This window comes from Lepeophtheirus salmonis, chromosome 9, assembly GCF_016086655.4.
Source record: "Lepeophtheirus salmonis chromosome 9, UVic_Lsal_1.4, whole genome shotgun sequence".
In the NCBI taxonomy this organism is placed as follows: domain Eukaryota; kingdom Metazoa; phylum Arthropoda; class Copepoda; order Siphonostomatoida; family Caligidae; genus Lepeophtheirus; species Lepeophtheirus salmonis.
Window position 1 is genome coordinate 21,015,134 of NC_052139.2, and position 72,089 is coordinate 21,087,222.

General features: G+C 32.0%; 5 protein-coding genes and 1 long non-coding RNA gene across 12 annotated transcripts; 4 read left to right on the forward strand and 2 right to left on the reverse strand.

Moving 5' to 3' along the window:
• The first annotated feature begins 12,554 nt into the window (after nt 1–12,554).
• LOC121124418 (facilitated trehalose transporter Tret1) lies at nt 12,555–17,814 on the forward strand. 2 transcript variants are annotated; one of them, XM_071890991.1, is made up of 6 exons: nt 12,555–12,833; nt 15,907–16,012; nt 16,069–16,192; nt 16,248–16,692; nt 16,764–17,128; nt 17,190–17,814. In XM_071890991.1, the coding sequence occupies exons 1-6, from the start codon at nt 12,829–12,831 to the stop codon at nt 17,615–17,617; spliced, it is 1,473 nt and encodes a 490-aa protein (XP_071747092.1). In that variant the 5' UTR covers nt 12,555–12,828; the 3' UTR covers nt 17,618–17,814. The 2 variants fall into 2 exon arrangements, with proteins under 2 accessions (XP_071747092.1, XP_040575508.2); XM_040719574.2 differs by lacking the exon at nt 12,555–12,833 and having other exon boundaries at nt 15,405–16,012.
• Nucleotides 17,815–40,656: 22,842 nt separating this feature from the next.
• On the reverse strand, nt 40,657–42,523 carry Bub3 (mitotic checkpoint protein Bub3). The gene is made up of 3 exons (XM_040719031.2): nt 42,383–42,523; nt 41,729–42,219; nt 40,657–41,652 (listed from the first exon to the last, which is right to left on the reverse strand). The coding sequence occupies exons 2-3, from the start codon at nt 42,042–42,044 to the stop codon at nt 40,946–40,948; spliced, it is 1,023 nt and encodes a 340-aa protein (XP_040574965.1). The 5' UTR covers nt 42,045–42,219; nt 42,383–42,523; the 3' UTR covers nt 40,657–40,945.
• A 35-nt stretch (nt 42,524–42,558) lies between these two features.
• On the forward strand, nt 42,559–47,857 carry LOC121123949 (uncharacterized). 6 transcript variants are annotated; one of them, XM_040719029.2, is made up of 8 exons: nt 42,559–42,736; nt 44,145–44,267; nt 45,372–45,599; nt 45,812–46,312; nt 46,549–46,635; nt 47,019–47,106; nt 47,160–47,513; nt 47,576–47,857. In XM_040719029.2, exons 2-8 carry the CDS (start codon nt 44,175–44,177, stop codon nt 47,728–47,730), a joined length of 1,506 nt encoding a protein of 501 aa, XP_040574963.1. In that variant the 5' UTR covers nt 42,559–42,736; nt 44,145–44,174; the 3' UTR covers nt 47,731–47,857. The 6 variants fall into 6 exon arrangements, with proteins under 6 accessions (XP_040574963.1, XP_071747112.1, XP_071747110.1 ...); XM_040719030.2 differs by lacking the exon at nt 42,559–42,736 and adding an exon at nt 43,977–44,089; XM_071891011.1 differs by lacking the exon at nt 46,549–46,635.
• LOC121123951 (uncharacterized) lies at nt 47,841–49,041 on the reverse strand. Its single transcript, XM_040719032.2, has 2 exons — nt 48,657–49,041; nt 47,841–48,583 (listed from the first exon to the last, which is right to left on the reverse strand). The coding sequence occupies exons 1-2, from the start codon at nt 48,864–48,866 to the stop codon at nt 48,056–48,058; spliced, it is 738 nt and encodes a 245-aa protein (XP_040574966.1). The 5' UTR covers nt 48,867–49,041; the 3' UTR covers nt 47,841–48,055.
• Nucleotides 49,042–49,508: 467 nt separating this feature from the next.
• Nucleotides 49,509–56,889, forward strand: LOC121123948 (HEAT repeat-containing protein 5B). The gene is made up of 8 exons (XM_040719026.2): nt 49,509–51,698; nt 51,767–51,985; nt 52,050–52,551; nt 52,619–52,920; nt 52,988–53,663; nt 53,731–53,865; nt 53,924–54,105; nt 54,178–56,889. Exons 1-8 carry the CDS (start codon nt 49,794–49,796, stop codon nt 56,446–56,448), a joined length of 6,192 nt encoding a protein of 2,063 aa, XP_040574960.1. The 5' UTR covers nt 49,509–49,793; the 3' UTR covers nt 56,449–56,889.
• Nucleotides 56,890–59,805: 2,916 nt separating this feature from the next.
• Nucleotides 59,806–61,260, forward strand: LOC139906419 (uncharacterized). Its single transcript, XR_011781918.1, has 3 exons — nt 59,806–60,493; nt 60,547–60,686; nt 60,749–61,260. It is a non-coding gene; the product is annotated as an uncharacterized lncRNA (long non-coding RNA).
• The last annotated feature ends 10,829 nt before the right edge of the window (nt 61,261–72,089 follow it).

Genomic DNA, 72,089 nt, shown 5'->3' on the forward strand with positions numbered 1-72,089 from the left:
CATTCCAAAAATCCAGGGGCAATCTCAGAAAATTTAAAAAGGCAAGGAGTAAAATTTAATATGTTGAATCATTTTTTCGAGTGACGTCTCTGAATAGGTTCCCATCTGCCCTTTGATGGAAGACAATAAAACATTATAATAAACGGTTCTAGGACAGTTGGCTTTAAATATTTTTGCCGTATCCCAATTTGCTGAACGGAAATTTCGCCGAATGACTATTTGGGGTAATTGGCCAAAAAATGATAAAAATTTATTCATATATAGGATTGTATATTTTAATTCAATATAAAATGATAGTATGAGCAATAATTATTGTTGATATACTATAGTTATATGTCATATAGGCAAATTAGTGAGCGTCTTTTTGCAGAAAAATATTTTTATATTAATTAAATTCATTAATGATCATTTTATTAACACAACACAGTATTATGTGGTTCAAATGAAGTTCGAATCAACGTTTATAAGTACCAAGGATCCCTTTTAATATGCAATAATACATCCCGGCCAACGGGTAGTGTAGATGAGCTGCTGTACCTCGAGTAAGGTTAAATTCTTCATCCATTGCTTCCCTGGGCATCAAAGAACCCTACTAATATCAATCACAAAATACAGCCCGGCCCTCAGGTTGTACATGTGAAGTATTGGCCCCCAAAGCAGTTTAAACTATACCGTTGACGCATTTCTAAGCAACAAGGACCCATTCCAATATGCTAGAATGCACCCGGACCATGTGTTATATTTAATTAATAAACAATAATGTAATTTAGGGCTGAGTTCGTAGAAATGAAAAGAAAAAAAGCTAAAACTGCACTGGTCTCCTTTTAGATGTTCTTGACCTAACAGAAGGTGAAAGAGGAATCAAATTTAATAAAAATCTCATACATGAGTTCATGTCTTGTTTTCATCATTATTGTGTCGCAATTTTTGGATTATTCTAAAGCTAGGACTAAATTTGTGATGAGTGAAAAAAAAACCATATTAAAATACACCATAGCGGCCATTTTTGTACTTCGAACAGTCCCTATAGGGTGTCATGAAAATGGTGTGTATTTTGGACATGTTACAAAAACCCTGCTAATTAACATGTTCATCCTGAAGGCTATTAGAGATACAATGTTAGACCATCATGTAATCGGGCTCTCTAGAAATTTCAATTTGACGTATCGACCGACTAATGATCAAGATTTTGATAAAGCTTGCTACCAATCATATTCTATGACGTCATTATTGGTAGAATTTAAATTTGATGCATCATTCCGACTGCTTGGCAAGAAGGACAGATTTTGATAAAAAGCTTGGTTGATGTCAAATATCAGGTGTATATGCATTATGCTATAGCATTGTATTCCTATTACCCTTGGTCACCCTAACAATTTGAAGAATGTCTTGGAAGAGAGAAGCTGTCATGACATTTCATTAGATTAACTATAATCAGCTGTGAAGAGGGAGGAGGGAGAGAAGGAAATAAGCAAGGGTGTCACCATGAATTACTCGGATGTTCATCCCTAATTCTAGTCTTAGTCCAACAAGGAATGTAATTATAACTACACAATAAATCCTGAAGGTTGCTCTTCGTCCTTTGTGAGCACAGACAAATGTTCAATCAAGTTTTGAATATAATTGAATGTAGTAGAAAAGGAGGTTCACTCCTCAGGAGTATTAATTTAAATGATAGCACCTTAGGAAAAAAAAATCATTCTTCCGATTACCAAATCCAAAAAATCGGCCAGCTAAAAAATAAAGCAGATTTTCAATCATCAGCAGAGATGAAAATAATGCTATCCACCGGTTTTTGGAGTTGGTAATCTGAAGAATGAATTTTCAGGATTTATTGCGTAGTTATAATTGTAAGTCCTTGTTGGACTAAGAGATTAACTTATTCGTTTATTTCATTTCCCCAGCCAATTTGAATTTGTTCATTTTTTCCTTTTGGAAAAATGAACAATTTTGCCCTTATTGAGAGAAAATATCTTATTTTTCTAGACTGGTATGAAATAAATAAAGAAAATTTGGATTCTAGTTAGATTAGACAATAGCTCTTTGTGATATTTCACGAGGAAAAAGTCACATGTAAGAACCTCTCAATTTTGTGGGTAAAACTAAGTTTATTATGCAATCAGGGTTATTATTACATGATCGGATATATGAAGGAGCCAAATGCGGACAACGAACAATGAGAGAAGGGGGAATGTGGGGCAAAATTAACTCCCCTTTTGAATCTTGCATTCAAGGATTTATTTTCAATCCCTTATGGGATTTTGAATAGGTTATTAAGTTAATCAAGCTCAGGATTTTTTTAAAGAAGGAATTCTATTACGAAATCAGATAGCTCATTCTATTAAAACTTTTCGATATGAACTATGCACAGCATTTATGTGATGATTTGTTCAAAATGGATAAGGGTTTTGATCGACACTTGCTTGAGAAGCAAATGAGTTTTATATGTAGTAAAATTTTGAAAATAACACAGTCCTTATAAATTAAAACTGCTAATTGTTGTGGTAGAAAGATTTAGTGGAGGAGTGGGAACAACTGAAAGGTTAAGGATATTTTGTGATACGATTACCCAGCGGTTTCAATGTGCTAAAGTACATCCTGCAAAATTCTTTATTTATTATTTACTATAATTAAAGAAGCTACACTCTTCCTCTCTTCCTATTGAATCGATTTAAAGTTATAATGCTATATTTTTAAACCGGATGGTCCATTGAAATCTGAATAGTTACTAATTCAATTAATGAAGGTTGAGAGATTGAAATTGATTCATATTTCGAAATATTATAATATAAAAATTAGTAAGAAAAAAAAATCAAAAAAAAATCCAGAGCTCTCTATCATACGTAGAACTCGAGAAAACGCCACTTGAACTTGATCGACAAATTTCTATTCACAGACTCCAGGTAGTTGTGTGTCTACACGATAACAGTCTCCGCCATCAGTAAGTCTGTAACGTTGGAGAGGAAAAGAGGGTCTGTTAAAAAGGCCCAACTGGACCAGGAAGAGTTAAAGAAAACATCTCAGGTCAATCCTCTCAATTCTATTTGGCCCATACAAGAGATATTTCGGTTTCTCACTCTACTGTTCAGAGAACTATCAAAAAAGTAGGCGGAAAGAGTCCTGTAAGAGTGGAGAGGCCACTTTTATACTTTTTTTTGCAATAAAAGAAAAGTGTCTTCCGTTGCAATACACCATTCAATGTGTATTTAGAGCTTTTTTAATCACTTTTTTGACACTTTTGACACTCTGCCGCCCTGATTCCAACCCTCTCGACTACATATTTTGGGTGTTTGTCGAGGGTAAGGCCTGTAGTGTCCATCATGCAAATACCAAGGCTCTCAAAGCTACAGTAAGTTAACCTTGGGACGCCATGAGAGCTGTAGGACTTCCACCACCGCCTGGAAACCATCATTGCCGCTGGATTAATGATCCAGAGAGCTCAGAAACACATCTATTCATTGTATTATTAGGTTGTAATTCTATTATTTATTAATAAATTATATCTTGTTCAAGTTTAAAGTTAAAAGGACTCAGATTTTAATGGAGCCCGTGATACTGTTGTATCATTAAATAAATTATCTATACCCCTTGGAAGCATTCTAAAAAATGTGGAATAAATTTTTTATTTTGACTAAATATATATATATATATTTTTACAGCAAGTTTGAACAAGGCAAATAATACGACTTTGGACTTAAGATATTCAGATGTTAAATAAATTCGACTTCTTACGATAAAATTTATATTTTCAAAGAGGTTTTTTTTTAAATTTAATCATTCGTATACTTCTTCTATGATAGTTTATTATTCTTTTTAAATATTACTAATTATTTTTGTAATTTACTTATCTGTATTTAAAAATATTTGTATATTAATTTGTCAAATTTTAATATCTTCCTGTAAAATTTCAATTACAAATATATTTTATATTTATCCAAAAAAAAAAAAAAAAAGGAAAACGAGTTCATTACTTAATTATAGATTTATTCCATTATATTTGATACTGATAATATTATTGTACTGTAATATTTTTATTAAAAGATTTTTATTTGTGTATGATAGCCAAAATTTCTTCATAAAAATACTATTTCACAAGGAAGAAAAAGTTTTGGAAAAAAAAACATACTTTTTCGTTATTTTCATCAATATTTTTTACTTTAATCCGATGAAAATTAATATGAAAAAAATAGATCCATAAAATATTTTTTAAATTATTTGTCTTTAAAAATCCAACTGTTTTGGCCAAGTTCTGGAAAAGCTGGAATTTCACTTATTTTTATAATTACCTCATACTCACTCATAGCTAGTTAGAAAAATCAGTGAAATTCCATACATTTTTGTTGTGAATTTCCTACAATTACTCCAATGTCAATCCCTAATTCTAATCTGAGTCTAAAAAGGACTAAATAACTCTCCAACAAATTCTCAGGGTTTTTTATATAAAAGATTTAATTTTCTAGGAATACCTATAGACTTTTGAAATTTTTCTACAAAAAATTTAATATTTGATTTTTTTTAAATTTTAAACTTGAAATAAAAATTTTAAATTTTTTTAGAACCACTTTGGATTTTTGAGTTTTTTTTCCCAAATTTAATTTTTGAGAGTAGTTTTTATTTTTTTTAAACAATTATTTAAAACTTGTTTTCCATAACTTTAGTTTTTTTAATTTTTTTTTAATAATATATAATTGAAAATAATTATTTTAATTTTTTGTCAACAACTCTGGATTTTTGAACTTTTTTTTACAAAATTTAATTTTTTTAGAATTACTATAATTTTTTTCAAAAAATTTAATATTTGAATTTTTTTATTTAATCTAACTATTCGACTTTTTATCCAAAAAATATTATTTTCTGTGAATGGTCATAGATTTTTGAAATTTCCCTCCAAAGCTATTTAAAAAAAATAATTTTGTATGAATGACACAGGATTTTTGAAATTTTTTTCCTACAAAATTTGAGTTTGATTGTAAACATTTGCAAATTTTTGAAATTAAAAAAAATGTGTATAATAACTGAACAAGAGTATTAATGTGCAAAACAAACAAACAGGTTTTAACACACCGTCAATTCATGTAGTACCATAGTAGTGTTGGTACGCAACAAAACCTGTGGGTTGGGATATCAAGCGGGGCTATTTGAATGATTTTCCACTTGAACTATCTTTTTCCGTTATTATGCACATTAACGGTCTAGTTCAGTTATTATGAACATTAACTAGTTATTTTGAATATGAACAGATATCTTACCCTAACTGCAACATATATACAACAAGAAATTGTAATCCTGTCCTCTAGGAAACGGATCGTAAATATTTAATAACTTATTTCTTTTTTTATATGAAAAAGCAATTATGTATCAAGTGAGACAAGGGAATCGACCAATGTCACAAGAACAAAGTTAGCACGACGTACCCTTTATTATATCACGAAACCTTTTATCCGAAAAGAAACGGACAATAGGCTCAAAATCTTCTGGCAATTAGCCAAATAAGTCAATCATACCCATTGCTATTTTTACTCCCAGACTATCACTGTCATATACTATTTCTTCACCATTTTTAAAATTAATTTTGCAATATTTAAATCTATATGGTATTTTATTTAATAGAATATTACTCAGCAATACTATACTTAAAATAATCTATTAAAAGCGTAGATATTAATTTGTATTATTATATGATAAACCTCTTTCTCACTATTTCCGGTGACCTCATTGGAACTTTAGTTAATTAAGGTATGTTAAATACGTAGAAACTACAAAAAAATTCAAAATCGGATTAAATAATTCAACCTTAGGATTCTTTTTCAAACTAGTTATTCAGCTATTATTTAATACATTCACATATTTACATTTGTTTATCATTTATTTGAATACTTATAGCAGTGATAGGCAAGTTAATTTATCTTTTTAACTTAATTTTGAATTAAGAAGAAATACATCTATATATTTAATACTCTCAATACTCAAAAAATGGAGGTGGAAGACTTGATAAATACAAGAATGAGTTTGTTCCGGACATTTAGAAATTAAACTTAATTCTCAACTCTTCTGCTTCATATTTAGAACAAAAAATAATGACCGTAAAATGCTAAGAATTATTCAACCTACATGTCAGAATGTATCTTTGTACCTTTAAAAAAAAAAAAAAAAAAAAAAAAAAAAAAAAAGACTTTTTTTAGTTTTAGAGAAAAGAAAAATCGCTCACCGGATGTGATGATTCCAGAAAAATTCCCGATTCTGCCATTATTTATAACAATACTATCGATTTTAAGATTATTTTACATCTTATCATATTTTACTTATCTAAAAAATCCCTGGTTAGAGCGCAATAAGTATTGATGTAAATCCTCAGTATTTTTCAATTGGACCACTTTTCTGGAATTGGTAATCTGAAGAAAATAATTTTCTTTTCCTCAGCTGCTGTCATGTTCATTTATAATTGTAAGCCCTGTTTGTACTTCGAGTGGAATTGAAAATCAATATCGGAGTCATACCAATGTTCTTGTTTATTTCCTTCTCTCCTTCCTCCTTTGTCACAGCTGATTTTTGCTGATTTAATGAAACGACATAAGCATGATTCTTTCTCTCCTCCAGACCATGCGTCAAATTGTCAGGGATACCATCTTGATTTTTTTACATAACCCATTAAACACATGATTTTCATTACTAGCTGTAAAAAAACATAAAGTAGCCAGCCTTTTGTAATCTTTTTGTTGACAATTATTAATTATTATGGACGGCTTTATTATTTTTTTATGAAAAATTGAAATCCTTGATTTATATTAATTAATTTAGAAATCAACATATCCTGTAGCAGTCATTTTGGAGCCCTAAACAACCACGTCTTATAAAATCTTTTTTCGGGTTTATATTTAGGCAAATTGTGAAATATTGAATGTAAAAATGAGACCAAGAAATAAAATGACTCAAACCTTACTCTCTAACAAAAATATATTCTTCCATTGCATCGTTTTATGATATATCTGATAGTCATATGTTATTACATCATTATACATATTTCCGTATTGTAGATACAAATTAATTATTACATTTAAAAGAATAAGATATTTTTCTAAAAGCATCCTATTTTACTCTCCCCATATCAATCAAAAAAAAAAAAAATTATATAAGTCTAGCTATTATTAGAGATCAAAACTACATATTACTTTGATTTTATTCAAACATCTATTTCAGGGATGGGAAACTTTCATGATAAAGAGGGCCAAATTATTTTGAGAACTATCATTGGAGGTCATTTAAAAAAAAAATATATATATATATATGATTGATCAATTTGATGGCCCCACTGAGTGAGAACGAGGGGCGTGTGAGTCCCTCAGGCTACCAGTTGTCCATACCTGCTCTATATCATTGGGATCAAGTAGCATTCAATGCAGATGTTACGTATTATTTGATTCATAAAGCCGTTTGATGGAGTTTAATTATTATTTATTGGAAGCTTGTTTATATTATAGAGTAAAAATTAGTGATGGATTATCAGGGGTGTCCATAGGATTATATTTTGGGAGGCGGGAGGGGGGGGGGGTATTTATTTGAATTTTTTTTCTAAAATCCCCAAAAGTTAAATTTTTGGAAAAAATTTCATAAATCCACAGCTATTCTTAAAAAAATTACATTTTTGAGAATAAAATTTCAAAATCCTTAGCTTTTCTCAAAAAATTAAATTTTTAAATTTAAATATATACAATATATACGTTTTTCAATCTATGTTTTTCTCCAGCATGATTTATACACTTTTGCATGCGCTCAAACTAATTGTCGTAACTCTTTTTCCACTCCGATTGCGACACTTCCAAAACATAGTTTTTAAACGCTTCATCAACATCTTCTGGCGACGATAATCGTTGACCATGCATTTTTTTCTTTATATGCGGGAATAAAAAGAAGTAATTGGGTGCCAAGACAGGGCTGTACCCATCAATTCGACGTTTTGGCTGGTCAAAAAGGCGATGGTTTGAGCCAATGTGACAGAACTCGCATTATCATGGTGAACAATTATTCGTCTTCTCTTGTTCGTTTTTCGAATTTTTCAAAAGACTTCAAGCAAACAAATTGTCATGTACCACTCAGAATTGACCGTCCTACGATGCTCAAGTGGAACAGTCCCCAACTGACCAGTTTTGCCGAAGAAACAGACGGCCATTTGCTTCGAAGTGTTTATTCCACGAAAACTTACGAACAACTTTCGTTGGTTTTGGCTCGTCTTCGAAGACCCACACGGTCGATTGTTGTTTTATTTCAGCCTCATATGCATATATCCATGATTTTTTACTTGTGACGATCTTATAAACGTCTTTTGAAGTACCGCGAGTGTATTTTTTCAACTTTTCTTTGCACCAATCGACATAACCCTTCTTTTGAGCGATTGGCAAATTTTTTTGGGATCCAACAGGAACAAACCTTTTTTACAGCCAGTTGTACATACAATATTGAATGTATGCTAGTGGAAGAAATGCCCAAGGATGCCTCTATCTCACGGTATGTAACATGACGATCTTACATTATCACTTCACGCACTTCTTGCACAACAGCCGTTTTTGTACGACCTTCACGGAATTCGTCTTTGAGCGAGCGTTGGGCACGATTGAATTCATTTAAACAGTTTTTCACAGTGCTATAGAATGGTGCTTCAAGGTCATGCAAAGATTTAAGTTCCTCAATGCACTTTTGTCGTTATAATCCTCGTCGAAAGTTATGAAAAATGTTCCCGACTTAATTCGATTTTTTTGCCAAATTAATTTTTTCAAGTCACTTTAATCAATACAAATGATGGTTCCACGTCAAAACATTTTGAGTACGATTATGCTATAAAAATGTCAAACTTACCAAAGGAAATGTCAAATTGCACCTGGCAACACTTAGTGTAGTCTAGGCAAGAAATATATATAGCAGCCTACGTATTCACTTGAAATTAATGTGCATAGGTTCGCGCCCAGGTGATTCTAAGAGAAATAAATATACTTTAGGACTTCGCCCAAGATTCCTAGATTGTTAGTAGGAGTAATTGTGACATTATAATCTCTACTTACACTTAATCTGTGCTACTCCACCAAACCAATTAAAGAAACATTAAAAAAATATTTTTTTTACATCTACACTACGAAAATTATTGTACAACGATGTAATAACATATTTGAAATACATTTGAGGGTCAGATATAATTAAACTAGGCATTTGAGGTTTGTATTTGAAGGTCCATTTTGATATTCGAAAGTTCACTAGTTACCTTAAATATTAATGAACAAGAGTTGGCATTGCTTTAAAGATTTGTTGTTTAGGCTGCCAAAATAGCCAGAATCAACACTGACAAGGCTCTAATATTATCTACCAGGAATCACTATTTGAAATAGACAAAGATTGAGTGTATTTCGGTCTCTGCTGTTTCCATTAATTTTCATAAAATAACTCTTGTATGATGTAAGACATCGACTTTACGTATTATGAACTTAAAACGATATTATATTGGATTTGTATGTTTAAATTAATCCAGGACCTTTGTTTATAATTCTAGTCATTCCATTCCCAGTCAGCTATAAAATTATCTATTTAATGTAAATAATAATTAAAAGTTGGCAACAAGAAAATACAGGACCTAGCTACCATATGTTGATAACATTTTCCTAGAGTAGGGTGGTTCTAAATATTAAAACACATCATGGAATCGCCATAGCTCATGAACAATGAGCTAGAAATTATTCTATGGAGCTCAATGTGTGTAGGTTCGTGCACTGTCCTACATTGAATTATGAAACCCTTTTCTTCTTTGCCTTATTCTAAGAAAAATATTTTATTCATAAGAGTCATTCATTTATAAGGTGGAGTTTGTGATGTATAATATTTATGGATAATTATATAACCTAAGTTCTTGATCTTTATGTTAGAAATATCTTTCTTCGATTTTCTCTATCATGTTTCGGTCCTATCTCTTAGAAAACATATCAGAAGAGTTTCCGTATTTACATATCATCAAAAATGTAGGCTCTGATTTTGTAAGTTAAGTTGTATTTGAATTTCCATATAACGAAAAATAAATGCCTGAATGATCTCAAAGGGGGGGGGGGCGGGATCTTAGCTTCAAATATTGTGCAAGGTGTTTGTCTAAAATCCATTTCTTGGAGTTAACACTTGCAAATAATCCATGGATTCGAAAATGTAGATGTCCAGTTTATTTAAGATAATTATCAGTCTTTTTAGTGTAGTTGAAATATGATAGGATGAAGACAGATTTTATTTCTAGTAGTAATTAGTATATTTATTTCTGTCTAAAAATGTCTAATTATATTTGGAGTATATATTATTCACATTTGTCGCTAATAATTTTTTGAATGTATTTGAATTATTTAAAATTAATAACTTCTTTGTCGTATCATTTGTCATCATTAAAATTTGATATATTTTCTATGTGTAACTTCTATTAAATTTTCTAATTAATATTTTTTGTAATACATAGTTAATCGTTTATTCATTTTCTTTTTTTTTTATCCATACTTTTTTACTTAATACCACAAATATACCAACTTGCTAGTAATCTACTGATACAGCTAAAGTGAAGTGTTAGAAATTAGTTTTTGATTACTCATTCTATAGCATATCATAGTAGCGACTTTAAGTGAAGAAATTTAAGAGATAATTATTAACAATTAGTTAGATATCATCGGTATAGATATATCTATAGCACAATTGTATATAGCAACTTCCACATTAGGAAAAAAGGGCGATTATCTTTTTGATTAAACTACACGTCTGGTTTGTGTTTAGCAACTTAAAGTAATGACATATTTAACTGAATTCATGTCAGAACAAGAAAATATTATTTGGATCAATCTATTATTTCAATATGCTTCATTTATAATTTATTGTTATTATTAGTTTATGATTACAATTGATTAATTTTGTATATTTAACATAAATGTATGATGGTATATTTTTTAGTATGTAGATTATATTTAATTTAAGCCTTCTTTTTTAAACTTGGATCTTCAAATATATTTCGAAATACTCTACTTTGTCGTTTCATTAGCTATTCTGAGAATAAGGTTAATAATGAATGACAATTTCATGGAGTGTGACGTTTTCAAATCTACTGTAACGGATAAAAAAACGTCTACGTCAATTATTCGTAGTATATCATCATTAAACATTTTGCTAATAAATACTCTCGTTATACACTCAAAAATCCTAATAAAGCCAGGCAGATGATAATCACATCTGTATTTTAAACAATGATACCATATGTATTCCCCCCCCCCTTCTCCTTGCACTTGTTTTTTTCTACAATATTATCAACTTTATACAACGCGATATATTCATGAATCATTACTAATGAATATATCGCGTTGTATAAGTGTAGTCCATTTACGTTAGATGTCGTTAAAATACTAAAAAAATATTTTAGATAGTTTTGTGATCGTTTGAGTGGAATTTGGATACATAAACTCATCCTTGAAATTTGAATAAAATGCCACTAATTAACACAAATATCTTAATGAAACATTGGTCTAAATATATTATTGGCATTTCTTATTTTCTTCATTTCTGTACAAAATTGTTTTAAAATTTTAATAATGGATTTGGGAGTATTATTCTAACTATGAATCTTAAATAGAATAAGATTCGTAATTATGCTCCATTCTATGGGTCTTGATTCCCTCTCACTTTCAAATGTGCCCCATTGATATATATCCTCATTTACAAGTAATAAGAGTATTTTCTCGGTCACGCAACTTCTGTCCTAACTCAATAGTCTTTTATAGTGAATATATATTTTTGGAGCCAAGAGGTCATAGTTCCTCTGTAATAATGTCCATTATTTATGAATATAAAGTATTTAATTGTAGTGTTCTACGAACACCACCAACAGACGGAAGTAACGGACCGGAGTAAAGCCAATAAGAAGGCCTTTTGATTTGGGGTACAATCATACACTAAACATATATTCTATAAGGGATTACACTTAAAAGGATGTACAAAGACATAACTATTAAAATATATCAATCCCGTAAAACAAAAGGTACATTACTATCTATTTAAAACAAATCCCTACGTCATGATCTAAAAGTATAAAAAAGGCAATACATAACATTAATTATCTTAAATTGATGGTATTCGAACCCATAGTCCAGACCTGAGAGGTTTTTACAATATATACATGTTGTATCATTCTCTTTAAATTTGTCTATTTATGAATTCTGTGTCACATATAATTTAAGCATATGAGTAACTAAAGTGCTTCAAATTTTATTTTTTGTGGTATTTTCTCTTCCCAAACAAGGTTCATTTTAAATCCCAGACCCTCTTTGACATTGGTATCAAGAATTTTGAGGTTTGAAGATGATAATATGGACAGTCCATAAAAATACATAGTCTATTGGTCCACTCCAAACATATACACGTATATTTACAAAATCATGATCGATGTGGCGAACTGCCTTCACACTTGAATGTACTCCCAGTTTAATTTCTCTATTTATTTTCCTAATACATCATATCTTTTTTTTAATATTTTGCTTTTCGTGCATGGGACGGCCATCAGTTCTTAGTTGAGGTAGAGAGAAGAAGAGATAAAATTTAGAATAAATAGAATTGAAGTACAATTTTAGGCTGTCATTTTTTTATCAAACTCTAATTTTTCAAACACTTCTTCTAAAAAAATAACATCGTGTTCTATGACAAAAAGGTCTAACTTTACGATTGTAAATCACTAAGTGGCGAATTCATTTTTTTTTAAATACTAATAAAACATATAACCAACAAAAGGATCTTCTTCGACCGTGGACATCTGTTCTTTACTCCTTCAAGAAACGAATGCAAAGTAAATATATTTAAAAACTGTTATTTTCCAAAATATTATGTCCAACAAGTCTGTTTTTCTATCATATTTACGTAAACTTGCATCCAATACAATTCCCCTAAAAGTATCAGTGTATAGAGTATAGTATATACACGGTGTCACAATTTAAATGTAATCCATTTTGGGGCCCTAAACAACCAAGTTGTGTAAATATGAAAAACGTTTTTCAATAATACTAAAAAAAATAGTGAACTATTGGATGTCGAAATATGACCAACGAATAAAAGGACTTAAACCTTACTGTCTATAAATTGCTCAGATTTATTTTATAATTGACCAAAAAAAAATATTTTATAAACATACTATTGCATTGTTATACGATCTTATTTTCGTGTTGTTATAGTTAACATTAACTATTATAATTGAATGAATAGGATATTTTGTTATAAGCATCCTACTTTTTTCGTCCCAAATTGTACAAATCTTGCCATTTTTAGGGATTTTCAGTACATATACCTTAGATTTAATTCAAATTTCACTGCTTATCATTGGCATCAAGTAGTATTCAATGCAATTGTTAAGTCATTTTTTTTTAAAGTCATTTGATGGACTTTAATTAGTATTTATGGGAAATTTGTCCATTTTTATAGTAAAATACTCTATATAACATTTTCAATCGCTTCATAAATTACATAGTGTATTAAAGGAAACGCCATCTTTGGCGCTCAAAGTTGATATTTTGACTACTTAAAATGAATATATTTACAATAAATTTTAATTTAACTCCATAAAATGGATTTAAGAATAAATTAATATTTATCATTTGCATTGAAGACTATTTGATGCAAATGATAAAGAGTGAATGTAATCAAAATATATGCAGGGAAAACCTTATAAATGGCTCTATTTGTACATTGATTAGGGACGAGTAAAACAGAATAATTAGAGAAAATTATCTTATTCTTTGCATTGTAATAGTTAGGGCGCTAGGTCATTTTTCCTTATACTATTTTTCTCCATACATTTTGCTTTCAACCATTTTCCCTAAAAATCATTTTATCTCAAGAATAGTGTGATTTAATATATAAATAAATAATTTTTTTGTATAATTGGATAAAATTAATGGTCCCTTGGAATTTTTTAATCAAAATCTGTAATGTGTATTACTATAAAATGCATTAAATGGTCATTTTCTTCTGTAAAAAATTGCATTTAACAATTTTGATTGACCCTTTTTAGTCTATTTAGTTTTAATGTTTATTAAGAAATTTTAACAGAATAAGTTGGTTAGGTTGCGTTGAATATCGATTACAATAATGTTCTATGAAAAAAATTGACACGTTTCATCCGTTTTTCAACAATAATATATCATAATATCAATAGAAATTTAGATGCAAGTTGATTAAAACAAGTTTATAGTTGCTTCTTATTCAAAATCATTGATTAATTGATTGATATATTACAGATTCAATTTTCTATTTTCTGTTGGAAAATTGATTCCATCATTTTTCCAACATTTCAAGGCATGCACCAACTAAATCTCACTATGAAAAATTTGAACCAGGGACATAATACGTAATAAAATTAAACATTTAGAAATACATTTTGTAAATAAACAGGGCAACAGTTATAATTTCAGAATTGGTAATCACTTCTCCATTAGCAATTATCATTAGAAATGATGGATTATTCATACTAGAAAATAATCGTGGATTGACGAAATATTAAGAGTATAATATAATGATAGAATAATTTATCTCGAGCTGCGGTATACATAGAAGGCAAATGTAGTCTTGTGAGGTCTCCAATTTATTACATCTATTGTGTTTTTAATGCATTTATCTATAAAAAAAAATAATATTTATATTGCATTGTCACTTTAATTAGAGCTTTCACGATGACATTTTCAACTTTCCTCTAATATTTATATGAGCGCCATAACACTCACAAGATTAATGCTCCGTCATAATTTTCTGATTTTCTGAAATTATAACATCATGTAACAACATTTTTGGGCGTAAACCGCCATTTATTATTGTTATTTAAGCCATAAAACACGAAAAGGACACTAAAAACAGGCTTTGCCTTTATAGCCTTTAAAAAAAAATCCTTTGTCAATGCTGCTTGTAGTTGATCTCCTCCATAACATTCTTCAAATTCTCAGGGTGACCATGTTGATTTTTTAACATCCCCAAAATGATAACAAGTATCCTCCCAAATTATTGGGTTAAACAGTTATAATAGATGAATATGCAACTGTAGTGCTGCAATTCTATTAAAACCTTTTTGTAACCTACGCGGCCATTTAACTGTACCATATATAATTTTAAAAAAATGATATAAAAAATGCATAATTAGAGTGAAACAACGTAGCCCTTCATTTGCTAATTACGACGATTGCATCATACTTAATACGTTTGTAGAGGAATTACAAGACGTTTTGTCTCGTTGGTCAAATTTTATATATTAAAGCGTTGCTTCGTTCTTTTACGACATCATCATCAGTAAAATTAAATAGTGCCTACGTTGGTATGTGACCGGCCCGCGTTGAGAATTTCTTTGGGTAATATTATGTAAAAAACAACGACTTGAATTATATAAAGCTGAAGATTTGAATAAAAAATAAGTTAAACGGGGGGGGGTTCTTATGGAAGAGTCTTTGTTTATATAAGATCCCGTAATGAAGAAGCTAACATATGTAATATGAAAAAGAGGGAGAGTAGAGTTGTTCGTATTGAAGGTTAAGGATGGTCCATGCCGATGATGGAGAGATTTTAAATCTCACTATCCTCAAAATACGAATTTTAAACGTGTGTTTAGTTGAAGTTTTCCCTTTTAAAGAGACTCGTTTTGTAACGAATATGACTGGTTAAAAAATAATTAAATTGTGGTGTTAATTCATTTCAGGTTGAGTGTTATGAGAGTATACAACAAGAATTCTGTCTTATTTTGCCTACAATTAGTCTATTTGTAAAGATTTTCGAACAATACCTTAAAGCAGATCAAATATTGGATTATATTTTCATAGTTACTTTGAGCTCATAACTTATACATGTGTTAACATAGAAACTAAATGTGATATATGTACTTTTAAAAGGATTAGTCATGCGAGCTGTCATCACATTATTTTCAAAGAAGGACAAGAAATGCTCAAACGGAGCAGAATCGAAGGATTTTCCCTCCCGCCAGATTGCACAAGTGAGTTCATTGTCCTATCATTTAAAATTGCTGTTTAACAACTGAATAAAATTTAGATCCTTCTTGCAATTGCTTGTGCACTCCTTATGGGGATGGAGGGGCTCATGACCTCATTTGCAGCCGCTACGTTGCCGCACTTAGCACAAGAGTTTAACATCGATCCATTAAATCCATGGCTACGTAAGGAATTTTGTATGTCAATGTGTTTAATTAAATAATAATTTATATTTAATAGCCTTCATCTATTTCATCTCAATGGCGGTCTTTACGCCCATTGGGGGCTTCATTTCTAAGAAAATAGGGCGCCAAAAAGCCCTTATAAGTGCCACATTTCCTATATCTGCCTCTTTGGTCTATATGGCTCTATCTAAAGACTTTATATCAGTACTGGTTGGCCGAGGTGTGAGTGCCATTGGATTTGGGCTTGTCATGCCCTCTTGTGGTGTTTATATCGCAGAGTCTTGCCACCCCAAGTACAGAGGTCCTCTCCTATCCATTGTGGCTATCATGGGGGCATTAGGAGCTGTGTATACATTCTCTTTCGTACACTTTATATCAAATGATTGGCGATTACTCATTTGGACTGTGTGTTGGATACCTCTTTTGAGTTTAGTCATGCTTCTCAAGTTGCATGAATCCCCTTATTGGCTTGTGGAAAAGGGCTACCTGGAGGAAGCGAGGTGAGTTCATTAACCTTTATGATATTTTTTTAAACAGCTTATTATCTCCATGATTAATTATAATTGTATAGGGAGTCCATGAAGTTTTATCAAGGTGGAAACATTGAGACTGAATTAAACTCCATCATATCTCTTGACGCCAAAAGACGAGTAGAAAAATCAAACCATGGTAAGTCAACACATCTCTTCAAATCCTTCAAGGAATTCCTTCATGCCTATAAGAAAATTGGGATTCTACTCCTTATTTACCAATGGACCGGAAACTCCTCTCTCTTAAGTTTTCTCTCTTCCATTTTCCAAATCCTTTTCCCTCATATGAAGAATGGGATCAGTTCAGTGATCATGTCCATCACGGCACTTATTTCCACGTCTCTCTCCCTATTCACAATGCGATATTGTCGATATCGTATTTTATTTTTCGTATGTTCTCTATTGAGTAAGTTCAGCAGTGGTAATAAGCTTTAAAATATTCTATATATGTTCTATATTTGTTATAGGCATGGGCTCCTCCATTATTTTAGCAACCTCCGAGTACCTCCCGTCTACCAATCCCATCACCTCCTACGTCCCAATCATTGGCATAGCAGGCATCATATTTTTCTCCAACTTTGGAGTCTATCCCGTTCTCTATGCTACCAACACGGAGATTTATCCCATCAACATCAAGGCTCAAGGTGTAGCAGCATCTCAGTCCCTTAGCTTCATAAGCATCTCCATCAATGCCATAGTCTTTCCAGCTCTGAATAAGATTCTGACCATCTACAAGGCATTTTGGGTCTATGCCTTTTGTAGTTGCCTCCTCTGTTTCTATGCAATGTTTGTACTTCCAAATAATGAAGGGAAACAGTTGTCGGAATCGATTAATGATCGGAAAAAAATCCCCAAAAAGGAAAAGACTTTGGAAAAAAGCTCCTCACCCTGTTAGAAAAATGTGCTTCATATTGGCTAACTTTACCTACCAAAGATTCGTTGGTTTTATATAAAAGTTATTATTTGTGATATATTTGATTTACTTACCTGAGGAGTTTACCTACATAGAAACGAACTTATATATTGTTTAAATTATTTTTCAAATGTTTATTGAAGACGTAAATACAGACATGTACAACGTACATAAATATCTATAGGGCTTTGTGACTTAGATTTCCAAACAAAAACAAGATTTTTATTTTATATTTAATGATCCATGGGAATTTGCAGATGCATTTTATGACATTGTTCAATTAATTAAGAGAGGGAGATTTGCAATAGCATTCCAATGAAGAACCTATCAATTTTTTCAGTTACAATTCTCACATCCTTAACTGTATTGTATCACAAAATCTTTTATGCTAAAAGAAACATACAAAAAAGCTCAAAAACAGTTGGTAGTTGGACGCGCTGAAATGTTAGGGCGAGGACGAATACGACTTGAACTTCAAGACCGAGTCCCACTTGTAATTCAGGATGAAGTCCCGAATCCGTAAATTCACAGACTTTGATATGTTCTTGTAGTGATGTGTCAGTCCTTATTTAGGACTGAAGACTGTAGTACGGTCTAGTTCATTCTCATTCCAGTCCAGTTCAGTCCTGCATATCAGCTCTAAAACTTATACAATTTGGTAATTGACGACGTGACTCACTTTGTCCTGAAAATCCAACAGAACTGGGACAAATAAACAAGGACTCGCACAATACAAGATATTTGTATACGCACGTAATGATGTAAATCCGGTGTTGTTTTTAGCTGGCCTGGTAATTTGTAAATGGTAGTTTAAAGAAGGAATTTTCTTTTCCTTAGTAGTTGTGTTTATTATTTAACTCATGAGTTGTGAACTTTCCTTCCTACATAGATACATTCAAAACCGGATTGATCGTTCGTGTGTGCTCATAATAAAGAGAGCGTAACCCTGAGGATTTGGTGCAGAGTTATAATTTTAAGTTTTCTTTAGACTCAGAATGGAATTGGGAATGGACATCGGAGTAATTATAGCAAATGTCATTGTATATATCCTTTTCTCCTTCTTCTCTTGTCACACAGCTGATTGTACCTGATCTAATCAAACGTCATGAGTATTGTTCTTTCTCTCCTCCAAGATATTCTTCAAATTTTCAGGGTTACCATGTTGATTTTTTGTTTCTGTTTTTACAAAATGCCCATGGTACTCTGGAGTTTCATGATTGAAGAGATATATATATACGTATATTACAATCTGTATATCAATCTTGATGTATACTAGGACAATAAGATGAAGAAACACTCTCATACTCTTGTGGCAGGGCTGTGGACTCGCATATATTTCGGGGTTAGTCCGATTCTCACTCGAACTTCAAAACCGAGCCCAGAGTCCGACTTGTAATTCAAGATCAAATCACAAGCTAATGAAAATTTCAAGTAGTCAACATCAACATTGAAGTAATGCCGTGATGTGGTGCACATGTAAGTAAAAAAAATGTCATCATAAAAACAATCTTGAACAAAAATCAGTCCGTGGAACCCGTCCTTAACTGTCATAAAAATATCGATGGTTTATTAAGCCGAATAAGATATATATATATAAGTATGTATGTATGCACATATCTTGCTAAATATATTATTGATTTTTTTTTTCATTATAATACAATATCATACGAATATATTATAATGTTTCTTAGTTATAATATAATTTATTCTATTATATAGCGGAATAATTTAGTAAAAGGAAAAAAACACCCTCATTGACGTCCCGCTGGATCGATTTTACCTTCTATAAGTACCAACTGAATGGGACCGGACTGGACTGGAGCACGGTCTTCGGTTCTATATAAGAGCCCACACAACACTACATACAGGTTAATATTTCATAGACATGTTTGAGTCAATTGAAGGCTTATTATTCAAATTTCTGGGATGAATTAGGATACTCAAGAATTCTGTCAGTAGTTGAGAATCTTTATTTGACTTAAGAAACTTATTTTAGCCCTGATATAGCACCTTTCAAGTAAATATAATTATTTTATTGTAATGATCCATTTTGGCTACTTTAAGAGCAATTTGCGACGAACCCAAAGACACATATAATAATTGTAATATGTTTTATTAGAAGTAAGAAATACTTTATGTACCGGGCCAAACGTTTTTATTTACTCATCTCTATTGCTTAATACAGATGAGTGAATAATAGTGATGGGACGATTAATCGGAATCAGAGAATCGGTTGTTTTTTCTGGAATCGGGATTCCAATTCTTATTTATTAATGATATTTAACTATTTATTACTCTTCGAAGTTATAAAAAAATAACATCCCCACAAAAAAGTTAAGGAATTTTTGCTTTTTACTTGAAAATTTTATATTTGAGTTTTTTTTTTCAAAAATTTTTTATCCATAAATTTAAATTTCATTTTTTTATTTTCAAACAATTTATTTTAGAAATTTAATACTACTAAACAGTTGTGGATTTTGGAAAATTTTCTCCCAAAAAAATTAATTTTTTCAGAATAAGTTTGGTTTTTGGAATTTTTTTAATATAGCTAACAGTTTTTGAATTTAAAAAAAAAAATACAATAATTTTTTGTGAATAGTTATTGATTTTTGAAAAAAATTTATATATGTCAAATTATATATTTGAATTTTTTCTTTCAAAAATTTAATATTTGAAATGTTTTTCTAAAAAAGATGTATTTTTCAAAAATGTTATATTTTTTGGATTTTTTTTCAAAAATTGAAAAAACCGAGCCCTATCCCCCCAAAAAAAATTATATAGATCCTATGGACGCCCTTGATAGCAAAATGGGATTTTTTAACTATTATTATCAGAATCGGGATCGGGGATTTTTACTTGAGCAGTGGTTATCGGATGTACTTAACCCTGCACGCTTCATCACTGCATTTTCTGATCCCCTTAATTAAAACTTCATGACGTTTGGTTTATTATTTATCGAGTTAAAGTGATTTAAGTAACTCTACTTTTGTGATTCTTAAAAACGATGGATTCTAAGCAATTTCGTGTTTTGAATTATCATGACTTTTTAATGGAAAAAAATAACGTCCAAGTCCAAGGTTGGCTTGAAAAATATTATTCGGACTCTGCTACATCGATAACAGCCATCAAATGATGGTTTGCCGATTTCAAACGTGGTCCTACGGACACCGATGATGCTGAACGCCCTGGTCGGCCAAATGAGGGGTTATTCCGGAAAACATTAAAAAAAACCTAAAAATCATCATTGGCAATCGCAAAGTGAAGTTGCAAGAGATTGCTGACACTCTGAAGTTATCAAAAGGTAGTCTTTACCCCATCATACACGAAAATTTGGTTATGAAAAAGCTGGTTTCCAAATGGGTGCCGCGTTTGCTCGCACCAGAGCAAAAGCAACAACGAGAAGATGATTCAAAAAACTGTTTGGAGATCTTCACGCGAAATAAGAAGGAGTTTTTTGCGTCGATACATCAAAATGGATAAAATATGGATTCATAACTTCACTCCAGAATCAAAACGGCAGTCTGCTGAGTGGTGTGCAGACGCAGAAAGACGTCCAAAAACTCAAGCATTGCCTAGGAAGCCTCTGTATTTTGGGATTCGGGTGGAACTTTATTCATTGAATACCTGGAACATGGAAAAAAAAATCAACAGCAACTATTAAATTGGTTTGTTGGAACGTTTGAAGGCCAAAATTATCCAGAAATCCCTCATTTAAAGAAGAAAAAAGTGTTTTTTCACCAAGACCGTACCGTATTCTCTAGATCTGGTCGCCAGCGTCTACTGACATTTCGCAGAACTCAAAAAGATGGTCCGTGAAAAGAAATTTGGTTCAGATGAGGAAGTGATTGTCGAAAGTGAAGCATATTTTGAAGGTTTCGATAAATCCCGTGGTATTGAAATGCTAGAGAAACGTTGGAATGATTGTATTGTTCTAAAAGAAGATTATATTGATGAATAAAAATGAATTTTGGCAAAATGTTGTTTCCTATCTAGGTCCGGGACTTATTGACCGATGTGTTATATAATATATATAACTTGTTGAATCTATTTGTTTTATTTTATACAAATAACTTCTACATTGTATCATTTTTCCTTTTAAATTTGTCTGATTCTATGCTTATGACTTCTATTAAAAGTTATAATTAATATAACTGTTGTATTTTTTTTTTTTATCTATATTTATTTAACTTACTATTATGAACATACGTTATAATACTTTAATAAATTATCTGTATAATATTAACTATTTCAATATAAAGATAAAGACGTCATACTTTGTAATACTTAATATCACTATATCACATGCATCGTACAAATTGAACTAAAGTAAATACTCATTATTTTTGAAATATTAAAATTCCCTACCCATCCTGAATAGATCTATTCAGTGTTGCAATCTTGAAATATCTTTTGATAGAAAAGTGTCGAATCTGCTCTATTGAAATGGATGATCATGTTATAATTCATTTTGTCTATCTGGTCCTATTTCTGGGAGAACATATCTTACGAGTTTCCGTATCATCAAAAATGTAGGTCCTGATATAGTAGGGATCTTAGCTTAAAATATTGTGGAAGGTGTTTGTCTAACATTCGTTTCTTCAGGTTAACACTTGGATATACTCAAAGGATTCGAAAATAGCTCAAAAACTACAATCGAAGCAATAGATTGATTTCATTGTGTATATATATTTGATATACTGTGTGTGATCAAGGTGTCAAATGGGGAAGCATTCTTGGCAAGATTTCACAAATCTTCTTTAATATTATGTGCAAAAATTAGGTTTCCCAAGTCAATGACAAAATTCGACAGGAAGGTAGAAGAAAGATCATCTGAAAAAAAAAAATCAAATCTAGACGGGTTAGCAAACTTCAATCTGATAATGTTTAAGTTTTGAAAATTAACTTTTCTGGTTTGTGCATCTATTTTTGAAATAATTAATGTAAATTATATAGGTGATATAATGTAGCTTATTTAGTCTTATTAATTGTTCCATTATGAATAAATATTTATAGATTTTAACTTATACATTATGTATTGAAAAGCCGTATTTATATTTTTTTTTATTAAATAAATTACATATTCGTGAACTTATTCTAAGTCAACTCTTGGAGCACGCGTTTTCTAGTCTGTTGTCCAAGTGCTCGAGACGTCCATAACTTTAGCCTCTGAAGCTCGACATGGCTCTGCTTTAGCTACACACGCTCTTGCTAAACCTTTTCTAAAGTCAAATTCATGAATTGATATTCTGTATTATGAACTTCTTATTTTTATATATATGAAGTGCACATTCGAGGCTACATACAATAAGGTATATAATGCCGATATATCACTTATATATAGTTGAAGTAGGTATGTTACGAAAAGCTTCAGCATCAAGGAAGTTATAACTTATGAGTAAGGGTGATAATTTTGGTAAGAATAGAAAAGCCTGATAGGAGAAATAAATAAATACGTATGGCATCATTGATTAAATAATATACATCTTCTTCTATCAATCAAGAACGTTATCATTCCCGCCTTTATTATTCAATATTAATATAATATTAGATGCTGATTGTCGATAGAGAATGGAATAAAATGCCTCAAATAACGTCGCCTTCTGTCTGGATTCCTGAAAATGGAGGCCCAGGAATTTGGAAAATACTTACCGGATGAGAAACAGATGGTCTGCTGGATTTATCAATATAAATATGCCTTTAGTCCCTTGTCTAGAATTACACGCCACTCATTATCCTCATCTCATAACAAGAGTATGGATATTCATCTATAAAATCAAGTTAACGATGAATACATCAAGTCAGACTTTAACTTCGATCCCAAAAAGATGCTTATTGCATGTAAATAACCTTATCCATTGCTAATCATCCTACATTCAAAAAATTTATGAAGAAATACACGGGTAAACACGTCCATTCCCGACGAACTATCATTAAATTAATGGAGGATGTTGGTCATTTATAGAAATACCCCCATTGTAAATTGTGAAGTCGAGATAATTTTCAGCATGTCTTAATTCATCTACACCAAATTACGATCAAGTTATCAGTAAAAAGTATAAAATATTTACTAATTTCGAAACTGAGCTCTGAATTTTGTACTATCTAACAGTAAGTATTCAATTTTTTTTAAATCTAACCATAAAATATGATTCTATTTTAGCTAAACATATCAAGAATTATGATACACAACTCATTAAATGGCTAAAACAACTGCTTAAATGGTCACAACAACGGGGGTAGTAGCTTTGGATGGTTCACAACTAGTTTGTCTGAGACTAGTTTCTTCACTTAAAGACTTGGGTATGATAATTAGGTTTTCCAATATCACATAGTCAATAAATATTTCTTTTTTTATCACTTAAGGCTTAGCTATGGTTGATGGTATCCAAGAAATTGTGTTAAGAAAACTCATAAAAGGCAAAAACAACTGTTTAAATGGTCACAACAACGGGGGTAGTTACATTGGGTGTTGCATTATAATTAAGAATTGTGTATATCCTTCATGATAATAGTATGTTGTTATATAAGCATAAATAACGGGGAAAATATCTTTCTTGATGCTCTTAATAAGGAGTAATATCGCCGGACATTACTAAATAATTAGCTTTTGCTCTAAATCTTTCAGATAGATTTATTTCTAACATTTTTTTTTATTAGTATATTTATTGTCTAATTTTATGATTTTGACATTTACTTTATTAATAATAATTAGTTAGATCTCATCGGTAGAGATATATCTATCCTGTTCACAATTGTTTATAGCAACTTCCTCATGAAGAAGAGAGGTGATTATCTTTTTGATTAAACTCCACGTCTCGTTTGTGTTTTGCAACCTAAAGTTATGAGATATTTAACTGGATTCCGGTGTCAGAACAAGAAAATATTATTTGGATCAATCTATTATATCAATATTCTGTATTTATAATTTATTGTTATTATTAGTTATATGATTACAATGGTATAATTTAAATCTTCTTTTTAAATTTGGAACTTCAAATACATTTCGAAATACTCTATTTTGTCGTTTCATTAGTTATTATTCTGAGAATATGGTTCATAATGTATTACAATTTCATGGAGTGTGACGTTTTCAAATCTACAGTAACGGATAAAAAACGTCTAAGTCAATTATACGTAGTATATCTTCATTAAACATTTTGCTAATAAATACTTTCGTTATACCCTCAAACTCATTATGAAAGTAAGCAGCTGATAATCACATCAGTATTTTAAACAATGATACCATAAGTCTTTCTCCCCCTCTTCTCCTTGCACGCGTTTTTCTCTACAGAATCATCAACTATATTTTACTACTTCTTTTTGTAGTGTTTATGTAAGACCAAAATCTGTGATCTAAAAAAATATGATATTTTAATAAACGAAAACAACTTTCTTGAACATCAAGAGAATTGAATGAAATTTTCATGAATTACAGAGTATAGTATTCTGCAAAAGATGATATTTTTATATACCTGCAATTGAATTGTATGATATTATATTCGAGTATATGAATATCTTCCCAGGCTCTCCGTACAATTAATGATAGTTATTGAAGAAAAGGAGAGGCTAAAAATTACGACAAAGTAGTTTCATAATGGGTAGTAATAAAGATTGAAGGTGCTAATGTCGGATTGAAATTGATATACGTCGTATGAACAGATTTTGAATAAATATAATGTTTTAAAGCCCAATTTTTATTTGATCTATTACACCTTATTCCTGATTTTGAAAACTATCTCGAGGTGACTTATTCTACAGAGATTAAACTAGGCAACGGTTTAAAGAAAACTGGCTTAAAGATTAAGAATTTATCTTTCACTTAATACGAATTACGTCAAATTGATTTCTTCAGGCTTGTAAGTGTTCCGTTCAATTTTTTGATTGTTCAGCCATTATTTTTCTTCCGTTCAGCGTTCCAATTTTACAATATAATATGTTTGTATTATATTGTATTATCATGAACAATATAATATTTTTTGCAAGATAATTGTAATAGTCTTAATACATATCGCATATATCTTATTTGCTTTAATAAACCATCGATATTTTATGAAAAATTAAAGGGACTGACAGTTAAAGACTGGTCCCGAGGACTGGAATTTTTTTTAAATCCTCTACTTTTATTAAATGATTAGAAAAATCCCCTGGACGACTCTTTCGAGATTACAAAGGACACAGAAAGGCTCCATGGACGCAGAGTTCATGGAGAAGGTGCGCGGCATAATTAATCATCATATGAAAAGCACTATTTTTTTATTCCTCGTGATTTAAACGCATTATTTTTTGATTCATCCGAGTCGGACTTGAAAAATATCACTCCAGCACAAATATTTTTGTTTACATGTATGAATGAGAAGAATAAAAGAAACACAAGCCCCACTCTACATATATCAAGTATGAGCATAGACAGAACTTACTCCAGTGTATATATACTCAGTTATATTTTCAGTCCAACAAGTTGTTCATCATTTGATTTTTAGAGCAATCTTAGAACTTGTGCAACTTTTTTAGTCAGAAAAATTTGCATATATATTTCGTTTGCTAAAATTGGCTAATCACTCAACAAAAGATGACTGATTTCGAGGTTAAAGTTAGTCCGAAGGACAGACAGTCTTAAGGATCGGTTCCAAGGAAATACGGTCTTAATTTGTTGTCCTAAGGACTTACATTCATAAGTACCGGTCCTAAGACTGTACTGTACCGGATAAATAAGAACCGACACAACACTAATTATGACAGCTAAGGTCCTCTCATATAAAAAGTTCTCAAATTTTTAGGATTACCAAGTTTATTTTTGGGGTTTTAAATTGCTGAGGATTGATTGAGGAGTTATACCTAAGTGTAAGTCCTTTTTGGACTCGGAGTAGAATTGAGGATCGACATTGGACCCTATGTCCTTACTAGATACGGAGTGGAAAATGGTGTTATTTTACTTCATCTCAGAGCTGCTTGCAGCTAATCAAATAAAACATCATGACAGCTAAGCTGTTTTCCCCTAATCATTCTTCAAATTGTCAGAATTATGGCTATAATTTTTGATATAAAACAACTCTAGTTCTGATTTGTAAGAGTAAACAAAAAATGATTTTTTTCTTTTAAAAGACGTCAGGTCTTTTTTTAGATAAAATTTGTGTCAGGCATCCAGATAATGACATACTTCAAACACTCATACCTTTAAATAAATAGTTGAAAAGACAAGACTTTTTTTTATGTTAGTACTACAGATACAAGGGTCCTATTAGAATGCCATTTATACTTAGAGTATCCACGAACTCTTTTAAACATTTTAAAAACCCAGTATCAGAGCTATAATAATTAAAAGTAGATATTTTCGGCCTATCCTTTCAAGAAAGAGTGATATAGATTCAATTTCATAAAACAGGGGATATCAAACTCTGCATCATTGTATACATCATTGGTAACTTTGTTTTATTTATTTTTTTAAAAGATCCACACTTTTCAACCAAAGTAAAAATATATTATAAAATCAATAGGGTGACGTGTATCCACGTTTGTAAACAAGGCAGAGGTTCCAGGGACGTATTAACAACGCAATTAAGTGAGTATACAGAAACAAATCCGTTGTATCTTTTGATTTTTAAATTTGTGTCTCCTTTCTAAATGAAGGAGTGTTGTAGGGAAGTATCTGGGCTTAAAAAGATAAGGACTCACACCCTTAGAGTTTTGAAAACTTAAGAGTATAAATCCAATGAATATAAAGGACCTGCATGTTAAAGGGTATTGCAGGAACCAAAAAATGAGTTATGGGATTAGGAAGCTCAAAAGTTGTCACTTATCAAAAAAATCCTTCCTTTAAATTGAATTTTTCTGGTATTCCTACTCGGCCCCTTTTTTTGTCCGGAAAGATTTATATATAAAGTAAAAAAAAAATCATTTGAATGTACTCTTTTTTTTAGTGATAAATGAAAAGCTCCACTTACTACAAAAAATGACTTCGTGTTTTATGTAATATATTTTTAAAGTTAAATCCGTCACTTCTATAGCATGATAAACGTTGCGCACAAGAGAATACACAAAGAAATATAACTATCACCTTCGCCAATCAAGTTGAATGGAAGTTATATTTTTGTCTTTGTTTGTTCGTCTGTTGGTCACCAGGATTACAGCAAAAGTTACGGTTCCATTTTGATATAACTTGGTACGAAGATTGTATATTATATGGTCACACTAACAGGCCATCAAATTTTGAGAGGTTGAAGGTTAAAGTAGCACAAAACGTTAAAAAACCCATAATCAACCATAACGTAGGAACATACTGATATACAGTGCTCAAATTGGTGGCCTTTTGTAGTTTTAATAAAGATGCGTAATATAGCAAAAAAAAATCAAAATTTAGAAAAAATGGTCATAAGTGGATTCTAACGAGGACCCATTCATTCTATTTCTAGTATTAGATGTTTTTTTGAGAATTTTGATAGTTTTTTTCTCTTTTTTTAATATATATAAATCCCAAATTTGACAAATAATTTTTTTAGAAAATACAAATACTTTTCCTTAGTTCTTTGAGACGAAACTAAGTTTGATCAAATAATAATTTTTATAATAGAAAGGGAATGTGATTTTTTATTTTTGTATATCTTTAAGACAATCCCTTCAACAGCAAAGTAAAACAAAAAATCTTTTGATTTTCCATATCTTGATTCGCATATTTCCTTCAACTTTCATGAAGATTTCATTAGATCTTTAGTTTCCGGATGTAACATAGACATAAAGAATGTGTTCATTTCTGAGATCCTGGCTTGACTTTGGAAATGAGTTAAAATGGTGACAAATAAACGTTTTAGCTATTCCAGTCTTTCGAATAGCACTTTCAGGCATTTGCATCTTCTTAGAAGGAGACAATGTTCAATTACATCAAATTCTTTGTAATAAACGGAAAAAAATCAAATTAATTCAACTTAAATCATTATGACCCTAGTTTGCAGACAACCGGAGGGTCAATAACCAGTATAAAGTATGCTGAAATTTGGACGGTTAATAGATAAAACTCTGTTAATTACGTAAAATGTATTTTTAAAAACCTACAAGTTAACTGGAGAGATTCGGGAGTCGAAACATAAAAGTTATCTGTGACAAGAATTTGAAGGCACTACTTTAAATGACGAAATAATATAGTTATATCTCACGGAATTGAATATTTAATTAGGTAGTGATGTAAACGCTAAACCCATGTAATACACTTGTGCGAAACTTCGCCAAAATATTGTATTCAAATCAAATAATGTTTAGTAATTCAATAATCAAACATTCGTTGAAAATTAATTATATGGTGGAGCTACATAATTTCCTTATGAAAAATGATCGGTGGGCCCCTCTACTTTGTTAACATATCTACATATTGTTATAAAATTTTGACAACTACTTTTTGAAGGTTGGTACTTGCTGAAAATAAGGTAAATTAAAAAAAAACACCATCTATGTTTGAAGCCTGGGACTTTTCAGACCATGTTTTATTGTTATAATCCAAAAGGAATTTATTTACCTTATCTCTGGAAATCTTTTTTTCTATAGAGTATAATTTTCAAATCTGCTCAAAAATGAATGTGCCCTTCCTTACCTTCAGTTTGTTTATACGTTTACAATTAATCTACATCACTACACTACGCATATCCTTGAGATTTGCGTACTGTATTTATGCATGTATACTTATTTTTGAAATAATACCAAGTTTTTGACTGGAGCATAATATGTAATTGATTCCCATTACATAAGCCCTTTATAAATTATGCTTTTTTTAATTATATAATTTGACCTTTTAAGGAAAATTTAAAGTCCTCAGACATTAACACTCATAAAGCGAGTGTTATCCCTGTGGATTGCTTCTGTTGTTGCTAGGATTGCAACAAGAAAATAAAAACCAATTGGATATACAGGGTCCTGAACCACAATCTGAACAAACTTTGACCTCATCCGGATCCCATATTAGTGGATCGAGCCTGAGTTGTTCCCTACTCATACAATAGCTTAGGTGATTCTTAAAATAAATTTCAGTTTGTTTTCATGCTTAGTCTGTTGTCAAGCTGGAGAAACATGATCACTCATTTGTAATTTTCAAAATTATTTGAACGCAAATAACTCAATCTATTAATTATGCTAGATTGCTATAATTGTTACAATTAGAGCCCTTGTTATTCAAAAATTCCAAATTGGTGCAATTGATCCAAATCAGGTAATTAAAACCAACCCATGAAACCGTTTATAAAAGATAAAAAAATGTGTTTATAAAATTATCACCGTTTTTGCTTGATAAACTCATATAGGTACATGGAATAGTTAAAATGGGATCAAATGTCAGTAATCCCAACAGTTTCAAATCAGACTACACAGACTAATAAAGTTGTGAAATATTAAAGTTTTGAATATTTTTTTATTAAGCCTTTAGTCCTAAAAAATGGCAACACAGAGAAAAATGCAAAATTAGGTCAGATAATGAAAAAAAAAATTTTATTGGTAACTGTGTATATTCAAAAGATCTACGAACACCAAAACTATAGCTTGACTGTAAAATCCATATAACCAACTCTAGGACCGTTTATCTATGATGAATATTTTTCTTTATCAAGTAAAATGGTTACTCCTTGGGAGAATTGAGGCCCATGAAGGTCGCTTTGAAAATTAATATACCATCTACCTATGCTATTAAATAAATAAAAAAATATTCACAATACATTTGTTCAAGATCTTTATAAAGTCAAAGTCTGCTCCAATTGGAGTGTATGAACCAGTATATTAGTGTTGATACCCGGTCCGAGATCGAGTTAGTTTTCAATTTGGTCTTATGATTTTTTCTAGGCAGATTTAGTATAATATTTCGGTTCATAACAGGATATATATTATCATAAACTATTTTATTTTATTCTTAAATGTGTACCCATTTTTTCGGTCTCAATTTATAAACTTTTTTTTTTTTTATCGCAATCTATGGACCAATTTTATCCCCATTTCTGGGTTATGAGTTGTAAAAATGTGATTCATGGCGCTTTTGTGCCGATTTACACAACTTCAAGACACACATAACGTCCAGTGTAACAGAATAAGTCTTGACCAAATTTTAAATCAAACCGATCTAAACCGAATTTTTCTTTGTGGCCGATCTAGATATAATTTTTAATTGAAAACGGTCCTGACTAAGCTTATTTAAAGGAGTGAATTAGTTCAATCCACTAAAAATTAAAGTTGTCTTAGACCTGTCCAGTACTTTCAGACCCATTCCCCAGACTAATGTATGTATATTATTCACAGTTATTTTTTTTTCTCCCGTTCTTGGTCGCGTTTTTCCCTTTCAGGTAGTAAAAATGAAAAATATGGAAAAATTTCTTTCTTTGAGACTTCCATACTCGACGCAAGATAATTCACGACTGAACCGACCAAGCGCAATACTGCCCAAAAGATTTTGTAGTAAACACTCACATACCATTACAACACTTTATCGTATGATCCGATATGGTCAATAATGAACAAGATATACTTTATTTAATAAATAAGGGGCAGAAAATACGAAATTACTTCTTTTTATATCTAATATCAAAAAAATTAAAGGTATTAATTGATAAAAACATTGGAGCATTTGAAAAAAAAATTATTAAGTAACTAATATTTTAGAAGCAGGAAGACTAACCTCAATTTAAATATGTTTCATATCCAATTTATTTGATTAATATTAATTACAGATGAAGTCATCTAATCAACTTATTTATATTTAAATTATCAACTTTTTCTGCCTTTGCAATATTCATTCCTACTTAAAAATGAGTCTAATAATTGGCATAACTATATTTAATTTCGAAAAAATTAAAGCAACCTTACAGTGCATATATCGTAAATATTCAATAAGAAAATGAAAAGTGTAACTGAAAAAATTAATCAAAATCGAGGGTTTTTTTTGACGGCCAATCTTTTTAAGTTTTAATATAAGGTTTATTCTTTAATTTTGACTTTAATATAATGCAATAAAAAATATTAACTTCCGAATGGCACTCTTTGTTTTACTTGTTTTTTGTATGATTAGACATATTTAGTAGGAACTGTGCTCCAAATGGCTTAATAAATATTTTATCTTTTGAATGCTGAAATATTTTTTATCAATTGGTATTACCTTTATTTTCATTTATATATTTTACTTCATTTCGAAATAGGGATCAGAATCTAAATTACAGTCTAAAAAAAGGGATTTTTAAAAAAAGGCTGTAAAGGCCAAATCTACTGCGATTAAAATTGAAAATAGTCATTTCCATATTCTATACACTAAATGACACTTAAAAAAATGTAAGTTTTAGCCGGCGGGCGTTCCAAGACCTGAATTGTGTTACAATTACTATAGATGAAAATAATATTATTATGGAAGAGGGTGGCGTGGCTTTTTGTAGTTGCTACCTGAATATAGGTTGTTTTTTATATATATTTCCTTTTTGATGAGAGAAAATGCAAGTATCAAGTAACCACTACTGCGTAAAAGATAAAAAGTAACACTGAGGATTAGTTGTAGAGTTATAAAGGAAAGTCCATGTTGAACCAGGATTATAATTGAGGATCGGCATCGGAGTAATTCCGGCCGATATCATTGGTATATACGGAGTGGGGGTTATGTTAATTTCCTTGATCTCATAGCTGATACCAGATAATTTAAAAAAATGCCATGCCAGCTATGCTTCTCTTAACCAAGAATATTCTTCAAATTATTAGGGTGGCCACTTACATTTCTGTTTTTTTTTTTTAATATACCGCCGGGTAAATACTATTTGAGTCTATGACAATCCTCTATCGGAGTTAGGTTTTAGTCTTTGATGTTCATGTGTATTAAGTGTATTTTCTTCTCTAGGAGTCAAGGAATCGGGAATAGGACGACTACATCATATCATCCTAAATCAAACGGACTTATTGAACGGTTCCACAGATCCCTAAGAACTGGGATAGTTGCACGGATACTGGAAGAGAAAGAAAATTAGACGAATGTTCCATCAGTTTTTTTTTTGTGGGGACTGAGGAATTCAGAGACACCAATAGATCAAGGATTTAAATATTTGTCCTTCCAGCTACTTTCTCGTCACTCTGGATCTTTGGCTTCAGACTTCTTTGATTCGTTTCCTATTCCTATGGCAGATGCCGATGTGGGGCACATCTTCGAGACGATGGAGAAGGTGGCTCACGTTTCCCCACGAGAAATCCAGAGATAAACTTTATACAATCGTCTGAGCAAAGCTGACTACGTTTTTATTAAAAATAAGCCAATCAGAGAATCTCTTTCTCTAACCTTCTTGGGTCCTTTTAAAATCATGGGAAAATAGGATCATTATTTTAAATTGGACTTGGGCGCCAAAGTCGACAATGTCTCCAGAGATAAACTCCGTCCTGTTTTTGGAATCGCCAGAATCCTACCAGAATCTCCAACTGTGCGCTTTATAAGATCCATTTTAAGAATTAATTACAGTTGTATGTTTATATTGCTTGCTTATATAATCTTTTGTTTATTTTCTGTAGTAATTGACGATAAAAAAGAGGAAAAATTTTATTTTCTCTTTTTTCCGTTTTTCTTACTATTATTAATAATCTAGAATATAGTAGATGTTTGAACATGAAATACTTTACAAAAAAATCCCAATGCCGATACTATTCTTTTAAAAATTCCAGATGGCAATTTTGATTCTTTAATTTTTTTGCTATACTTTTTATAACTTAAAAAACTAATAAATAGTAAAATACCAGTAATAAATAAGAATCGAAATCACAAATTAAACATTATTAACAGATTGCGATTCCAGAAAAAACACCCGTTTCTCGTATTCTTGATTCCAATTAATCGTCCCATCATTAATTATATATATATATATTGGCCATCTCATAATTTCTATGTTTAAATTTTGACTATCAAGTAGAAATATAAATATATAGCTACGTTTTCAAATAAAATATTACTTTGCAAATTTATAATATAGTGTCGAATAAACAACTTTTTAGGATTTGAATATTATTAAATATGTAAATGTAATTCATTTAAAATTGTGGACACCTAGTATGACAATAAAAGTCATGGAATACGTAAGGGAAAATAGAAGTTGCTATGATTGACCAAGGGGTACGTTATTTATATGGAGCAAACAGAAAAGGGGGGATTTTATTCATTATACTTGCATATTTGGGCCCAAAAAATCAAAGCGTAAGAAAAATATAAAAGAAGAAAACTACTATAAATTTAGGTAGCAATAGCTGCAAATTGTAAAGAGAAATTTCATCCTTTGAGTTTTAAAGAGGATCCTTTTGGATGAGCTAACGAAGATGGGGTTCGCCTTAAAAAGGAGAGTCCAAACAATTTCCTAGATAGAACTGTGGACAAAATAACGTTCCATCAATCTCTGAAAAATCCAGATAGACTCACAGTGTGGAAAAGGGATTAAACAAATTCCTCCCAATCAATTAATACAATTAAAATAAGACTCATTACATTTCTGCGATCAAGATTTCTTGCCCAAATTGATAGATTCTGACGGTTAATAGTTTGAAGAAAGAAAAGCCAAAAGGTTAAAAATTGAGGAATAGAGTATTAAAAGATGACATCATTCCTTGTTCGTTCCAAATTCATATTCATAAATTACATGAATCATTTATTAGGCAGACACCTGTATAAAATGTGTTTTTATACTTTTTAGTACTGTATTTGACTAAGTTAGAGACTTCAAAATAATATGAGATATTGTTCTGACATATTAGTATTTAAAAATTAAAGTTTGTCAAATGTGTTCACAATTATATATCAACTTACGTCATGAAAGTACTATTCTGGCACTCTCTATAGTGATAGTTATCAAATTAAAATTGATCAAAAACTATCTACACCCAGAAAAAACTTATAATTATATATTAATTCAATGTCACTTAATTTAAGTTCCTAGATAACATTTAAAGGGGAGGGGCTTTAATTAAGGCTTTTAGTGGACCTTGAATTAAATAAAACTTAACTCATTAATTTGTACGCAGATGAAATGATTTGATTCAATACATTGCATATTAAGTCCACAATTACAAAGAATATCTTTGGAGAAAATATGATGGTATATTGATTGACTTTTGGGGTTTTGGATATTTTGAAATAATTTATAATGATCAAACGTAATTGTTCAAAATGTTATTCGATTGGTGAAGCTTGACGCTTTTGATAAAGCTTTATTTGCCCTGAGATGTTGAATTAAGAACAGCATTGTCTAAGAATGATTGATTTACTCATCGGACCTTTGTAATTTTTCCCGAAAACAAATCAGGGTTGGAAGCTTCCAACAAATACAGTATATCCGTGATTAACTCCAAGAGGGAAAAGATGAAATAACGGAGGGCATCAGGGGGAAAAGAATAGTCAAAATTACTTGAAAGGGATTCTTTGGATTAGATAAACGATGAAACGGAGTATGAGCATAAAAGTGAACTCCAATTTCAATAAACTGGTCCTTCTAGAAATAGTCTTACTCTAAATAAAAGGAAAAATATAATAATGAAGGCAAGGGAGTGTACTGCCAGGCTTTAGCCCGCCCCCCAAAAAAAAAAAAGAAGAATTTTTACTATCTACTAGAAACTTTAATATTTGATTTTTTTTTTTTTCAAAAAGCTTAATATTTGGAATTTGTTTTTTTATATATCCAAAAAAATAATTTTTCAAATTTTTTCCAAAAATTAATATCTTAAATTAAATTTTAATTTTTTTTTTCCAAAACAATTAATTTTTCAAAAAGTTTAATATCTGAAATTTAATTTAGTTTTTCAAATTACTTTTCCAAAAAATAATTTTTCAATTTCTTTTTCAAATATTTCATTTATGTGAATTTATAGTTGGAATTTTTAGCAAAAAATTTAATTTTATTTGAATAGCTATATATTTTTTAATTATTTAATTTTTTGTGAATAACTTTTTGAGATTTTTAAGAATGTAATTTTTGAACTTTTAATAGAAAAAAAAGGGCTTTGTTTGGAGGAAAAATTCGTCGTGTAAGGTCAATTATCTCCACGAGGCTATAGAAATATATTATCACAAGAGCCTCAAAATTTTAATGATTGACCACTCTTTCATAATTTATTTATGTATTTGGTGGGAGAATTTTTAGAGGGCGAGGAGAAGGCGGAAACTAGATTTATAGTCAAGGGTTTCAAAAATATGTATTTGAAGACCACACTCTTCTTTTAATTACTACCGGAACATAATTTTTTATTGTCCAAAACTTCCATCACCATCATTTTATTCTTGAAGAGAACACAATAAATATAAAATAATCATTTTTACATAAAGGACTAAGAATAACGCTGAGGAATGTTAGTGTAGTAATAAGTGGAAGTCCTTGTTGGACTCAGAGTAGAATTGAGGCTCGACATCACCGAAATAAATATACTAGAAACGGAGTGTGATATGCGCTTATTTCCTTCATATCATAGATTTTTTCAGCTTATTGAAACGGTATTACAGCTAAGCTACTCTCCTCCCAAACATTCTTCAATTTGTCAGGGTTACCATGTTCCCTTTTGATTTCTTCTTTTTTATTGCTTAATCAGTCTTCCCCCCCCCCCTTTTGAATCATTTTTTTTTATCAGTCCAATATCTTTTACCATTCAATAATCCCATATATCCTTATAGCTATTCTCCACTCATAGCTAGGATTGCATACTATAAAATGGAAAAAAACATAAATGATAGTTAAAAAACTTCTTATAATAAGTTCGAACCACATACATTCTACTTTAAAGTTCCCGTATCTGGTCTCAAACAAAAGAGTTTATGTTCTACAACAGATAGGCATAGTTCGTAAATACGTCATTTTAGCCATTATATATACTTTAAAGGACCAATAAGGCCAGGTCCTAGGACAAACAAATTTTATAGGGCTGGACTGATAGAACTGCAGTCTTTTTAGTTTAAACAAAAATCCCAATGGTGATAGCGATGTCATTCTAGTAAACCATCCGATGACAATTCTGATTTTTAAATAATAGTTAAAAAACACAATTTTGCTAAAATCCACAATTATTTACAAAAAAATTAATTTCTTGGAAAAAAATTCCAAAATTTCACAGCTATTCACAAAAAAATTCATTTTTCCGGAGAAAAATTTCAAAAAATAATTTTTTTTCGAGAAAAGTTTCGAAAATATAAAGTTAGTCAGATAAAATTATATTTTTTTGAAAAAAATTATGGAAAATTAAATCTTTTGGAAAAAAAAAATCAAATATTAAATTTTCTCATATGAAGCAAAAATTCTTTTTTTTTAGAGGGGGGGCTATTTTTCATAAATAGTGAAATACCATTTATAAATTAGATCAGAATCGTAAATTAGACATTATTTTCCTGATGTCAAGTCCGACTCTAGAAAAAAACGATTCCTGATTACGATTAATTGTTATCAGTAACGTTAATACTTGAATGATTTATTCAAGAATGAACAGAAAGGGGAGGGGGAAAAGGATGATAACTCAAACTGTTTTTCCTTTTCTAATCTTGATAATATTATTTTTCTATATATGTATGCTATTAAATAAATTTTCCGATATTTTAATTAAATATCCCAATTGTATTGGTTTTTTCTTTAAGGATGGAAAGAGGAATATTTTATGACGTCACTATGTAATTCATGGACTAGTTTGAGGTGTCAGATCATTTATTCTATGCCTTGTTGAGTTTGTATTCATCCAAACGTACACATTTGAGAATCTCTAGAAACAAACACATTAAACTGATCACATTTGCGCTCCATTAAATAAACACAATTGAGGATTTATTACAAGAAAAAAAGTAATTAATTACTGAAACGGAATATTTTACGGGATCATTAATGCAAATATAATGTCGAAACGTGGACCTAGTTAGGGATTTACGAATTCTAATGAATCATGACTCATTTTTATAACTCAATTATTGATTATTATTAATTGAGGATGAGTGTTGTTTACTTATATTAATTTGTAAACAACTCATCAGAGAGTGGCACTCTCTTACGGTAAGATGATACAACTTCTTGCTTGATAATATTATTTAATACAAAGACGTACTCGTATAATTAACTTTATTTCGAATGATTTGATTAATGCTTTCAATAACTCCAGAATTTAGTAAAACTTGTCAATAGACAACAAAATCATTAGAAATATGTTCCTCCTTCAACCATACTAAGACTAACTCACTACTAATCCTCTTCTTCCCCTTTTTTAATTCTTATTCAATAAACGTTGTCCTCTTTTCCGTTAGTTCAAAAATTCATTTTTTGGATTTTGCTTTTACAAGGTGCATTTTCGAATAGACAGTTTATACCTTGAAAAAACTTTGAAACACGGGGAATTGAGATATTTTATAGAAAAAATTAAATTTTTAACGAAAAAAAAATTGCCTCCAGAGCCTTGGAATCTGGTCTGATCAGAATGAAACATGGCATTGAGTCAATAACTTAGAATTCTGAACAACTTTTATTTTATGTTTAAAGTTTGCATCTGTCACCGTTTTTTTAAATAAATACCCTACCAGAGCCGAGGAATTTGGTCTCTTATCAGAATAAAATATAGACTTTCATACGTAACTCAGAATTCTAAACATTTTTATTGTTATATGTAAAGGCACCGTTTTTGAAATAAATACCTTTGCAGTTTTATCAGTGGAAATACAACTATAGTATCATATAATGGTAGATATACTACAGTACCTTGATTGTATCCCACAACATTTTCTACAAAAAGAAACATAAAAAGGTCCGTTATTATTCAGTAGTTGGCCAAATAAGTCAATCATACCAACTTTTATTTATCTTTTAAAATACTCTCAGACTTGTCATATTATTTTTTCACAATTTTCTAAATGAATTACATATATAATTTAATCCTACATAGTATTTTATCTGATACTGTATTATAATATTGCTTAGTAATATTTTATTAAAAGCTTAGCTATACACTCGTAATTGTATATCCCTTCAGATTCAAGCTTAAACATAATCCTATTCCTGTAGCACTTGCAGTATTTTAGGACTAGAGTATTATCTTAGTAACTATCATTATCTTATCTGTTTAAATAGTAGTTAGATCTTGAAGTGAATTTACTTTTTCAAATTTAAATATGTATTCGTATTCAATATTTTTTTAAATCAATTTTAATACTAAATACTTTTATTTTTCTACACATTATCTTGTGCATTCATATCAATAAGAATCAGTACCACTAACACATTTTGGTAATAAATTGTAACCAGATAATAGTAAATATTGATGTGTAGACTATATTGAATTACGCTTACAACCATGATTCAAATAATTTAAACTAATTTTTAATTTAATTTTTTTAAATAAATTACGAAAACAATTTTTGAATTACAGGTTTCAATAATTCTTTAAAAATAAGATTTTTTTATTCTCTCGCGAGTTTTTCTTCGAGCAAAAGTGTTAAAGTGAGTAACGAGTATTCAGGCGAGCAAATAGTTAAGTTCTAATTTCTCCAGTGTTTTTTTAGAAACTTTAAAATACTAATACATCAAAATTCAGCTCGCGGATTTCTTTTCTCCGGTATTTCATTCTTTGAGGAGATCTTAGCAGAATAATAATTCGAGAAAGAATGAATAAATAAGGAAAAAGGGAAATTCTACTATCTGTTTTCCTTTTCTAATCTCAAAAAAGTAATTTATTTGACCAAACAGCCTAGCTTTACTCATAATATATGAATATATTCGATATCTTATTCGACCTCGGGGATTTAAAAGAAATAGAGAAAAGAAGCGGCGACAGGGGAAAAAATTAAATTGACTCGGGACCAGCTATCCAACTCAACAATCTGTGGCTTGGATTATTATCACATATAAAAAAGGGCTCCTTGGTGCCTAAAAACGGGCCAGCGACAGAGTTTAAACTAAATTTTGCTGTACAATCTGAAAGTTGGAATGTATTATGGAATATTAAAAAAGTTTACTTGATGCTCCGGGAAGACATTTTAAGAATGCGAGTTCGACGTTTGATACAGAGTAAAGCATGAATGGTTTTCAAGACGTAGATAAACTACATACTGAAGAAAAAAAGTTTGAATTACCCTTTATCTACTAATGCTTTTCCAAAAAAATATTCGTCTTTGGCTGCAATCAGCCATCGATCAATTTTTTGGCTTCAGCGTAAATCATTGAGTGCGTAGCCCATTGATGCAAATAAGTGATAATCGGAAGACACCAGGTCTGGTGAGTAAGTCACATGAGCAAGTTGTTCCCACTTGTACAATTCAACCAGCTGGCGGGTGGCTATAGTGCGATGCAGTGGTACGTTGTCATCGAGGAAAATTACCTTGTGTCGCCTGGCTTCATATTTTGGTTCAAATCGGTCAATGGTTGTTGGTAGCGATCACCATTGACGATTTGATCGGATAATAGAAGGTTACACCTTATGACACCACACTGGTCCCAGAACACACACACCATTGCCTTCATTTCTTTTATCTTTATTTCTCACGTCAAAATCAACACTTTAAAATTTTTTAAACCATCTGAAACACTGTGCTCTGCTTAGAAAATGTCCACCGTAAGCTTCCACAAGTATTTGATGGACTTGAGAAGCGTTGTTTTGTTATTTTCAACTGGCAACAGAAAATAAATGATGACTGCACATTGTAGTTAGTAGGCACAAAACTTGTACGGGCGAAAAAAGTGCGTTGTTGAATGAAACTACACAAAATATTAATTAAATATTGTTGACACACATCCAAATAAGCATTTAGATTGACGGACCAGTTTATAACGTCTAACTGGCGACACCTAGGGACCAATCTCATTTCATAGGTGCAAGCATAGTAAGTATTTTCTTGTCTCATTTTTCACCTTACACTCAATACATGATCCATTTAAAAATATTTTAATATTATGAGAGCATTACCCCAAACTGATCCTTGATGAAACCCTTCAGTTTAAAGGACATTTAGGTTATTCTCTATAAATTCCTTGAGCTATAACGGTCTGCCATTAATTAACTACTTATGAATTTTGCATACATACAAACTCCCGACAAAGTAATGCATTAATATAGTCATATTCATAAAAGAATACATAGTACATTCAATAATTGTATACTTTTTACACTAAAATCAAATAAAAAAAATAAATGGTCCGAACACTTTAAATGAATATTTAATTAATGAACCCGCCTGGTAAGACCTGAAGCAGGAAGGAAGAGTTTATTGAGTCTCTCAAAAGACTGGCGGCTAAATTATGTTTGCATAAATATTATATAGATATATTATAGATGCATTCCATCAGAGCAATAATACAATACTTCTATATCGTTCAGAGTCTTATGAAGGAACTATTTCGGCTTGGTCTCTTGATCAGACACGTGTCGGATATAAATAGAGTCCTCAATGGGCGTATCTAATGGTTTTCCCTCTTCATACATATAAGAGCTGGCTATGGCTAGTACACGTCCGTCATTTGAGAAAGTTAAACTTGCAATGGAGGTTGGGTATTTATGGAATTGACAAAGTCTTTTTTTGTTATGCCCATCCCAAATATTGACTAAACCGTCGGATCCCCCTGTTGCAAAAGTATTGTACTCTTTATGGAAAGCAATGGTATTGACTGGATAAATGACTTCAATCCCATTCTCCTTACTTCTATGACATTTGAACGCATACTTTTTCTTCTGTATATCCGTACTGGGATCAAGGTACTCTACTGCAACACGACCCTCAATGGAGCTAAGCACATAGCCAGACTTATTTGGGAAGCATCCAAGAGCCCTTGTTTGATATTTGAGGGAAGACTCTCTTTTCTGCTGAACGTAGCTCATGTTCCGAATATCCCAGACCCAGACCTTTCTCCCAAGAGTTGCAATGACTAGCTTTTCTCCTGCCAGGGAGAGGGCGTAAACGCGTTCGGGCTGAGGATAGGTGCCAATGAGTGGATTGCTGTTCCGTGGATCCCAGAATTTGATGGTGGAGTCCCAAGAGCCGGATATTAGTCCGTTGATCTCCTCTGAGTAGCGAACACATTTGACAGCCTTTTCATGGGAACCTGGAATCAGGGAAGGGACAACTCATTAACTCATTATCACTAAAGACATATAAACAAACAACTTGAGAGTCATTACCGATGAGCGTCTCTGTTCCGGAATTGATGTCAAAGGTCTTGAGAGATCCGTCCAACCCTCCTGACCACACTCTTATTGGATCTTGAAACGTACAGTCTAATACTGGGGCACTGTGAGAATATTTCACACGGAGTGTGTCGTTGATCACATCGTAGAGGCGAACGCTTTTATCCCAGGAAGATACGAGAAGGAATTGAGCCGAGTTGGGCCCAAATTCGGCTTTCGTAATGCCGTCATCAGGAGCATTCTTGATTTTGTACTCTCCTCCGCCGGATCGGCTCACTCCACCATCCCCATTATTCGTATGAATGGACATCCTTTTAGTTACACTTAATAATATTAATAGTACTAATAGTGCTCAATATAATAAAGTATAAATATTTCTGGCGGCCTTTTTCGTTGAATAGCTGTACTGTAGTAGATGTAGATTATACAACTATATAAAAACAATGTTTTTAAAAAAGCCCTAGTAGAGGAACACAGGTGAAATCCTATTGGTTCAAAACAAATGACGTCATTACTCCTCATAATAGAAAATATACGCACTTATGAGGTACCTAGCTACTCACATATAATTATTTTAGTCAATCATCCTTTATTTAATGAACATTATATTATAAAGGAGTATAATGGTAATATATTGTTAATACTTACTCTATCGTATATATGAAACATAATATGTTCTCAAGACTATACTTGCATAGCATGTCATGTAGCTATCATAGAGAATATCCATGGTAGCTACCTAGTTAATGAGCCGGCCACAAATTCAAAATAATAATAAACAAACAAATATATTTTTTAACGCAGTTCGCAAGTGCGGCTATTTTGATGTCAAAAAAGAGATTCTACGTCATTCGTGTTTCCTTTTCCGCTTAAATTTATATCAATATATACAAAATATACCTCCCTCAGAACCTCCAAGATTATTAGTCGCAGTCTTCCTGGTATTCCCAACTTCTACTCTTTGATTCCATCCATTTGTTTTGTTACTTCTGCTACCTTTAGGTAATTTGAATTATTTATGTTAAGTTATTATTGGGGAGGAGACTCCGAGTGGAAGGGAATGCGTAACATTATTGAGTCTTCATGTCCCCTCACAAATAGTTGAAACTAACTCCATGTTGCTATGATCTTAACTTTTCTATTTTTTACAAGAGGAAAGTTTATTTTTAAACGGAAGGGGGGAGGGTTGTGCGAAAAAGAGGGGATGTTGAGAAAATATGCACTGCGTCAGCATGAAAGCAATCTTCCAACAAAATGCCAAGAAAGGCGAAAACCCCTATTTATTATTTTACAGCCCAACATTTCATAGACAAATATGAGCCAATTATGTGCAGGCTTATTATTCAAATTTCTGGATGAGTGTAGATACACAGTAATTTTAGCTCTAGTTTAAACTTTCTTTTGATTTAAGGGACTTAAATTGTCCCCGATACTGTCAATTTCTGATTCTTTTATTTTGCCTGCTTTAAGAGTACAAATTACGACGCGGCCGAAGAGTTAATAAGAATAAATTGGTGACAGAAATTGAGAAATAGTCATCGTTGAGGAATATAAGTGTAATCCACTTTGGATTTTGAGAAAATACTTATCCCTTGCCTTGATAGTGACGGGCCACATATACATATTGCCCAATATTTCATATATATATTTGATTCAATTATTGGCTTATTATTGAAATTTGGGGGAGGAGATAAGATACGGAAGAGTATAAGCTATAGTTTAAAACCTTTACTGGATATAAAACGCTTATAATGGCCCCGATATATTTTTACAAATAAAATTAATCCGTTTCTCATTCATTTATTGGGATGATCCATTTTGGTAAAGGACTAATAATGATAATTTGTTGATGAATCATTCATCGAAGAACACAAATGCAATCCAAACTTAATTTTGGAATGATCATTCAAACTTACTTTTTGTATACCACTTTTGAATACGAGTCACGATGTGTTCAGCGTGTCTTTGATCCTCAAACTTCATTTTAAATCTTTGATGACTCAATAAGTCAATCATGGTCAAATGGGGATTCTATACAATATATGGATAAGATGTCTAAAGAGTTTCTGATGCTTAATTATCGAAACAGTAGATTGATAATCTACTAAAGTGTGACTGTAGAGAAGGCGTTTTTATGTAAACTAAATAGGTTAAAATAATTTATCTTTTTGAGTACTTGTGGTGAGAGTCATCCCTATGTTCTAAGAAATTTCTATTGAGATATTTTGACACACGATGTTATATAATATATGGAAAGGAAGTCCGACTTTCTTTTTACTAGGCTGCCACTCGGGGAGCATGGTGGTGTAATCCATCTATTAGGAACATGTATTGATAGACGACTTGAAATACTAAGTGTGTTATTTATATGGATGATGGTAGAGAGTAATTATATTTTTACATCTTTTAGGTACTCTAATATTTCCAAACTTCTGTAGCCATGTCTTCCCAAATCAACGCAAATCTTGCCCAAGAAAACATTTGGCTCAACAAAGCTGAATGTGATGAAGCAGAGCTTAGATTATACGGAAAGGTAAGTAAGGAAGGGAGGCTAAGGGAATGTTCATCTTGTGAAAGTATTAAAAAAATCAATGGGGTATTTCCCCCTCTCTAAAGTATCTACACACATCACTTTTCCCTTTATGGTTAGGGCTTTCGTTTTATGTATTTTATTTTTTTGGAGTGCCATTTCTGTTGCAAGCCGAGTTTTCTAATGATTTTTCTATTAATGGTTATATATTTGAGTCTCTCCTGCTTTTGCTCTCTCTCTTCGTTTTTCCTTTCCTTTTTAATGTCGTATCTTGTTTTTCGCTAATACATATATATATATGTTACTAACATTTCTTTCATCTTCTGGATTGGAGCATAATAATTCATAACAGTATCGAATAATTACAAAATAAATATGGTGAATGAAGGTGGAAACAATGGGGGTGGTCGAAAGAGGAATCGTCCACGAAGTAAGAAAAAGAATAAAGGATCTGGATCCTTATCCAACCCTCAATCCAGTAATGATGGAGGAAATAACTCCTCCGACTTTATTCCTCCTCCCATTGAAACACCAGAAGAAGTATCCAAGCCTCTGGTTGAGGAGGAAGAGAAAGTTCAATCCACCTCTGGAGTGGTAGGGGTAAATAATAACGTAGCTCCTGAGAATAGCCCTGTCCTTAAAACAAAAAAAGAAGAGGAAATTGGAGCACGTAAGGATGGAAAGAAAGAAGAAAAGGGTTTAGAGGTAGATTTGTTAAAAAGTCTGTTAGAGGATGATACCTTATTGGTCAGGCATTCTTATTCGACGCTCCAGGATGCTCAACAGTCCTTTTATTCTTATATGGTATGTTCAAGGCACTAGAAAAGGTATCCTTGTGATGAAGCCATCTCTAGGACCGTTTTATTTTTTTAGTTAAGGAGCTACTATTCCTTTTTGTCACGTGGGAAACCCGAATTCAACCTTGAATTGACCTATTACTTAATTGTTATTTTCAATAGTTTTCTTATAGGTTTTTTTTTTTAATCCCGAGAGTTGCTTAACTTCAAATTAATATTAATAATAGTAGACGTATTAGTTGCTCTTCATTAAAAGTAGTTTCTCTTTTAAAATGACTCCTTATTCAATCTTTCTGATTGATACTTGCAGGAAAAATCTAAAAAACCAAGTGACTCCGAGGAAATTGATTTGTTTGCCTCTGATGAGGAAACCACTTCAAAACCTAAAATGGTTATACCTCTTCAATCAAAGCGTAAAGCTAAGAAAGGACCTAAGACCAGTGGAGCTAAAAGCGTTCTGCCTGAGCCTACTTACTCCAAGGGATCCATGGCAGCAGCTCCTTGTAATAGCTCCAATTCCACTGATACTTGTAACGAGGTACGATCTGATTTTATTCTGCATGATAAAGTATCGTACATATCTCCCTATCTGACTTCCTATCCAGTTCTAGTTGCCACAAATACATTAAAAAACATGTAGGCGCCTAGTAAATATACATAGGCTGCTATTTTAAATGGCCGTAGACAAATACAGTCTTTTCTTCTCCCACCTAGTACCATTTTAAGTTTATTTATCTTTGTACATCATAGTACAATAATCCTGCAAATGGGGAGAGAACATTCATCATGCTCAAACCTGATGCGGTTCAGCGAAGTTTGATTGGAGAAGTTATCAAAAGATTTGAAACGAGGGGATTTAAACTCATAGCATTGAAATTCATGAGAGCATCCAAGTCCCTTTTAGAGCAACACTACATTGATTTAGAGAAAAAACCTTTCTTTCGGGATTTGGTGGAGTACATGAGCAGTGGACCCCTAGTGCCTATGGTATGGGAGGGATTAGACGTTGTCAAACTTGGAAGAGCAATGCTTGGAGCTACAAATCCATTTGACTCTTCCCCTGGAACAATTCGTGGAGACTTTTGCCTTGACATAGGGAGGAATATAATTCATGGTTCTGATTCGACTGAGGCTGCATCTAAAGAGATATCACTTTGGTTTTCGCCTAATGAGCTGACTATGTGGAGATCCTCAACTTTGGGATGGTTATATGAGGATGAAGAAGAATTACTCTTATCCACTATTAAAGAAGTAAAATTGAATACACAACTTGAATTCTAGTGGCTGAACGTACAATTTCAAGACGAAACGTTCCTCATTTTTAATCCTTTTTTAATATTTAATTAATCTTACTAATCCTTCTCTTTCTCCATCTCTCTATACTTCTACAGTTTCTTTATCACCCTTTAGATTTAGTTAATTAAAACTTAGATCAACCCACCCATTACTGAAATATAAAGAAGAGTAACACTGGTTTTTATTTGTAGGCTCCAATTTCTACTTCTTCAAATAGTAGTTCATTGTCTGCCGAAATCGCAAGAGCTAGACAGCACATTAAGAGCTCACTAGAATATGTGAGTAACTACATCATCTCATTCTTTAGTTATGCTACATTCTTCTGCCTCAATTGTAATCAATACTCAAAAGCAAATTAAATATGATTATTTTTTGTTAATAATTTATTTATCTTTTATTCAATCAGTTAATTCAATTTCTTAATAATCAAAGGGTGATATATGATGATTGTCTATGCCCCTATACATAGATAAGGGTCTATACAATTTAATGATTTGACGACTTGGTGTTGTGTGATCCTGGATTTTTCGTTAATTGCTTAAATAACCTATTTTATTTTTCTATTTAATGGGGCGTTTTTTTGTTTGTCGTTTTTTCTCAATACTTGATAATAGTAATAACAATAATATGTACACATGATTAATTATTGAATAACGTTTAGGTTGATGGTTTGGCCGCCTTAGCTGGAGGCTCAGACGTTAGTGGAAAAATTGCCAAATTAGAGAGTGACAATGCAAAACTTCATAAAGGTATTATGTCCCTCATTCAGATCACTTACATTTACTAACTATTTATTTTGCAGCTGTTGCGGATTTAAAGAATACTGTTTTGACTCTTCAAGATAAGGTTAAGATCTTAGAAAAGACCTGCGGTTCTGGTAAATCAGTAGCAGCAGCTCCCGCCACAAAACAAGTAGAGGAAGATGATGATGTTGATCTTTTCGGAAGCTCATCTGACGAGGAAGAAGACGCACAGAAAGCTCGTGTTCGTGAGGAGCGCCTCAAGGCTTATCATGAGAAGAAATCCAAGAAGCCGACTTTGATTGCAAAGACCTCCGTCCTCTTGGATGTTAAGCCATGGGATGATGAAACTGATATGAATGCCATTCTTGAAAACTGCAAAACTATTCAAAAGGAGGGTCTCGTCTGGGGTGCACGTAAGTGGTGGTCTATTTTTTCTTATGTAATTAGTTAATATCCTTTGTTTATATACTCGTAGACAAATTGGTTCCTATCGGCTACGGAATTAAAAAGCTTCAAGTCATGTGTGTTGTCGAAGATGAAAAAGTATCCATCGATGAACTATGTGAGCAAATTGCCGAGTTTGAAGATTTCGTACAATCCGTAGACGTAGCTGCTATGTCCAAAATCTAAATCCATTTTTAGAATTGTTGAGGAAGTGCTCAGTTTTAATATAATATTATACCTTTTTTTTGTTTTTTCTTGTGATGTATCAAGAATTCAGAATTTCAAATAAGACATGGTTTGTAAGCATATAAAACATTTTTTTATTCATTCATGTGCGTCTTTAGCTTGAAATTGGGGAATATATTATCTAATATGTAATTATATTGTGATGTTAGGTGATTCATGGGCCTGTCTATAGAAGTAAAACGAAAGGATATTTCTATTTAAAAAAATTATAACATATAGATCTTAAAAACAATTAAAACTGAAGCAAGAGTGAAACTATGATGCATCAATCCATTTTCCTTTGTGATGCCGCATACCTCTCCAAATACTTATCATAGCCAGGCATCTTTTGAAGCTTTTTGTTATCCAAGGGGTTCCCTTCTAGTTGTATATGTGCAACTTTAGAGGACTCTAGAAGCTCTTCTGGGATCTGCAACTCTGTTAAATAATTCCTCTCTAGCCGTAGAGTGACGAGAGACGTACATTTTCCAAGGGACGGACTAAGCTTGTTGAGTTTGTTATCATTGACATTAAGCTCTATTAGAGACTCCAGAGAGTCGAGTCCATCTGGAAGCAGGCTAAGGGAATTATGGGACAGTTGGAGAGTGTTGAGTCTCTTTAAACTCAGGATTTCGACTGGGAATGTTTGGAGCCCATTATAACTTAGGTCTAGGGTCTTGAGATGTTCCAATTTAGAGAAAGAGGGGGGTAGCATATGGAGGAAATTGTGGGAGATGTCAAAGTGCTCCAATTTCAATAGAGAGCCCGTTTCAATGGGAAGAAGTGCGATTTTGTTTTGACTGACGTTGAGGCGCTAATTTAAGGAAATAAATACAATATTAATAATATAACAACCATTAAACAATAACTCGATTTGAGTACTGTACCTTCAAGGAAGTTAACGACTTGATTTGAGGGCATAATGAGACTAATTTGTTCTGACTTAGATCCATGGTTCGAATTTTATCACCACTTTTAAAAACTTCTCTTGGAATCTCTTCTAAATTCTTCTTTTCTAAAGGGACCACCCCAGTGGTTGAGGCACGTTCAAGAGTTTCCCTAAGGATTGTTTCCTTCCGACTTTCTATATTTCCCATCACGAATATATACTCGATCAAAAGTCGAAGATACACTCCCTTAAGGTAATTTCCTTCCTTCCTAGCAGTTGTTATTTATTGTTATTAAACTTTTACATTATATTATACGTCGAATTCAAAAAGGTCCAGGATAGGGATAAAAAAGGAACTTTAGCGCAAAGCGATTTTTTAAACTAATCAAAGTCTGTCATTGTTGAAATATTTGGTTAGAGCCTCTCAAAGTAGGGATAGTTTGATCTGTTTCATGAACTCTTATTATGATAATACTTAGAAAAATTAGATCTCTTTATTGAATTAAAAATAAATAAATATTAATGTTCAGGCAGGAAAAGGAGGGGGGGGGAGGTAATGAAAATATTATTACAACTTCCTCCTTTAATAAAAAATTTCAATATTGCATTCATTCTATATTTAAATACCTAGTTATTTGGTTAGAATGAATGTTTCATTTAAATGATGTACTGATGTTGATTAATTATTATGGGTATAGGTAAAGCTAGAGCATTCATAAACAAGACGCGAGAAGTTCCAACTTTCAACCAATATTAAACGAAAAATTATTTTCTGTTTAACAACTCCAAAACGAGAAAAACGGGCCGGTCATTTAGAAAACACTACGAATAAACACTACAAATATATGACATAGTTTAAATATCTATGTGGAATTATTTTAAATGAGGCACACTCAAGAAAATCAAGATAAAAGAATACTATTTAACAAAACAGTAATTCCTCTACCTTAATTTTCTTATAAATTTATCTAGAATGTCTCTTTTTGTGACTTGATAGGGAATTCAAGTAGAGGAAAAGCTGGCAAAGAAAAAGTCTAGTATTTAGCGTCGCTAATTTTCCTCTTCCTTTTTTTATCTTGGATGTGTTTTTCACATTCCTAGTTCCTGGCTTTTAAGAGAAATAAGAAAGGGAATCATGGAGGGCGGATATATCCTTGATGCAGAGTTGCTCAAGGATGTTTCTGATGCTAAACGAGGTCCTGGATTATATTCCTGGCTTCGGCAGCTGGATAAAGCTCAAGAGACTGTTGGGAGATCCTGGAGTAAAGAGGTGCAAGAGACTCTACGCAGTCAATTATTGGAAGTGATTCTTGGATCCGGGAGTCCCCCCATCCGAACTCTGGCATCCAAAGTGATGGTCCGACTCTTTTGTGGAGGAGAAACGATTCGGCTCTTTGAGACCATCAATGCCTTAAACGACGTTCTCTCTAAAAACAAGGACGATCTTCCGACTCGGCGTTTGGGTGCCATTTCCTGCCTTGGGATCATGTACGCGGATCTTGGAAGGTTAACTGGGCGATCCTACGAGGAAACTTCGAGCTTGCTAGTCAAGGGTCTCAAGTCAGGAGAATGCATCACGCGAGTGGAGACTATGAATGCCCTAGGAAAAATATCTGGCTCTCTTGGCTCGGCTGCTGTTCCCGTACATCGAGATATTTACAAGTCATGTCGTTTGGCTCTCACGGATCGTGCAATGAGTGTGAAGACGGGCTCTGCTCTCTGTCTACTCTCTCTTAGTGAACATGCCACATTCTTGCATACGTCAGAACTAGAAAATATAGCTACCCTTTGTTTCCGTGCCATGGATGGAGCCAACTATGAGGCGAGGAAGGCCATTGCAAAGCTATTAGGTACTTTAATTGCTAAAACATTGATAGAGAGCCCCACGGGGAAGAAAGTTATCTCCAAGAAAAGTTCACACATTCCTGGAGAAGCCTCAACTCTTCTCACCATAGAAGAAGCTTTCACCATTCTTGGTAATGGATTTATTAAAGGAGGATCTTCCTCCGGACTAATAAAAGGAGGTTCTCCCGTTTCACAAGATGTCCGTGTGGGAATTTCTCATAGTTATGTTGTCACGGTCACAACGCTTGGTGGCCTTTGGCTTGAAAAAAACCACAATATATTTTTGACTCACATACTGGAGCTTGTCTCTCACCCCAAAGCCTCTAGTACACATGTAGACGCTGTTTACTCTCGGCGATGTGCTGGTTTTATTATTCGCACGCTTTTGGGCAAACTATTAGGTGAAAAATCTCAACTTAAGGCTTGTGAAGATCTCATTAACATGGTGGCACGTATGGTAAAATCTCTTGATATTGGGAATTCTAATGGCGGAAGTGGTGGTGGTAGCAAGGACTCGAACAGTAATTCAATATCGGCTTCAAGCCCTGTCTTGGATTCCTCTCATTCTCAACATGCCTTATATGTAGCTTTAACGGAGTTGGGATTTCTTTTAATTCGGCTTGGAACAAGTGCTCGTAGCTTAGTTCAAACAGACTCCATTTTAACTTCAGTCTTACTGAGTGTTTTAATTCATCCGTCTCAGGCTCCGAGATTAGCAGCTGCATGGTGCTTACGATGTTTGTGCATCGCCGTCCCATCTCATCTCACTCCTACAATTGACAAGTGTTTAGAAGGACTTGATTCTCTTAAGACATCTCCTGAAGCTATAGCAGGATATAGCAGCGCTCTTGCTGCATTATTAGGAGCTGTTCGGCATACCCCTTTGGGTATACCTCACACTAGAGGTAAAGTGTTGTTCAATGTAGGTGAAGAACTTCTCCGAACAGCGAGTCAGAACTCTCGACTATCTCGTGAAAGAACACAAGCTGGTTGGCATTTAATTGGTGCCATCATGACTTTAGGGTCTTCCGTTGTTAAGGGCTTGCTACCTAGAATGATGTTACTGTGGAGAAATGCATTTCCTAGGTCTCTTAAGGAATTAGAGTCGGAAAAAGCAAGAGGAGATGCATTTACTTGGAAAATTAGTCTTGAAGCTAGAGCAGGTGCTTTAGCCACTATTCATAGCTTTTTACAGGTATTTTTTACTCTTCAGACTCAAGTGCATTTTATAAAAATTATTTTACTATATTTTCAATATTTCAGAATTGTCCAGAACTTTTGAATGAGGATATTCGGCGACGAATCTGTGTACCTGTTGAGAGTGCATTAACTTTATTGGGCAATGTTGGAAATGTGTTGAAGTCCTATCAGTCTGAGCTCAAGGCATTGAGTGCAATGCTTCGTCTACGGTTATTCGAGACTCTTTCTCTTCTTCCACCGAGTTGTTTGGAAAGCTCGTTTACCCCCTTACTACGATTACTCGTAAAATCATTCTTAGTCTTTGTTTAACTTTCAATCACTCAATTTGCTATTCTCTGCTAATTAGGTTGCTGAATTCACTCTAACAGATGGACAGTCAAACGCATTCACTTCACTTCTTCCATCATTATGCCATTCTGAGAACTCCATACTCTTAGGAACGCGATTTCAAGACACGGAAGATGTCTCAATTGAGGATCAGTTACTATTTCCTAATAGTGCTTCTGGCTCTGTAGCATTGGAACATGATATTTGCTCATTATATAGGAAAAGAAAAGATGAGTCCCTAGAACCTGCCTTTTCATTACCCTTAGGTGTCGCTGTCGTTGATATAGCCATTGTTGTGTATGGTGTCGTTTTCCCAAGGGTTGCTCAAAAGCATCGTGTGCAAATGCTCAATCACTTCATGGAGCAGTTAAAGCAAACAACGAAAACAAACGCTAGAACAGAAGCAATACATCTTAATATTTTTAGTGCTATTCTGTCAGGGCTGAAAGGCATGGTAGATGCAAAAGTCGGATTTGGGAATCAAGAGGATGTTAAAAGTGCTTTAAGCAAACTAATACTTGGTATACATAAAATATTTATAGGTAAAAGTATTTTTAGTAAGGAATACTTTTTGTTCCTTCCTTATAGGTTCATTGACCTCCCAAAACCCTTTAATGCGGTGTGTGTCTGCCGAAGCCTTAGGCCGTATGGCTCAAGTTGTTTCAGATTCTAAATTTGTAGCAGAAATGGCTCAAAATTCATTCGATTGTTTGAAATCTGCAAGGGATGTTGTCTCAAGGACGGGACATTCTCTTGCATTAGGATGTTTACATCATTATGTTGGGGGTATGGGCTCATCTCAGCATCTTCACACATCTGTTTCTATCCTACTGGCTCTGGCTCAAGATTCTGCAAGTCCTCAAGTTCAAGTTTGGTCCTTACACGCTTTGGTATTTCTTTTTTTAAATATATAAATCTAAAGTGCGAGAGGAATATAGTATAATTTATTTTTTGTAGGCATTAATAGCGGATTCAGGCGGTCCAATGTTTAGAAGCTTTGTGGAACCTACTCTCTCTACTATTTTAAAACTGTTAATCATAGTCCAATCCTCGCAACTTGAAGTTATGGTATGTCTGGGAAGGGTTTTATCCGCGTTAATAACGACTGTTGGACCAGAACTTCAAGGAACAAGTACATCCATAACTACTGCTCGGTCTTCATTCCTTGTAGCTTGTACCATACTCCAAAATCATGGACATTCGATAGTTGAAGCTGAAGCCATTAGCTCTCTTCAGCAACTTCATATGTTCGCTCCATCACATGTAGATCTGGCTACTCTTGTACCTAATCTCTGTAGACTTTTGTGCTCAAATCATTTTGTTCTCAGAGCTTCTGCTGTCTCATGTCTCAGGCAGTTTGCTCAAAGGGAAGCAAAAGAAGTTTGTGAACATGCATTAACTTTACTTAATGATCAAAAAGGTGGAGATACATCTGAGTTTGTTCAATTCAAAGAGTCTGGTCTCCCTGGTGTATTTTTCTCTCTTTTGGATCTTGAAGTAAATGGCAATATGATTTCTAATATTCATGATACATTGAATTCTGTTATGCAATCAATGGCTGCTGAGAATTTAACTATGTGGCTCTCTCTACTTCGAGAAGTTCTGACAGTTAGCACAGACTCTGATTCTCCAGGTATTTTCTACAATTTGAAAATAGTATATGAAGTGTCATAGGACTAATATATTTAATTAATTTTAAGCTTTGGACGAAGATAAAGATGAGGATGCAGATGACGCGGAGTTTAATGCTGGGGATGATAGCAATAAAGAAATTGTTCACCCCAGATGGCCAACCCGCGTTTTTGCAGCTATGTGTCTCAGAAAAATTATATCAGGTAATAGTATAGCTGTGATATGAATAAATATATTTTGAATATTCTTTCTCTCAATTAGAATGTTGTCAGGGAGATAGAGCTCATTATGATCTCGGATTGGCTAAGGAAATGCAATTAAGTCAATTCAATGGAGGAAATGACTATCTTGTGCTTCATCTATCAGAATTAGTTCGTGTTGCTTTCATGGCCGCCACAAGTGAGTCTGATCCCTTGAGACTTGAAGGACTTAAAACATTAGAAGTAAGTATCACTTTGATTTGAATACATTCAATACACAATAACACATAAATGGATTAATTTTCTTTCACTCAGGTTGTCATCGAAAAATTTGGGGATACTCAAGAGCCCGAATTTCCGGGTCATGTCATTCTTGAGCAATATCAGGCACAAGTTGGAGCAGCTCTACGCCCAGCCTTTTCTTCTGATACAGCTAGTCATGTGACCTCTTCTGCATGTGACGTATGTTCGTGTTGGATTGGATCTGGGGTCGCTAGAGATTTGAATGATTTGAGACGTGTATATCAACTTCTTGTGGGATCTTTGGAAAAACTGAGGAAGGGCTCTGGCTCTCAAATTTATAATGAAAGTGCTCTTACCCTGGAGAAGCTTTCAATACTTAAGGCTTGGGCGGAAGTATATATTGTATCCATGAAAGATGACAACAAAGGAGTTGGGAATGACGACGATTTTGAGGAATTTGACTCTCTTGGTTCAAATTCTTCCATGGGATCCCTTGCGACTCTGGTTCAGTCAGAGCTTTCTTCTTTATCGAAACACTGGATTGCTGCTTTGAGAGATTATGCTCTTCTATCCTTGCCTCCAGAATTTAAGTCCCAATTACCTTATGACGGAGGAGCTTTTTATACAAATGATACAATCGAATCTGCTCGACCTCATTATCGTTCTACTTGGCCACAAATGCTCCAAGCTTCTGCCATTTGGCTGACTGTTGGAAATGGTTTTTGTGCTCATCTCTCTGCTAATTCTCAAGAGGAAACTGACGAAACAAAAGATGAAGAAAATAACATGGAAGATGATAATAATAACAGATTTCATCTTATTTTTGGAGTTTGTATTGAGGCTTTGAGTAATAGTCGATGCAGTGATCTTACTCAAGTACAGGTTACAAGTTGTCTTATAGGATTAAAAACACTTTTGGACGATCCATGGTGTCGAAGTAACCCCTTTTTGAATTCACCAGAGCTTGCGGTTGAGCTTTGTAATGTGTTACATCGTACCATATTAACAAGGGATCGGCCATCCATACAAATTCTTGTCATGGATGTTCTTATTTCCCTTCTTGAAATGCGTAAATTCCTTATTTCAAATGAAAGTAGTAATGGAGAGACGGAAGAAAAGAGGAAAATACTTCCTGAAGGAGGCACTGACGGAAAAATAGAGCCTGGACAATCTGTTGTATTTGCTTCATTAGAAGTCTGTCTCTGCATATTGATTCGCCACTATCCCGACTTATCAACCCGCGCCACAAACTTGAATTCATTCACGGCTATTCAAGCAAAATCCTTTTCCATAGTCATTAAACAGCAGCAACAAACTCAACCAGAGCTCATTACTCGAGCTATTAGTGCACTCTCACTCATTCCTGATCTTTGTTCACCTTCTGGAGCTCTTACTGTGCTACCTTCTGTACTGTATCTCTTGACTGGAGTTCTGATAAAAGAATCGAAAGCCCTTGTGGAAGACGCCTTTCGTGAGTCGGATGAGCAATCTCCACCGATTAGTGCATCCATTACTGCTATTAAAAATGTTCTTGCATTAAATTTAGAGTTGCAGGAAGAAGAGGAAAAACGGTGGGAGGAACTACTAAGTAGTTCCTTTGCACAAATCATCAAAGAATATGACTCCTTGGATGAACATACTCTAATTCTATGTCTAACACTTTTAATAATACGAGCTCCAACCTCAGTCACCCTCTCTTTGAAAACTCACACTCTAGATCCTTTCAAGAAATGTCTCAGGGATGACCAGGAGAGTCGAGTAAAGCTACGATGCATTCAAGCCCTTCAGTCAGTGTTCCAGCATCCCCAAAAGAGAATATCTCATTTTTACATTGTTTCCCTCTCCCCTCGTCTATTTCAAATCAGTTTCATGCTCCATTCAAATTTGAAAAGTGAAACAGATCTTCGATTTCTTCTCGAGTGTCACAATTTGATCGAGTCTCTTATTGTTAAGGGAGGATCCCCTAATGCCATTCTACAGTTCTTAATACCAGCATTAGTTAATCAACTCCTCTCAGGAGATGCTTTATTTAAATGTACGAATAAATTCGTTCTAGGACTGCACGACAAAGCCCTTAATAAATTGACACTGATTGGACAAAAATATCCCAGTGAATTTAAAGATACTTTAGGTGGACAAAAGGCTCTAAAAAATAAGTTGGAAACGGCTCTTAAGGACAATCAGTTGAGATTTAGTCAAAAATCCCAGAATATTCCTTCAACACCTTCAAGTCCAATTAAAAACATTTCTGGGGATCATCAAGTTTGTAATGACTCGAATAAACAATCCTCGACTCCTAGTATTAAACTCTCTACGGATTTTAGTAATTTTGTAGTCAAGTAAAATTGTACATTTGGAGCTCTCTTTACTCTATTATTTCTTAACTATAATTTAACTAACATATTAGTTTTTGATTTTTTTAAATTTAAATTAGTATCATCTTTAATTTATTACTCTTGTTTATAATGAGGAGTTTTGCTTCAACATAGGAAATGAAGTTTGTTATTTTTCTTTCTTTTCAATCCATTGCCATTACCTAATTTAATTATATATTATAGTTTATTAATTATAATTGTTAATGCTTTTGTTTTTAATTGATTTAATGATTATTTTCCCCATCTTTTTTATTTTATTTTTTTAAAGTGGGACTTTTCTTTCGTTATAATAATTAATTAATTATAAATGTTATTGTTTTCTATATAGTGAAGCATATATACGTATAAATTATATTACTCAAGTGAATCATTAAATAAAAATTCATTTTTATAATTATATAAATAAAAAGATAATCAAGTGGACAGTGAAGAGAAAAATCTAAAGGGAGATTCTATTTTCCTAGACTGGATTAAATATTTGTCAAATCCCTGGTTCAGATTAATCACATAATACGATTTAAGTAACATGACCAGACCCTCTGATTATTAGGTCCCAAGGGAGTCTCCGTTTAGCCTTCTAATTATAACTTGTTGATTCATGTAAAACATTTTCACTGACGTCATAAATTGCATCATAATTGACGGAGACACTGTTGGGTGCTCAAAGTTGATATTTTTACAGCATAAAATAGAAAAGTTTCTAGGCTTGTGAACGGAACAGTTTTTTTAAAAGCTAAAAATGAGATTTTAGCGTTCTGTCCCAATGGGTCATAGTTATTTTGGAAGTTGTCTACGGGATAAGTATAATAGAAACAAGACTAGGCAGTTAACTATTCTCACGTTCTTAATTATTCCAAGAGTACTTTACAGCCAAAAATAAAAAACAACATTTTTCGGATGTATTTAAAGTACTTCACATTGAGTTGGTATTAGTGTTGGACTGAAACCCTCATATTTTTTGTTGGACCGAATAAGTTCGGTCTCATAAAAAAATTCGGTCTACGTCTGTCCAAAGTAAAAGTTCGGTCCCAATCAAATCGGTCTAGACCAATTTTACATATAAATTATCAATAACATGAAATCATATGTTTTTTTTTTAAATGAATGACAGTTGATCTAGAAAAAAAAAATGGTCTCTCATAATATACAAGACCCAAAAGAATCAGTGCACGGTCAGAGACCGTGGTCTGGACCATAAAATTACTAAGACCGAACCAAAAAAAAAAAAAAAAAATCGGTGTTGGACCGAGTATCAACACTATTAGATATTTGAGTTAGACATTATGTTTAACGTTACTGGCTGCAATCAAGGTTAATTGTATTTCTATTAGTCTTGGTTACCATGTATTTTTACAATGTCGCTGACAAGATGGGTTTAGTTCAATAAAACTATTTATTTTTATGAAAAACACACGAATATGCAAAAGTTCCATAGTTTATATTTATTTAAAGGCAGGCAATATTTAAAAGAGATATTACGACATTGAATTAAAATTTATGGGATTAATTGAGGTTCCCGAGAGTGTTAACTGTAGTTGAAAACCTCCATTTTATCTATTTGACTTAATTTGGCCAGAATCTTGTCTTAGAAATATAATTTAATGATTTCCTAATTCTATAAACGTGGCAGCAATTTTGGCTACATTAAGTACAATTTATTGTGCCTCCAAAGGATTAATCAGTCATTTGTTTGTTGAAATGAACTATAATTGGTTGGAAAATGTATTTCATGTTCAATTTTGAGAAAAATTATTCATCTTCCTTTTGGGTTGACGTGCTACAAATATGAAATTTATTACCATGACTCAGTACTATTAAGAGTCGGTCATATTATATTTTAATGATTAACTCTTTGGGAATAAGGGAAGATCGATATTATTTTGTAATGTATGCGTATTTCTTTCCCCCTTCTTCTTCTTCTTCTCGTCTCTTATTTTCTGGTATATATATATATGTGTTTAAAGTACAGTGTTTTCCCTAGTATAAATAGTCATGTATTTATTGTTTATAATAGAGTAGGTTTTAGTATTATAAAGAATATAGATGTTCTTATAAATAACCGTTGTCTTCTTACTCCACGCCTTTCGTTCTCCTCACTTCTCTCGGTCGTCCTGGATCTCTCCACCTATAAACAGTGTCTGTCTCCTCTCCCTCTTCAAGACACAACATAATTACAATGGACAATGGTATTCTACTTCTGTAAAAATAAAATATTATTATTTTTAGTCGGCTATTAGTGTTTGAACTTTAATTACATTAATTTTTTTTATGATTCCCACAGACATAACAGACAAAAAAAAAAAAGCTTTGATGACTCAGACATACATGAAAGTGATCTTGTATTTCTACATTTAATCTAATTTTGGAATCTCATTTGGAGTATCGGACTTTATTATGCCTCAAAAACTGTACAGCTTCATTTAATGAGCGCGCTAGTGCTGAGTTGTGATCTGATAAATAATCTGTGATGATGAGGGATAGGATTCAACTACGGCATTGTAGAAAATAATTTCCTGGGTTTTGCAGTTATGAAGGATTCCTCGTTGTCCTATTTCTTTATATGTTACCTACATTGGTGAATATACTTTAATTAATGACTCAGTTGAACATTAATTGTCATCTCATTCTCATGTACCTGAAATGGAATTGATTTGAAAATGGAGTTGCTACTTGGATACTTGGATGGACATTATGTTTGAGAGGGTTTTCGGGTTTCCTCCTAGTTATAGGCCAGAATGAATATCCTGTTCAGCTCAAAGTTTGGAACTCGAGTCAAAATGAATTCATAGTACGAACTATAAATAACTTAATTATGTAGAGAAAAACGCGTGCAAGGAGAAGAGGGGGAGAAAGACTTATGGTATCATTGTTTAAAATACAGATGGGATTATCAGCTGCCTGCTTTATTATGATTTTTGAGGGTATAACGAAAGTATTTATTAGCAAAATGTTTAATAAAGATATACTACGTATAAGCTACCTGTCACTATGATTAATTACTTAGATTAAAAATGAGGGTTTTCAATGGACGATGTGATGAATCCATCACTTTTTAACAGAAATGTATTTTGCCTTTTTAAAATTGTTATTTCATGAAAGAATTATTTATCAGGCTTAGTGGTACGTGATTAGTATAGGTGATAATATTGTAGACAAAAACGCGTGGGAGGAGAAGATGGGGGGGAGAAAGACATATGGTATCATTGTTTAAAATACTGATGTGATTATCAGTGAGAATCACATCAGTATTTATCAGTTGCCTGCTTTATTATGTTTTTTGAGGATATGACGAAAGTATTTATTAGCAAAATGTTTAATAAAGATATACTTAAGGGTGATAATTTTGGTAAGAATAGAAAAGCGTGCGAGGAGAAAAGAAGAATTACTTATGGCATCATTGATTAAATAATATACATCTTCTTCTATCAATCATGAACGTTATCATTCCCGCCTTTATTATTCAATATTAATATAATATGAGATGGTGATAGTCGATAGAGAACTGAATAAAATCCCCAAAATGACGTCGCCTTCTGTCTGGATTTATGAAAATGGAGGCCCAGGAATTTGGAAAATACTTACCGGATGAGAAACAGATGGTTTGTCGGATTTGTCGATATAAATGTGCCTTTAGTCTCCTATCTAGAATTACACACCACTCATTATCCTCATCTCATATCAAGAGCATGGATATTCATCTAAAAAATCAAGTTAATGATGAATACATCAAGTCAAACTTTAACTCTGATCTCACAAAGATGCTTATTGCATGTAATATAACCTTATCCATTGCTAATCATCTATGTTCAAAAAATTTATGGAGAAATACACGGGTAAACCTATCCCTTCCCGAGAAACCATCATTAAATTAAAGGAGGATGTTGGTACTGATGTCATTTATAGAAATACATATAAAAATGTTTTGAGTCATCCACACCAAATGATGATCAAGTTATCAGTAAAAAGTATTTACGAATATCGAAATGGAACTCTGAATTTTGTACTATCTCACAGTAAGTATTCAATTTGTTTTTAAATCTAACCATAAAATATGATTGTATTTTAGCTAAACATATCAAGAATTATGATACACAACTCAGTAAAGGGCAAAAATAACTGCTTAAATGGTCACAACAACGGGGGTAGTAGCTTTGGATGGTTTGCAACTAGTTTGTCTGAGACTACTTACTTCGCTTTAAGACTTGGGTATGATAATGAGGTTTTCCAACATTACATAGTCAATAAATATTACTTTTTTATCACTAAAGGCTTAGCTATGGTTGATGGGCTCCAAGAAATGGTGTTCAGAAAACTCATAAAAGGCAAAAACAAGTGTTTAAATGGTCACAACAACGAGGGTAGTTACATTGGGTGTTGCATTATAATTAACAATTGTGTATATCCATCATGATAATAGTATGTTGTTATATAAGCATACCTAAATAACGGGGGAAATCTTTTTTGATGCTCTTAATAGGGAGTAATATCGACGGACATTACTACATAATTAGCTTTTGCTCAAAATCTTTACGATGAATTTATTTCTAACATTTTTTTATTAGTATATTTATTGTCTAATTTTATGATTTTGACATTTACTTTATTAATAATAATTAGTTAGATCTCATCGGTAGATATATATCTATCCTGTGCACAATTGTATATAGCAACTTCCACATGAAGAAGAGGGGTGATTATCTTTTTGATTAAACTCCACGTCTCGCTTGTGTATTGCAACCTAAATTTATGACATATTGAACTGAATTCTGATGTTAAAACAAGGAAAAATTATCTGGATCAATCTATTATTTCAATATTCTGTATTTATAATTTATTATTATTAATAGTTATATGATTTTAATTGTTTAATTTTGTATATTTAACTTCAATGTTTAATGGTTTATTTTTTAGTATGTAGATTATATTTAATTAAAGCCTTCTTTTTTAAACTTTGAGCTTCAAATATATTTCAAATACTCTACTTTGTCGTTTCATTAGCTATTATTCTGAGAATAAGGTTCATAATGAATTACAATTTCATGGAGTGTGATGTTTTCAAATCTACTGTAACGGATAAAAAACGTCGAAGTCAATTATACGTAGTATATCTTCATTAAACATTTTGCTAATAAATACATTCGTTATACCCTCAAAAATCATAATAAAGCAGGCAGATGATAATCACATCAGTATTTTAAACAATGATACCATATGTATTTCCCCCCCCCCTCCTCCTTGCACGCGTTTTTCTCTACAATATTATCAACTATAGATATACTACATGTAATTGGCTTTTTATCCGTTACAGTAGATTTGAAAACGTCACACTCTATAAAATTGTAATTCATTATGACCGATATTCTCAGAATAATAACTAATGAAACGACAAAGTAGAGTATTTCTAAATATATTTGAAGTTCCAAGTTTAAAAAAGAAGGGTTTTTTTAGTTGAATATAATCTACATACTAAAAAATAAAACATTATACCTTTAAGATAACTATACAAAATTAAACAATTAGAATCATATAACTAATAACACCAATAAATTATAAATATGGAATATTGAAATAATGAATTGATCCAAATAATATTTTCTTGTTCTGACATCGAAAATTCAGATAAAAATGTCATAACTTTAGGTTGCAAAACACAAACCAGAAGTAAACTTTAATCAAAAAGATCATCACCCCTTTTTCTCCAATGTGGAAGTTGCTATATACAATTGTGCATAGAATAGATATATTTCTACCGATGAGATCTAAATAATTATTGATAGTAAAGTAAATATCAAAATCATAAAATTAGACAATAAATATACAAATAAAAAAATGTTAGAATTAAATCCATCGTACAGATTTAGAGCAAAAGCTAATTATGTAGTAATGCCCGGCGATATTACTCATTATTAAGGGCAAAATATTTTCCCCCTGTTATTTATGCTTGTATAACAACATCCTATTATCATTAAGGATACGCACAATTGCTAATTATAATGCTAAACCCAATGTTACTACCCCCGTTGTTGTGACCATTTAAGCAATTGTTTTTGCCTTTTATGAGTTTTCTGAACACCTTTTCTTGGAGCTTATCAACTAATCCTTAAGTGATAAAAAATAATATTTATTGACTATGTAATAATGAAAAACCTAATGATCATACCCAAGTATTTAAGTGAAGAAACTAGTGTCAGACAAACTAGTTGCGAACCATCCAAAGCTACTACCCCCGTTGTTGTGATCATTTAAGCATTTATTTTTCCGATTTAATGAGTTGTGTATCATAATTCTTGATAATTTTAGCTAAAATAGAATCATATTTTATGATTAGATTAAAAAAAAATAATGAATACTTACTGTTAGATGGTACAAAATTCAGAGTTCCATTTCGTAATTTGCTGTGGATGACTCTAAACAAGCTGAAAATTATCTTTACTTCACAATTTACGATGGGGGTATTTCTATAAATGACATCATTCCAACATCCTCCATTAATTAATGATGGTTCTTCGGGAAGGGATGGGCTTATCCGTGTATTTCTCCATAATTTTTTTGAACGTAGGATGATTAGCAATGGATAAGGTTATATTACATGCAATAAGCATCTTTGTGAGATCAAAGTTAAAGTTTGACTTGATGTATTCAACTTGATTTTATAGATGAATATCCATACTCTTGTTATGAGATGAGGATAATGATTGGCGTGTAATTCTCGACAGGGGACTAAAGCCACATTTATATCGATAAATCCAGCAGACTATCTGTTTCTCATCCGGTAAGTATTTTCCAAATTCCTGGGCCTCCATTTTCAGAAATCCAGAAAGAAGGCGACGTTATTTTAGGCATTTTATTCAGTTCTCTATCGACTATCAGCATCTAATATATTAATATTGAATAATAAAGGCGGGAATGGTAATGTTCTTGATTGAATAAGATGTATATTATTTAATCAATGATGCCATAAGTTTTTTTTCCCTTTCTCCTCGCACGCTTTTGTATTCCTACCAAAATTATCAACCTTATACATAACTTAACTACTTCCTACATATTTTATAAATGTCAATAGATTGACAAAAATGAATATTCGCCAACTCCATAAGCTCATATTTTACGTCGAGCAAACAAATTATCAACCATGTTTTCCTCAAAATGGACGATAGAAATAGTATCTAACTGGTGTAGTGAGATGCTGTCAATTCCATGGACTTGTCCAATATCTGATTAACAATTATTTCCTCTTTCCCGTATTATAACACCAGCAGAGGATCTCATGGAGTGTCTCCGAGTCAAAGGCTCTCTAATTAATCAACTTTGTACTTAAGTATATGGTCTTGCAACAAAAGCTTAGATTCATAGCCATATTGATAGTGGAGCTTCCATATGCCATATAAATAACATATTCCAAGATTTATAAAATGGAGCCAAATATTGATGAATAAATAAATATTTTTTCCTAATAATACAAAATCACCATAATATTTTGAACACTCCTGTTATGTCGTTAACAACAATATATGGGCAATAATTATTAATAGAAAGGGTTAAATTATGTATGCAGAATGAACGCGTAAGCACCGCAGTGAACCCACCTTTATAGAACATTTTTACGTTACGTGAGGAAGCCTGTGCCCATTTTAGGTTCAACGGTCCTATGGGTCGCAGTCTAGGAAAGGATATTAGATACTAACAGGTCTTCAACATGGGACTGTGAGAGAAGGCTAGAAGGGGCACTGGAAGATGAAGAATTGAGCATTGCTTTCGGTCTACACACATATAGAATACATTATTCTTATAAAGGAGACTTAAGCTAAAAATGTACTTTTGTAGGGGGAGCCTTGGCATAAAAGTAATGTTTGGGAAACCCTGGCTTTGGGAAAAATTATAGTTACCATATTATAGGGCCCGACAGGCTTAGTAGCGGACCTGGATTCATAGTCTACCCCACCCCTTCCCTCTTTTATTTAGACCGTTTGGTGCCTAAAAACACTTTTCTGGATCCATAAGAAGCCCTTAGCTATTTAGAGCTCAGATAAAACTGTATCAGCCTGGCAACGTAAAAAAATCATTAAAAGACGCCGAAATTGCATAAAAACAACTTATAAAATAATGCTAATGTATATTTATAGTATACATATATTGTATTTTCTTTAATATTGACAAAAGTACAAGAACCGAGCCCGATAAGCATTTATATTACAATAACTAAAAAAAATTGTAATTTCGATGAGTTTTCTCCTCCTGCTTCTTCAATGACTGTTTTCGATAAAACAAATTAATTTCAATTGATAAACGTTCAGTTCTAAAGAAGAATAAATCTTTGTTTGTTTCAGATGAAGAAATTAAATTAAAAGGAAATGATGAGCTAGGAACATCATATAATTTTTTAAAGTCTTTTTTTTTTACTGAAACGTTTCTTAATCGCATTGTTAAGGAAACAATACATTACAGCGTACAAAAGGATCCATTTGAGTGTAATATTTGGGATTTACGTAAGTACTCGGGATTTTTCTTGTCATGTCTTGTGTTTCATTACCAAGTACTAAGGAATATTGGTGTACTTCATTTGTAAATGATATCATAAAGCAGGCTATTTTTTATTCTAAATTTGTAAAAATAAGTCGTTATCTTCATTTCGCAAGAAACCAAAATGACATCTATCCCTATGATGAAAATCATGACAGATTATTTAAAATCTGCTCAATCGTCAAACATTTCAGAGAAACTTATTCTCAAGTACAATTTGAAGAGAACCTTTGTTTTGATGAGCAGATGTGCCCAACAAAAAGGAAATGTTTCATCAAATAGTATTCGCCAGCAAAACCTCATGGGGGCATGAATCATTTTTCATTATGTGGTACCTCAGGATACTCGTATGATTTCGAGGTGCTCACTGGGAAAAGACGACTTACCGGATTTAGGAACATCCTCAAATTTTTTGGTGCAATTGAACTTAAAGATTCCATAAAATGTTACATATTTTACTTCATTAAATTTGATACTGTAGTTTGCCAAACAAGGTCTATTTTCTCTTGGTTCGGTTGGGCGTAATAGGTTGCCAAACTGCAAATAGCAAAACTGAAAAAAAGATGAAATCACACATAAGAGGTTTTTCTACCAAGATGGTTACAAGCTTCGATGGTGTGGATGTTTCTTGCGTAGAATGGTATGATGATAAAGTTTTATTGTTGCATTCATCTTTGACTGATGAAACACCTGAAAAAAAGACATAGAATGTCTTGAAATCGTGTCTCACTATGATAGGGATATGGGAGGTGTAGATTTGGTGGACGGCTTGATTGATCGAAACACAGGAACAAAAATGCGTATATTTTATCATATTTTTCATAGTGCTTTAGTTAATTCTGCTCTTCTTCATCGCACAGTTCATGGGAATCAGGAAAGACTCTTTGATTTCCGTTCAAATGTAAGAAAAGCTATTTGTAAAATTTCTCGTAATACTACTACAAAACGAGGAAGGCCTTTTGCTGATACTGAGCTCATGTAGGGGCGTCTGCAGGGGGTTGGGTGTAGCCCCCACCCAATTTAAGAATTATTTTATTTTTAGTAGAAAATTTAATATTCAAAATTTGATTTCATTTTTTGTGAACAGCTGTGGATTTTTGGAATTTTTTTCAAAAAATTACCCCCCAAAAAAAAAAAACAGAAAAAAACCCTCCGCCCCTATCATGTTAGAAACAAAGAGGGTCAAAATTGTCCCAATTCTCATGTTCCTTTAAAAGAAGTGAGACTGAATAGAGTTGAGCAGTTCATGAATTGGAAGGAGAAGAAAGAAAGATGCAGGATGTCGAGATATCCTAAAATGACCAATGTACATTGTAGTGAATGTGACGGAGTACTTTCAGTGTCCATAGGTGGAGGGTTAGAGGGGATGTAACCCCAATCAAATTAAGGAATTTTTGCTTTTTACTAGAAAATGTAATATTCAAAATTTACTTCAATTCTTCATTTTGTTATGTATTGTCTTTTATTTACTTTTAAATCATGACGTAGGGATTTGTTTTAAATAGATAGACCTTGTGTTTTACGAGTTTGTATATTTTAATACTCAAATGTATGTACGTCCTTTTAAATCCTTACAGAATATATGTTTTAGTGTATGATTGTAGCCCCAATCCGAAGGTGTTCTTATTGACTTTACTCCGGTCCGTTGCTTCCGTCTGTGTGGTGGTGTTCGTAGAGTATTACACATTTTTTTTCCAATAAATTTTATTTTCTATGTAAACCTATAGATTTTGAAATTTTACTCCAAAAAATTTATTTTCATTAAAAATTACATTTACAATAAAATTGTTAATAATAGCTATGGATTTTTGAAATTTTATTCCAAAAAGTTTAATCTTTGGTGAATAGTTGTATATTTCCGATTTTTTTTTGAAAAATTTAATTTTTGAGAATAACTAAGTTTTTTTGAATATTTTTTTGAAAAAATTTAATTTCTGCAAATAAGTAAGGGTGGTTGCTTTTTTTTCAAAAATTTAATATCTGTGAATAGCTGTAGATTTTTAATTTTTTCTTTCAAAAAATTTAATTTTATGAAGTAGCTTAGGATTTTTTAATTTTTTGTAAAAAGATTTAATTTTTGGATCTTTTTTCAAATAAATTTCAAAAACCAAGCTGTTATATAAAGTATACAATCCTTACTATGCTTTAATAATGTTCTCAATTGTTTTATTACGTTTCATACGAAATAGTTGTAAATATATTTTTTATAGTATATGAACAATAAGGTGGTTTTTTTTTCCCCACGGAAGTATTAATTAATGAACTTTTTTCTTTTTTAATTGATGTTTTGATATTAAGGTCTAATTCAATAAAAATCTTTTTATTTTATATTTTGTACCAAATATCCATTTGTTGCACATTTGCAACATCATTTATATTTGTTAAATTATTATAGAATTTTTTTCCAATCATCCTTTGTTCTACTTTATAATACACATTATATATGTTATTCACGCAATCAAAATGTTTTCAGAAGAAAAATATATAAATAATAAGGCTTTTAAGGATTAAGACTTAATGTAATTTTAAACCAATTCTTTTGTTATAAGTAGCGATGAATATTGGGGCATTTTTGGTATTTTAATAAAAAAAAAATCCAAAATCAATATGGTAAGTCTGACAATTTGAAGAATATTTTGACGGAGAGCAGCTTAGCTGTAATGATGTTGCATTTCATGAGCGGTATAAGAGAGGCGATTGAGAAGGAAATGAACAAAGACATAGGCAAGAGTAACTCAGATATCGATCTGAAATTCTAACCTGAGTCCAACTAAATTAACTCGAGAACAAATCTTTTATGAACGCACACAAATGTTCAATCAGGTTTTGAATATATTTGAATCTATTTAAGAAAGGATTTTCATTAATCAGGAATCAAATAATAATGACAACTTCTAAGGAAAAGAAAATTCCTTCTTTTTATTACCATTTCCAAAAAACCAGGCCAGTTAAAAAATATACCGGATTTTCATCACTATATAATGCTCATGACATTTCATTAGATCAGCTACAATCAGCTGTGACAAGTGGGAAGGGGACAAGGAAAGGAGCGAAAACAACGTCAAAAATTACTCCCAAGACAATTTTCAATTCTACTCTGAGTCCAACAAGGACTTACAATTATAATTCCACAACAAATCCTCAGGATTACTTTCCGTCTTTATGAGCACACGTGAATACTCAATCAGGTTTTGAATTTAATTGAATGTTGTAGGAAAGGATGTTCACTACTCAGGAGTTAAATAATGGTGACAACACATAAGGAAATAAATCCATTCTTCAGATTAACATTAAAAAAAACCAAAAAAAAAAAACAACCGAGCCAGCAAAAAAATACACTGGATTTACATTACTAGTAGTCATAAGCATGGAAGACTCTTTCTGATTGGTTAAAATTTAGGAAACCATTATTCTTTTATAGCAGTGTTAAGTCGTTAATGCAAAAATATACAAAGCATTTTGTTGTGAGCCTTTGATGTTTATGCTTATTTCCCCCTATCAGTATTCTGAACTTTGATTGGGTAAATTCAAATTCGACATTTTTAAATTGTAAACATTTTTTCTTAGCAACTATTGAATAATAATCCCAAAGTTGGGGAAATCGGACCTGAATGGACTTCCAACTGATTTTGGGCTGTTTCCCCAGTTTCTTTTTGGTTGAGAGGTTGTCTGATACAAAAAAGTTAACGACGTAATAACTGATAAGTAACTTTAATAATTTCATAATAAATACAATATAATTTATATACGACACCTGAGTAATTTTATAGTGGTTTGAAATATTCCTTCCAGTAAAAAAAAAAAAAAATGGAATTGACACGTTTCGTGCGATCATTTTTCATAAGTTTCGACGTAGGTTATCAAGGCAAAAGTGCATCAATGAATTTATACCCTTAAATGGTGATCATTCAACATTGTAAAGTACAACACATTCAAGCGAGACCATAGACCATAGAAAAAAAGTACATGTCCCAACCATGCCAATGAGGCAACCCTTATTTATTTTTCAGAGTGTTGACGACCCTAGTCCCATATAATCTGAAAAATGATCAACATAAGGCTATATGGAAAGGATATTTCAAATAACTAAGAAAAACTCAAAGCCTATATAAATAACACAACAGATATATATATCTGTATACAAGAGATGTAACTTATAGCGTAAAATTTCTTTGAGGGCAGAAATAGAAGTAGTAATATACGTATAAACAAGTGGGATTTAGCAATGATGGAGCTCTTATCTAAATAATCATTAATAGAGGAAAAAATGCCTCAGGTTGAACAACTCTCTAGGCATTTTGATACTTCGTTGTTTACGTAAGAAACCTGAAACATTTGGCAATACCACACCAAATATTACTGTCTACGTGATATACGCGACAAAAAGAGCCAAGCATTTAAGAAAATCCCCTAAAATACTTTATTTTTATGTTCAATTCATGTTTCACTGCAACAAAAAATGTGAATACATTTTATGAATTTATGAGTGACGTAACTGAGTGAACGAATGTATTTCACATGGGTTTTCCAGTTTTGTTCCTAAGTTCAATCATGTTGTATAATCAAGCATTTACTCTACTTTCCAATGAAAATGAGTTTTCTGCAATACATGATAAATTATGTTTCTTGCTTAATAATATTAATGCTCCATTAAGAGACAATTGGTATAATATGGAGGCCATATGTATTTTTATTTGGGGGATTTCCTCACACTCAAAATTTAATGTGACGAGAATAAGTTTGCCCTGCCTTGGCTGGAACATCAAGAAAGTACAATTTTTAAGTGTTTTTAATTTATTTGCAAACATGCGTAGAGTTATTTTTTTTGATTTATAATTCAACCCACTATCTAGTCTACTTGAGATTTAAAAATCAATTTGTGCGTTTTTGTAAGCCCTCTTATATGATCATCCCCTCCTCCGAAAATATGCACCCCACCCCCTCTTTGCCTGAACAGGGTCAAAAGAGGCACCCATGCAACGTTTCAGTCTCTTAGGCTTCACGGTGTGAGGACCCATAAAACACACACACACGCAATTGAATTTTATATATATACAGACTACATATAATTAGATATTTCAAACCATCCTCGTATATATATATATATATATTCCATAATATTAAAATCATACCTAGTATTTTATTTTATACTATATTATAATTTATAATTAAGGTTAATAGTTCTGTAGAGAAAAACGCGTGCAAGGAAAAGGGAGGGAGGAAGACTTATGGTATCATTGTTTAAAATACAGATGTGATTATCAGCTGCCTGCTTTATTATGATTTTTGAGGGTATAACGAAAGTATTTATTAGCAAAATGTTTAATGAAGATTGACTTAGTCAAATAATTGACTTAGACCAGAATAATAACTAATGAAACGACAAAGTAGAGTATTTCGAAATATATTTGAAGATCCAAGTTTAAAAAAGAAGGCTTAAATTAAATATAATCTACATACTAAAAAATAAGCCATCATACATTTATGTTAAATATACAAAATTAAACAATTATAATCATACAACTAATAATAACAATAAATTATAAATACAGAATATTGATCATATTGAATATGATCATACCCAAGTCTTTAAGTGAAGACTGGTTGCGAATCATCCAAAGCTACTACCTCCGTTGTTGTGACCGTTTAGACCGTTTTGTATTCTTACCAAAATTATAGACCTTAATTATAATGTTGCTTGTCTATAACGATCTATAACATAATGAACATTAAAAAAAAAAAAGAGCACACGCAACAACCGTTTTTCTTTTTCTTATCGCTGTACTTACTCTTTCGTTTATTTATCAAAAGGAATAAGTTATGAAATTGCTATGCCATTTCAAGTGAGATAAGGAAATCGACAACTGACAGCAAAATATATAGAGTAGTTTTATGTTAGCGAAGTATGACCTTTTAAAATATGGCGAAAACTCTCTTTGCTAGTTTCCATCTTTGACGACAGCTCAAACAATACTGAGTCAAACAATCACAAAACTGTCTCAAAGTTTTTAGTACAAAATCTTATTGTTCTAACACCATAAGTTTATTGTACTTATACCATATGAGATACACGTTGCTGAATCCATCCATTAGAAAAATAATGGATTTCTTTTTACAACACCCGTTATAATTTTATGAAGCAATAATTTGTTTAAGTAGATAGTACAGGTTGCAATTTCTTCGTCTTACACTGACTTATTTAATTACATTATTAGTTATTTTAATTAAAAAATTAGTTTTGTCGAAAAAAAAAAAAAAAAGAGAATAAATAATTTAATTTGTCAAATTTGCCGTTTATAAAAAAACAAAAAAATCTATCAAAAATATAATTAATAATTGGGGGAATACTAGTCAATTCTTTTGAATATGAAGCATTTATAAACTTGTTTTAGTTCTCTCACATCTAAAGGATTAATTATTTATTAAATAAACTAATAAATTGTTCAATTTTTCTCCCTTGAATACTATTTTAATCTATATTCAACGCATTCTAACCAATTTTTGTAATTAAATTTCATAATAAATGTTCAAAACTAAATTGATCAAAAATCAATCAAAATCGACCTTTTTTAAAAGGATTTAAAAAATTGAAATATAAGGTATTTTCTATAACTTCATGAAATACTATGATATGGCCCTTGAAGAAAAAATAAAAAAAATATATTAGCATCTTGGTAAGATATTTCATTTTACTCGATTTTTTAGTGATATATACAATTTTTATCAATTATAATCAAGATAAAGTAATGAGTAATTCATTCTTTAAAGGCTAAAATGTTTTACCTATTTATATTTACTTTATTTTTATTTATATAGTTCTTTCATCTCGACATATGGGACTGAATCGGTGTTATACTCTGAAACTTGATTTAAAAAAATGTTTTAAAGGCCAACCTGTCGAAGATGAAAGTTTTAATGACCATTTTACGGATTGAATAATAATAATGAATGTGGGTTTCAGCCTTTGGGTGCTCCAAAACCTTCATTTTGTTGCATAGTGTTATGGGTATACCGATTGTTGAGATGTTAGGTTTAAATGATTAAACCTAACATAATTAAAGTGATATTTTGAATTTGTATTTAATATTA

Coding starts and splice junctions, on each gene's coding strand:
- LOC121123948 (XM_040719026.2), top strand. CDS start 49,794: ATGGAGGGCGGATATATCCTTGATGCAGAGTTGCTCAAGGATGTTTCT. Junction 53,664..53,730: donor CACAGACTCTGATTCTCCAG/GTATTTTCTACA, acceptor ATTAATTTTAAG/CTTTGGACGAAGATAAAGAT. Junction 53,866..53,923: donor TCTCAGAAAAATTATATCAG/GTAATAGTATAG, acceptor TCTCTCAATTAG/AATGTTGTCAGGGAGATAGA.
- Bub3 (XM_040719031.2), bottom strand. CDS start 42,044: ATGTCCATTCATACGAATAATGGGGATGGTGGAGTGAGCCGATCCGGC. Junction 41,653..41,728: donor CGGAACAGAGACGCTCATCG/GTAATGACTCTC, acceptor CCCTGATTCCAG/GTTCCCATGAAAAGGCTGTC.
- LOC121124418 (XM_071890991.1), top strand. Junction 16,013..16,068: donor CCTCCCGCCAGATTGCACAA/GTGAGTTCATTG, acceptor AATAAAATTTAG/ATCCTTCTTGCAATTGCTTG. Junction 16,193..16,247: donor TCCATTAAATCCATGGCTAC/GTAAGGAATTTT, acceptor TATATTTAATAG/CCTTCATCTATTTCATCTCA.
- LOC121123951 (XM_040719032.2), bottom strand. CDS start 48,866: ATGGGAAATATAGAAAGTCGGAAGGAAACAATCCTTAGGGAAACTCTT. Junction 48,584..48,656: donor AGTCGTTAACTTCCTTGAAG/GTACAGTACTCA, acceptor TCCTTAAATTAG/CGCCTCAACGTCAGTCAAAA.
- LOC121123949 (XM_040719027.2), top strand. CDS start 44,640: ATGGTGAATGAAGGTGGAAACAATGGGGGTGGTCGAAAGAGGAATCGT. Junction 45,600..45,811: donor CCACTGATACTTGTAACGAG/GTACGATCTGAT, acceptor TGTACATCATAG/TACAATAATCCTGCAAATGG. Junction 46,313..46,548: donor TCTTATCCACTATTAAAGAA/GTAAAATTGAAT, acceptor TTTTATTTGTAG/GCTCCAATTTCTACTTCTTC.